The following is a 72,089-nucleotide window of genomic DNA, read 5'->3' on the forward strand; positions in this document are numbered from 1 at the left end:
GGTGAAAAAGGAAATATCCTCAGATGAAATCTGGAAAGAAGCTTTCTGAGAAACTGCTTAGTGTTCTGTTAATTCATCTCACAGAGTTACATCTGTATTTCGTGGATCTCTTTGCTAGCCTTATTTCTGTGGAATCTGAGAACAGATATTTCTGTTCCCTTTGGAGCCTATAAGGCCAAAGGAAATATCCTCCGATAACAAAGAGAAAGAAGCTTTCTGAGAAACTTCTTTGTGTTCTGTGAAATCATCTCACGGAGTTACAGCTTTCCCCTCAAGAAGCCTTTCGCTAAGACAGTTCTTGTGGAATTGCCAAAGTGATATATGGAAGCCCATGGAGGGCTACGGTGAAAAAGGAAATATCCTCAGATGAAATCTGGAAAGAAGATTTCTGAGAAACTGCTTAGTGTTCTGTTAATTCATCTCACAGAGTTACATCTGTATTTCGTGGATCCCTTTGCTAGCCTTATTTCTGTGGAATCTGAGAACAGATATTTCGGTTCCCTTTGGAGACTATAGGGCCAAAGGAAATATCCTCCGATAACAAAGAGAAAGAAGCTTTCTGAGAAACTTCTTTGTGTTCTGTGAAATCATCTCACAGAGTTACAGCTTTCCCCTCAAGAAGACTTTCGCTAAGACAGTTCTTGTAGATTTGACAAAGTGATATTCGGAAGCCCATAGAGGGCTATAGTGAAAAAGGAAATATCCTCAGATGAAATCTGGAAAGAAGCTTTCTGAGAAACTGCTTAGTGTTCTGTTAATTCATCTCACAGAGTTACATCTGTATTTCGTGGATCTCTTTGCTAGCCTTATTTCTGTGGAATCTGAGAACACATATTTCGGATCCCTTTGGAGACTATAGGGCCAAAGGAAATTTCCTCCGATAACAAAGAGAAAGAAGCTTTCTGAGAAACTTCTTTGTGTTCTGTGAAATCATCTCACAGAGGTACAGCTTTCCCCTCAAGAAGCCTTTCGCTAAGACAGTTCTTGTGGAATTGGCAAAGTGATATTTGGAAGCCCATAGAGGGCTATGGTGAAAAAGGAAATATCCTCAGATGAAATCTGGAAAGAAGATTTCTGAGAAACTGCTAAGTGTTCTCTTAATTCATCTCACAGAGTTACATCTGTATTTCGTGGATCTCTTTGCTAGCCTTATTTCTGTGGAATCTGAGAACAGATATTTCGGTTCCCTTTGGAGCCTATAGGGCCAAAGGAAATATCCTCCGATAACAAGGAGAAAGAAGCTTTCTGAGAAACTTCTTTGTGTTCTGTGAAATCATCTCACAGAGTTACAGCTTTCCCCTCAAGAAGCCTTTCGCTAACACAGTTCTTGTGGGTTTGGCAAAGTGATATTTGGAAGCCCATAGAGGGCTATGGTGAAAAAGGAAATATCCTCAGATGAAATCTGGAAAGAAGCTTTCTGAGAAACTGCTTAGTGTTCTGTTAATTCATCTCACAGAGTTACATCTGTATTTCGTGGATCTCTTTGCTAGCCTTATTTCTGTGGAATCTGAGAACAGATATTTCGGATCCCTTTGGAGACTATTGGGCCAAAGGAAATATCCTCCGATAACAAAGAGAAAGAAGCTTTCTGAGAAACTTCTTTGTGTTCTGTGAAATCATCTCACAGAGTTACAGCTTTCCCCTCAAGAAGCCTTTCGCTAAGACAGTTCTTGTAGATTTGGCAAAGTGATATATGGAAGCCCATAGAGGGCTATGGTGAAAAAGGAAATATCCTCAGATGAAATCTGGAAAGAAGCTTTCTGAGAAACTGCTTAGTGTTCTGTTAATTCTTCTCTCAGAGTTACATCTGTATTTCGTGGATCTCTTTGCTAGCCTTATTTCTGTGGATTCTGAGAACAGATATTTCGGTTCCCTTTGGAGACTATAGGGCCAAAGGAAATATCCTCCGATAACAAAGAGAAAGAAGCTTTCTGAGAAACTTCGTTGTGTTCTGTGAAATCATCTCACAGAGTTACAGCTTTCCCCTCAAGAAGCCTTTCGCTAAGACAGTTTTTGTGGAATTGGCAAAGTGATATTTGGAAGCCCATAGAGGGCTATGGTGAAAAAGGAAATATCCTCAGATGAAATCTGGAAAGAAGCTTTCTGAGAAACTGCTTAGTGTTCTGTTAATTCATCTCACAGAGTTACATCTGTATTTCGTGGATCTGTTTGCTACCCTTATTTTTGTGGAATCTGAGAACAGATATTTCTGTTCCCTTTGGAGACTACAGGGCCAAAGGAAATATCCTCCGATAACAAAGAGAAAGAAGCTTTCTGAGAAACTTCTTTGTGTTCTGTGAAATCATCTCACAGAGTTACAGCTTTCCCCTCAAGAAGCCTTTCACTAAGACAGTTCTTGTGGAATTGGCAAAGTGATATTTGGAAGCCCATAGAGGGCTATGGAGAAAAAGGAAATATCCTCAGATGAAATCTGGAAAGAAGCTTTCTGAGAAACTGCTTAGTGTTCTGTTAATTCATCTCACAGAGTTACATCTGTATTTCGTGGATCTCTTTGCTAGCCTTATTTCTGTGGAATCTGAGAACAGATATTTCGGATCCCTGTGGAGACTATATGGCCAAAGGAAATATACTCCGATAACAAAGAGAAAGAAGCTTTTTGAGAAACTTCTTTGTGTTCTGTGAAATCATCACACAGAGTTACAGCTTTCCCCTCAAGAAGACTTTCGCTAAGACAGTTCTTGTAGATTTGGCAAAGTGATATTTGGAAGCATATAGAGGGCTATGGTGAAAAAGGAAATATCCTCAGATGAAATCTGGAAAGAAGCTTTCTGAGAAACTGCTTAGTGTTCTGTTAATTCATCTCACTGAGTTACATCTGTATTTCGTGGATCTCTTTGCTAGCCTTATTTCTGTGGAATCTGAGAACAGATATTTCTGTTCCCTTTGGAGACTACAGGGCCAAAGGAAATATCCTCCGATAACAAAGAGAAAGAAGCTTTCTGAGAAACTTCTTTGTGTTCTGTGAAATCATCTCACAGAGTTACAGCTTTCCCCTCAAGAAGCTTTTCGCTAAGACAGTTCTTGTGGAATTGGCAAAGTGATATTTGGAAGCCCATAGAGGGCTACAGTGAAAAAGGAAATATCCTTAGATGAAATCTGGAAAGAAGCTTTCTGAGAAACTGCTTAGTGTTCTGTTAATTCATCTCACAGAGTTACATCTGTATTTCGTGGATCTCTTTGCTAGCCTTATTTCTGTGGAATCTGAGAACAGATATTTCGGATCCCTTTGGAGACTATAGGGTCAAAGGAAATATCCTCCGATAAAAAAGAGAAAGAAGCTTTCTGAGAAACTTCTTTGTGTTCTGTGAAATCATCTGACAGAGTTACAGCTTTCCCCTCAAGAAGCCTTTCGCTAAGACAGTTCTTGTGGAATTGGCAAGGTGATATTTGGAAGCCCATAGAGGTCTATGGTGAAAAAGGAAATATCCTCAGATGAAATCTGGAAAGAAGCTTTCTGAGAAACTGCTTAGTGTTCTGTTAATTCATCTCACAGAGTTACATCTGTATTTCGTGGATCTCTTTGCGAGCCTTATTTCTGTGGAATCTGAGAACAGATATTTCGGTTCCCTTTGGAGACTATAGGGCCAAAGGAAATATCCTCCGATAACAAAGAGAAAGAAGATTTCTGAGAAACTTCTTTGTGTTCTGTGAAATCATCTCACAGAGTTACAGCTTTCCCCTCAAGAAGCCTTTCGCTAAGACAGTTCTTGTGGAATTGGCAAAGTGATATTTGGAAGCCCGTAGAGGGCTATGGAGAAAAAGGAAATATCCTCAGATGAAATCTGGAAAGAAGATTTCTGAGAAACTGCTTAGTGTTCTGTTAATTCATCTCACAGAGTTACATCTGTATTTCGTGGATCTCTTTGCTAGCCGTATTTCTGTGGAATCTGAGAACAGATATTTCGGATCCCTGTGGAGACTATATGGCCAAAGGAAATATACTCCGATAACAAAGAGAAAGAAGCTTTCTGAGAAACTTCTTTCTGTTCTGTGAAATCATCACACAGAGTTACAGCTTTCCCCTCAAGAAGACTTTCGCTAAGACAGTTCTTGTAGATTTGGCAAAGTGATATTTGGAAGCCCATAGAGGGCTATGGTGAAAAAGGAAATAAACTCAGATGAAATCTGGAAAGAAGCTTTCTGAGAAACTGCTTAGTGTTCTGTTAATTCATCTCACAGAGTTACATCTGTATTTCGTGGATCTCTTTGCTAGCCTTATTTCTGTGGAATCTGAGAAAAGATATTTCTATTCCCTTTGGAGACTACAGGGCCAAAGGAAATATCCTCCGATAACAAAGAGAAAGAAGCTTTCTGAGAAACTTCTTTGTGTTCTGTGAAATCATCTCACAGAGTTACAGCTTTCCCCTCAAGAAGCTTTTCGCTAAGACAGTTCTTGTGGAATTGGCAAAGTGATATTTGGAAGCCCATAGAGGGCTATGGTGAAAAAGGAAATATCCTCAGATGAAATCTGGAAAGAAGCTTTCTGAGAAACTGCTTAGTGTTCTGTTAATTCATCTCACAGAGTTACATCTGTATTTCGTGGATCTCTTTGCTAGCCTTATTTCTGTGGAATCTGAGAACAGATATTTCCGATCCCTTTGGAGACTATAGGGTCAAAGGAAATATCCTCCGATAAAAAAGAGAAAGAAGCTTTCTGAGAAACTTCTTTGTGTTCTGTGAAATCATCTGACAGAGTTACAGCTTTCCCCTCCAGAAGCCTTTCGCTAAGACAGTTCTTGTGGAATTGGCAAGGTGATATTTGGAAGCCCATAGAGGTCTATGGTGAAAAAGGAAATATCCTCAGATGAAATCTGGAAAGAAGCTTTCTGAGAAACTGCTTAGTGTTCTGTTAATTCATCTCCCAGAGTTACATCTGTATTTCTTGGATCTCTTTGCTAGTCTTATTTCTTTGGAATCTGAGAGCAGATATTTCGGATCCCTGTGGAGAGTATATGGCCAAAGGAAATATCCTTCGATAAAAAAGAGAAAGAAGCTTTCTGAGAAACTTCTTTGTGTTCTGTGAAATCATCTCACAGAGTTACAACTTTCCCCTCAAGAAGCCTTTCGCTAAGACAGTTCTTGTGGAATTGGCAAAGTGATATTTGGAAGCCCATAGAGGGCTATGGAGAAAAAGGAAATATCCTCAGATGAAATCTGGAAAGAAGCTTTCTGAGAAACTGCTTAGTGTTCTGTTAATTCATCTCACAGAGTTACATCTGTATTTCGTGGATCTCTTTGCTAGCCTTATTTCTGTGGAATCTGAGAACAGATATTTCGGTTCCCTTTGGAGACTATAGGGCCAAAGGAAATATCCTCCGATAACAAAGAGAAAGAAGCTTTCTGAGAAACTTCTTTGTGTTCAGTGAAATCATCTCACAGAGTTACAGCTTTCCCCTCAAGAAGCCTTTCGCTAAGACAGTTCTTGTGGAATTGGCAAAGTGATATTTGGAAGCCGATAGAGGGCTATGGTGAAAAAGGAAATATCCTCAGATGAAATCTGGAAAGAAGCTTTCTGAGAAACTGCTTAGTGTTCTGTTAATTCATCTCACAGAGTTACATCTGTATTTCGTGGATCTCTTTCCTAGCCTTATTTCTGTGGAATCTGAGAACAGATATTTCGGTTCCCTTTGGAGCCTATAGGGCCAAAGGAAATATCCTCCGATAACAAAGAGAAAGAAGCTTTCTGAGAAACTTCTTTGTGTTCTGTGAAATCATCTCACAGAGTTACAGCTTTCCCCTCAAGAAGCCTTTCGCTAACACAGTTCTTGTGGGTTTGGCAAAGTGATATTTGGAAGCCCATAGAGGGCTATGGTGAAAAAGGAAATATCCTCAGATGAAATCTGGAAAGAAGCTTTCTGAGAAACTGCTTAGTGTTCTGTTAATTCATCTCACAGAGTTACATCTGTATTTCGTGGATCTCTTTGCTAGCCTTATTTCTGTGGAATCTGAGAACAGATATTTCGGATCCCTTTGGAGACTATAGGGCCAAAGGAAATATCCTCCGATAACAAAGAGAAAGAAGCTTTCTGAGAAACTTCTTTGTGTTCTGTGAAATCATCTCACAGAGTTACAGCTTTCCCCTCAAGAAGCCTTTCGCTAAGACAGTTCTTGTAGATTTGGCAAAGTGATATATGGAAGCCCACAGAGGGCTATGGTGAAAAAGGAAATATCCTCAGATGAAATCTGGAAAGAAGCTTTCTGAGAAACTGCTTAGTGTTCTGTTAATTCATCTCTCAGAGTTACATCTGTATTTCGTGGATCTCTTTGCTAGCCTTATTTCTGTGGATTCTGAGAACAGATATTTCGGTTCCCTTTGGAGACTATAGGGCCAAAGGAAATATCCTCCGATAACAAAGAGAAAGAAGCTTTCTGAGAAACTTCTTTGTGTTCTGTGAAATCATCTCACAGAGTTACAGCTTTCCCCTCAAGAAGCCTTTCGCTAAGACAGTTTTTGTGGAATTGGCAAAGTGATATTTGGAAGCCCATAGAGGGCTATGGTGAAAAAGGAAATATCCTCAGATGAAATCTGGAAAGAAGCTTTCTGAGAAACTGCTTAGTGTTCTGTTAATTCATCTCACAGAGTTACATCTGTATTTCGTGGATCTGTTTGCTACCCTTATTTTTGTGGAATCTGAGAACAGATATTTCTGTTCCCTTTGGAGACTACAGGGCCAAAGGAAATATCCTCCGATAACAAAGAGAAAGAAGCTTTCTGAGAAACTTCTTTGTGTTCTGTGAAATCATCTCACAGAGTTACAGCTTTCCCCTCAAGAAGCCTTTCACTAAGACAGTTCTTGTGGAATTGGCAAAGTGATATTTGGAAGCCCATAGAGGGCTATGGAGAAAAAGGAAATATCCTCAGATGAAATCTGGAAAGAAGCTTTCTGAGAAACTGCTTAGTGTTCTGTTAATTCATCTCACAGAGTTACATCTGTATTTCGTGGATCTCTTTGCTAGCCTTATTTCTGTGGAATCTGAGAACAGATATTTCGGATCCCTGTGGAGACTATATGGCCAAAGGAAATATACTCCGATAACAAAGAGAAAGAAGCTTTTTGAGAAAATTCTTTGTGTTCTGTGAAATCATCACACAGAGTTACAGCTTTCCCCTCAAGAAGACTTTCGCTAAGACAGTTCTTGTAGATTTGGCAAAGTGATATTTGGAAGCATATAGAGGGCTATGGTGAAAAAGGAAATATCCTCAGATGAAATCTGGAAAGAAGCTTTCTGAGAAACTGCTTAGTGTTCTGTTAATTCATCTCACAGAGTTACATCTGTATTTCGTGGATCTCTTTGCTAGCCTTATTTCTGTGGAATCTGAGAACAGATATTTCTGTTCCCTTTGGAGACTACAGGGCCAAAGGAAATATCCTCCGATAACAAAGAGAAAGAAGCTTTCTGAGAAACTTCTTTGTGTTCTGTGAAATCATCTCACAGAGTTACAGCTTTCCCCTCAAGAAGCTTTTCGCTAAGACAGTTCTTGTGGAATTGGCAAAGTGATATTTGGAAGCCCATAGAGGGCTACGGTGAAAAAGGAAATATCCTTAGATGAAATCTGGAAAGAAGCTTTCTGAGAAACTGCTTAGTGTTCTGTTAATTCATCTCACAGAGTTACATCTGTATTTCGTGGATCTCTTTGCTAGCCTTATTTCTGTGGAATATGAGAACAGATATTTCGGATCCCTTTGGAGACTATAGGGTCAAAGGAAATATCCTCCGATAAAAAAGAGAAAGAAGCTTTATGAGAAACTTCTTTGTGTTCTGTGAAATCATCTGACAGAGTTACAGCTTTCCCCTCAAGAAGCCTTTCGCTAAGACAGTTCTTGTGGAATTGGCAAGGTGATATTTGGAAGCCCATAGAGGTCTATGGTGAAAAAGGAAATATCCTCAGATGAAATCTGGAAAGAAGCTTTCTGAGAAACTGCTTAGTGTTCTGTTAATTCATCTCACAGAGTTACATCTGTATTTCGTGGATCTCTTTGCGAGCCTTATTTCTGTGGAATCTGAGAACAGATATTTCGGTTCCCTTTGGAGACTATAGGGCCAAAGGAAATATCCTCCGATAACAAAGAGAAAGAAGCTTTCTGAGAAACTTCTTTGTGTTCTGTGAAATCATCTCACAGAGTTACAGCTTTCCCCTCAAGAAGCCTTTCGCTAAGACAGTTCTTGTGGAATTGGCAAAGTGATATTTGGAAGCCCGTAGAGGGCTATGGAGAAAAAGGAAATATCCTCAGATGAAATCTGGAAAGAAGATTTCTGAGAAACTGCTTAGTGTTCTGTTAATTCATCTCACAGAGTTACATCTGTATTTCGTGGATCTCTTTGCTAGCCGTATTTCTGTGGAATCTGAGAACAGATATTACGGATCCCTGTGGAGACTATATGGCCAAAGGAAATATACTCCGATAACAAAGAGAAAGAAGCTTTCTGAGAAACTTCTTTGTGTTCTGTGAAATCATCACACAGAGTTACAGCTTTCCCCTCAAGAAGACTTTCGCTAAGACAGTTCTTGTAGATTTGGCAAAGTGATATTTGGAAGCATATAGAGGGCTATGGTGAAAAAGGAAATAAACTCAGATGAAATCTGGAAAGAAGCTTTCTGAGAAACTGCTTAGTGTTCTGTTAATTCATCTCACAGAGTTACATCTGTATTTCGTGGATCTCTTTGCTAGCCTTATTTCTGTGGAATCTGAGAAAAGATATTTCTGTTCCCTTTGGAGACTACAGGGCCAAAGGAAATATCCTCCGATAACAAAGAGAAAGAAGCTTTCTGAGAAACTTCTTTGTGTTCTGTGAAATCATCTCACAGAGTTACAGCTTTCCCCTCAAGAAGCTTTTCGCTAAGACAGTTCTTGTGGAATTGGCAAAGTGATATTTGGAAGCCCATAGAGGGCTATGGTGAAAAAGGAAATATCCTCAGATGAAATCTGGAAAGAAGCTTTCTGAGAAACTGCTTAGTGTTCTGTTAATTCATCTCACAGAGTTACATCTGTATTTCGTGGATCTCTTTGCTAGCCTTATTTCTGTGGAATCTGAGAACAGATATTTCCGATCCCTTTGGAGACTATAGGGTCAAAGGAAATATCCTCCGATAAAAAAGAGAAAGAAGCTTTCTGAGAAACTTCTTTGTGTTCTGTGAAATCATCTGACAGAGTTACAGCTTTCCCCTCCAGAAGCCTTTCGCTAAGACAGTTCTTGTGGAATTGGCAAGGTGATATTTGGAAGCCCATAGAGGTCTATGGTGAAAAAGGAAATATCCTCAGATGAAATCTGGAAAGAAGCTTTCTGAGAAACTGCTTAGTGTTCTGTTAATTCATCTCCCAGAGTTACATCTGTATTTCTTGGATCTCTTTGCTAGTCTTATTTCTTTGGAATCTGAGAGCAGATATTTCGGATCCCTGTGGAGAGTATATGGCCAAAGGAAATATCCTTCGATAAAAAAGAGAAAGAAGCTTTCTGAGAAACTTCTTTGTGTTCTGTGAAATCATCTCACAGAGTTACAACTTTCCCCTCAAGAAGCCTTTCGCTAAGACAGTTCTTGTGGAATTGGCAAAGTGATATTTGGAAGCCCATAGAGGGCTATGGAGAAAAAGGAAATATCCTCAGATGAAATCTGGAAAGAAGCTTTCTGAGAAACTGCTTAGTGTTCTGTTAATTCATCTCACAGAGTTACATCTGTATTTCGTGGATCTCTTTGCTAGCCTTATTTCTGTGGAATCTTAGAACAGATATTTCGGTTCCCTTTGGAGACTATAGGGCCAAAGGAAATATCCTCCGATAACAAAGAGAAAGAAGCTTTCTGAGAAACTTCTTTGTGTTCAGTGAAATCATCTCACAGAGTTACAGCTTTCCCCTCAAGAAGCCTTTCGCTAAGACAGTTCTTGTGGAATTGGCAAAGTGATATTTGGAAGCCGATAGAGGGCTATGGTGAAAAAGGAAATATCCTCAGATGAAATCTGGAAAGAAGCTTTCTGAGAAACTGCTTAGTGTTCTGTTAATTCATCTCACAGAGTTACATCTGTATTTCGTGGATCTCTTTCCTAGCCTTATTTCTGTGGAATCTGAGAACAGATATTTCGGTTCCCTTTGGAGCCTATAGGGCCAAAGGAAATATCCTCCGATAACAAAGAGAAAGAAGCTTTCTGAGAAACTTCTTTGTGTTCTGTGAAATCATCTCACAGAGTTACAGCTTTCCCCTCAGGAAGCCTTTCGCTAAGACAGTTCTTGTGAAATTGGCAAAGTGATATATGGAAGCCCCTAGAGGGCTATGGTGAAAAAGGAAATATCCTCAGATGAAATCTGGAAAGAAGATTTCTGAGAAACTGCTTAGTGTTCTGTTAATTCATCTCACAGAGATACATCTGTATTTCGTGGATCTCTTTGCTAGCCTTATTTCTGTGGAATCTGAGAACAGATATTTCTGTTCCCTTTGGAGACTACAGGGCCAAAGGAAATAGCCTCCGATAACAAAGAGAAAGAAGCTTTCTGAGAAACTTCTTTGTGTTCTGTGAAATCATCTCACAGAGTTACAGCTTTCCCCTCAAGAAGCCTTTCGCTAAGACAGTTCTTGTGGAATTGGCAAGGTGATATTTGGAAGCCCATAGAGGTCTATGGTGAAAAAGGAAATATCCTCAGATGAAATCTGGAAAGAAGCTTTCTGAGAAACTGCTTAGTGTTCTGTTAATTCATCTCACGGAGTTACATCTGTATTTCGTGGATCTCTTTGCTAGCCTTATTTCTGTGGAATCTGAGAACAGATATTTCGGATCCCTGTGGAGACTATATGGCCAAAGGAAATATCCTTCGATAAAAAAGAGAAAGAAGCTTTCTGAGAAACTTCTTTGTGTTCTGTGAAATCATCTCACAGAGTTACAGCTTTCCCCTCAAGAAGCCTTTCGCTAAGACAGTTCTTGTGGAATTGGCAAAGTGATATTTGGAAGCCCATAGAGGGCTATGGTGAAAAAGGAAATATCCTCAGATGAAATCTGGAAAGAAGCTTTCTGAGAAACTGCTTAGTGTTCTGTTAATTCATCTCACAGAGTTACATCTGTATTTCGTGGATCTCTTTGCTAGCCTTATTTCTGTGGAATCCAAGAACAGATATTTCGGTTCCCTTTGGAGACTATAGGGCCAAAGGAAATATCCTCCGATAACAAAGAGAAAGAAGCTTTCTGAGAAACTTCTTTGTGTTCAGTGAAATCATCGCACAGAGTTACAGCTTTCCCCTCAAGAAGCCTTTCGCTAAGACAGTTCTTGTGGAATTGGCAAAGTGCTATTTGGAAGCCCATAGAGGGCTATGGTGAAAAAGGAAATATCCTCAGATGAAATCTGGAAAGAAGCTTTCTGAGAAACTGCTTAGTGTTCTGTTAATTCATCTCACAGAGTTACATCTGTATTTCGTGGATCTCTTTGCTAGCCTTATTTCTGTGGAATCTGAGAACAGATATTTCGGATCCCTGTGGAGACTATAGGGCCAAAGGAAATATCCTCCGATAACAAAGAGAAAGAAGCTTTCTGAGAAACTTCTTTGTGTTCTGTGAAATCATCTCACAGATTTACAGCTTTCCCCTCAAGAAGCCTTTCGCTAAGACAGTTCTTGTAGATTTGGCAAAGTGATATTTGGAAGCCCATAGAGGGCTATGGTGAAAAAGGAAATATCCTCAGATGAAATCTGGAAAGAAGCTTTCTGAGAAACTGCTTAGTGTTCTGTTAATTCATCTCACAGAGTTACATCTGTATTTCGTGGATCTCTTTGCTAGCCTTATTTCTGTGGAATCTGAGAACAGATATTTCGGTTCCCTTTGGAGACTATAGGGCCAAAGGAAATATCCTCCGATAACAAAGAGAAAGAAGCTTTCTGAGAAACTTCTTTGTGTTCTGTGAAATCATCTCACAGAGTTACAGCTTTCCCCTCAAGAAGCCTTTCGCTAAGACAGTTCTTGTGGAATTGGCAAAGTGATATTTGGAAGCCCATAGAGGGCTATGGTGAAAAAGGAAATATCCTCAGATGAAATCTGGAAAGAAGCTTTCTGAGAAACTGCTTAGTGTTCTGTTAATTCATCTCACAGAGTTACATCTGTATTTCGTGGATCTCTTTGCTACCCTTATTTTTGTGGAATCTGAGAACAGATATTTCTGTTCCCTTTGGAGACTACAGGGCCAAAGGAAATATCCTCCGATAACAAAGAGAAAGAAGCTTTCTGAGAAACTTCTTTGTGTTCTGTGAAATCATCTCACAGAGTTACAGCTTTCCCCTCAAGAAGCCTTTCGCTAAGACAGTTCTTGTGGAATTGGCAAAGTGATATTTGGAAGCCCCTAGAGGGCTATGGTGAAAAAGGAAATATCCTCAGATGAAATCTGGAAAGAAGATTTCTGAGAAACTGCTTAGTGTTCTGTTAATTCATCTCACAGAGTTACATCTGTATTTCGTGGATCTCTTTGCTAGCCTTATTTCTGTGGAATCTGAGAACAGATATTTCGGTTCCCTTTGGAGACTATAGGGCCAAAGGAAATATCCTCCGATAACAAAGAGAAAGAAGCTTTCTGAGAAACTTCTTTGTGTTCTGTGAAATCATCTCACAGAGTTACAGCTTTCCCCTCAAGAAGCCTTTCGCTAAGACAGTTCTTGTAGATTTGGCAAAGTGATATTTGGAAGCCCATAGAGGGCTATGGTGAAAAAGGAAATATCCTCAGATGAAATCTGGAAAGCAGCTTTCTGAGAAACTGGTTAGTGTTCTGTTAATTCATCTCACAGAGTTACATCTGTATTTCGTGGATCTCTTTGCTAGTCTTATTTCTGTGGAATCTGAGAACAGATATTTCGGTTCCCTTTGGAGCCTATAGGGCCAAAGGAAATATCCTCCGATAACAAAGAGAAAGAAGCTTTCTGAGAAACTTCTTTGTGTTCTGTGAAATCATCTCACAGAGTTACAGCTTTCCCCTCAAGAAGCCTTTCGCTAAGACAGTTCTTGTGGAATTGGCAAAGTGATATATGAAAGCCCATAGAGGTCTATGGTGAAAAAGGAAATATCCTCAGATGAAATCTGGAAAGAAGATTTCTGAGAAACTGCTTAGTGTTCTGTTAATTCATCTCACAGAGTTACATCTGTATTTCGTGGATCTCTTTGCTAGCCTTATTTCTGTGGAATCTGAGAACAGATATTTCGGTTCCCTTTGGAGACTATAGGGCCAAAGGAAGTATCCTCCGATAAGAAAGAGAAAGAAGCTTTCTGAGAAACTTCTTTGTGTTGTGTGAAATCATCTCACAGAGTTACAGCTTTCCCCTAAGAAGCCTTTCGCTAAGACAGTTCTGGTGGAATTGGCAAAGTGATATTTGGTAGCCCATAGAGGGCTATGGTGAAAAAGGAAATATCCTCAGATGAAATCTGGAAAGAAGCTTTCTGAGAAACTGCTTAGTGTTCTGTTAATTCATCTAACACAGTTACATCTGTATTTCGTGGATCTCTTTGCTAGCCTTATTTCTGTGGAATCTGAGAACAGATATTTCGGATCCCTTTGGAGACTATAGGGCCAAAGGAAATATCCTCCGATAAAAAAGAGAAAGAAGCTTTCTGAGAAACTTCTTTGTGTTCTCTGAAAGCATCTCACAGAGTTACAGATTTCCCCTCAAGAAGCCTTTCGCTAAGACAGTTCTTGTGGAATTGGCAAAGTGATATTTGGAAGCCCATAGAGGGCTATGGTGAAAAAGGAAATGTCCTCAGATGAAATCTGGAAAGAAGCTTTCTGAGAAACTGCTTAGTGTTCTGTTAATTCATCTCACAGAGTTACATCTGTATTTCGTGCATCTCTTTGCTAGCCTTATTTCTGTGGAATCTGAGAACAGATATTTCGGTTCCCTTTGGAGACTATAGGGCCAAAGGAAATATCCTCCGATAACAAAGAGAAAGAAGCCTTCTGAGAAACTTCTTTGTGTTCTGTGAAATCATCTCACAGAGTTACAGCTTTCCCCTCAAGAAGCCTTTCGCTAAGACAGTTCTTGTGGAATTGGCAAAGTGATATTTGGAAGCCCATAGAGGGCTATGGTGAAAAAGGAAATATCCTCAGATGAAATCTGGAAAGAAGCTTTCTGAGAAACTGCTTAGTGTTCTGTTAATTCATCTCACAGAGTTACATCTGTATTTCGTGGATCTCTTTGCTAGCCTCATTTCTGTGGAATCTGAGAACAGATATTTCGGATCCCTGTGGAGACTATATGGCCAAAGGAAATATCCTTCGATAACAAAGAGAAAGAAGCTTTCTGAGAAACTTCTTTGTGTTCTGTGAAATCATCTCACAGAGTTACAGCTTTCCCCTCAAGAAGCCTTTCGCTAAGACAGTTCTTGTGGAATTGGCAAAGTGATATTTGGAAGCCCATAGAGGGCTTTGGTGAAAAAGGAAATATCCTGAGATGAAATCTGGAAAGAAGCTTTCTGAGAAACTGCTTAGTGTTCTGTTAATTCATCTCACAGAGTTACATCTGTATTTCGTGGATCTCTTTGCTAGCCTTATTTCTGTGGAATCTGAGAACAGATATTTCGGTTCCCTTTGGAGACTATAGGGCCAAAGGAAATATCCTCCGATAACAAAGAGAAAGAAGCTTTCTGAGAAACTTCTTTGTGTTCTGTGATATCATCTCACAGAGTTACAGCTTTCCTCTCAAGAAGCCTTTCGCTAAGACAGTTCTTGTGGAATTGACAAAGTGATATTTGGAAGCCCATATTGGGCTATGGTGAAAAAGGAAATATCCTCAGATGAAATCTGGAAAGAAGCTTTCTGAGAAACTGCTTAGTGTTCTGTTAATTCATCTCACAGAGTTACATCTGTATTTCGTGGATCTCTTTGCTAGCCTTATTTCTGTGGAATCTGAGAACAGATATTTCGGATCCCTTTGGAGACTATAGGGCCAAAGGAAATATCCACCGATAACAAAGAGAAAGAAGCTTTCTGAGAAACTTCTTTGTGTTCTGTGAAATCATCTCACAGAGTTACAGCTTTCCCCTCAAGAAGCCTTTCGCTAAGACAGTTCTTGTGGAATTGGCAAAGTGATATTTGGAAGCCCCTAGAGGGCTATGGTGAAAAAGGAAATATCCTCAGATGAAATCTGGAAAGAAGATTTCTGAGAAACTGCTTAGTGTTCTGTTAATTCATCTCACAGAGTTACATCTGTATTTCGTGGATCTCTTTGCTAGCCTTATTTCTGTGGAATCTGAGAACAGATATTTCGGTTCCCTTTGGAGACTATAGGGCCAAAGGAAATATCCTCCGATAACAAAGAGAAAGAAGCTTTCTGAGAAACTTCTTTGTGTTCTGTGAAATCATCTCACAGAGTTACAGCTTTCCCCTCAAGAAGCCTTTCGCTAAGACAGTTCTTGTAGATTTGGCAAAGTGATATTTGGAAGCCCATAGAGGGCTATGGTGAAAAAGGAAATATCCTCAGATGAAATCTGGAAAGCAGCTTTCTGAGAAACTGGTTAGTGTTCTGTTAATTCATCTCACAGAGTTACATCTGTATTTCGTGGATCTCTTTGCTAGCCTTATTTCTGTGGAATCTGAGAACAGATATTTCGGTTCCCTTTGGAGCCTATAGGGCCAAAGGAAATATCCTCCGATAACAAAGAGAAAGAAGCTTTCTGAGAAACTTCTTTGTGTTCTGTGAAATCATCTCACAGAGTTACAGCTTTCCCCTCAAGAAGCCTTTCGCTAAGACAGTTCTTGTGGAATTGGCAAAGTGATATATGAAAGCCCATAGAGGTCTATGGTGAAAAAGGAAATATCCTCAGATGAAATCTGGAAAGAAGATTTCTGAGAAACTGCTTAGTGTTCTGTTAATTCATCTCACAGAGTTACATCTGTATTTCGTGGATCTCTTTGCTAGCCTTATTTCTGTGGAATCTGAGAACAGATATTTCGGTTCCCTTTGGAGACTATAGGGCCAAAGGAAGTATCCTCCGATAAGAAAGAGAAAGAAGCTTTGTGAGAAACTTCTTTGTGTTGTGTGAAATCATCTCACAGAGTTACAGCTTTCCCCTATGAAGCCTTTCGCTAAGACAGTTCTGGTGGAATTGGCAAAGTGATATTTGGTAGCCCATAGAGGGCTATGGTGAAAAAGGAAATATCCTCAGATGAAATCTGGAAAGAAGCTTTCTGAGAAACTGCTTAGTGTTCCGTTAATTCATCTAACACAGTTACATCTGTATTTCGTGGATCTCTTTGCTAGCCTTATTTCTGTGGAATCTGAGAACAGATATTTCGGTTCCCTTTGGAGACTATAGGGCCAAAGGAAATATCCTCCGATAACAAAGAGAAAGAAGCTTTCTGAGAAACTTCTTTGTGTTCTGTGATATCATCTCACAGAGTTACAGCTTTCCTCTCAAGAAGCCTTTCGCTAAGACAGTTCTTGTGGAATTGACAAAGTGATATTTGGAAGCCCATATTGGGCTATGGTGAAAAAGGAAATATCCTCAGATGAAATCTGGAAAGAAGCTTTCTGAGAAACTGCTTAGTGTTCTGTTAATTCATCTCACAGAGTTACATCTGTATTTCGTGGATCTCTTTGCTAGCCTTATTTCTGTGGAATCTGAGAACAGATATTTCGGATCCCTTTGGAGACTATAGGGCCAAAGGAAATATCCTCCGATAACAAAGAGAAAGAAGCTTTCTGAGAAACTTCTTTGTGTTCTGTGAAATCATCTCACAGAGTTACAGCTTTCCCCTCAAGAAGCCTTTCGCTAAGACAGTTCTTGTGGAATTGGCAAAGTGATATTTGGAAGCCCATAGAGGGCTATGGTGAAAAAGAAAATATCCTCAGATGAAATCTGGAAAGAAGCTTTCTGAGAAGCTGCTTAGTGTTCTGTTAATTCATCCCACAGAGTTACATCTGTATTTCGTGGATCTCTTTGCTAGCCTTATTTCTGTGGAATCTGATAACAGATATTTCGGATCCCTTTGGAGACTATAGGGCCAAAGGAAATATCCTCCGATAACAAAGAGAAAGAAGCTTTCTGAGAAACTTCTTTGTGTTCTCTGAAATCATCTCACAGAGTTACAGATTTCCCCTCAAGAAGCCTTTCGCTAAGACAGTTCTTGTGGAATTGGCAAAGTGATATTTGGAAGCCCATAGAGGGCTATGGTGAAAAAGGAAATGTCCTCAGATGAAATCTGGAAAGAAGCTTTCTGAGAAACTGCTTAGTGTTCTGTTAATTCATCTCACAGAGTTACATCTGTATTTCGTGGATCTCTTTGCTAGCCTTATTTCTGTGGAATCTGAGAACAGATATTTCGGTTCCCTTTGGAGACTATAGGGCCAAAGGAAATATCCTCCGATAACAAAGAGAAAGAAGCCTTCTGAGAAACTTCTTTGTGTTCTGTGAAATCATCTCACAGAGTTACAGCTTTCCCCTCAAGAAGCCTTTCGCTAAGACAGTTCTTGTGGAATTGGCAAAGTGATATTTGGAAGCCCATAGAGGGCTATGGTGAAAAAGGAAATATCCTCAGATGAAATCTGGAAAGAAGCTTTCTGAGAAACTGCTTAGTGTTCTGTTAATTCATCTCACAGAGTTACATCTGTATTTCGTGGATCTCTTTACTAGCCTCATTTCTGTGGAATCTGAGAACAGATATTTCGGATCCCTGTGGAGACTATATGGCCAAAGGAAATATCCTTCGATAACAAAGAGAAAGAAGCTTTCTGAGAAACTTCTTTGTGTTCTGTGAAATCATCTCACAGAGTTACAGCTTTCCCCTCAAGAAGCCTTTCGCTAAGACAGTTCTTGTGGAATTGGCAAAGTGATATTTGGAAGCCGATAGAGGACTTTGGTGAAAAAGGAAATATCCTGAGATGAAATCTGGAAAGAAGCTTTCTGAGAAACTGCTTAGTGTTCTGTTAATTCATCTCACAGAGTTACATCTGTATTTCGTGGATCTCTTTGCTAGCCTTATTTCTGTGGAATCTGGGAACAGATATTTCGGTTTCATTTGGAGACTATAGGGCCAAAGGAAATATCCTCCGATAACAAAGAGAAAGAAGCTTTCTGAGAAACTTCTTTGTGTTCTGTGATATCATCTCACAGAGTTACAGCTTTCCTCTCAAGAAGCCTTTGGCTAAGACAGTTCTTGTGGAATTGACAAAGTGATATTTGGAAGCCCATATTGGGCTATGGTGAAAAAGGAAATATCCTCAGATGAAATCTGGAAAGAAGCTTTCTGAGAAACTGCTTAGTGTTCTGTTAATTCATCTCACAGAGTTTCATCTGTATTTCGTGGATCTCTTTGCTAGCCTTATTTCTGTGGAATCTGAGAACAGATATTTCGGATCCCTTTGGAGACTATAGGGCCAAAGGAAATATCCTCCGATAACAAAGAGAAAGAAGCTTTCTGAGAAACTTCTTTGTGTTCTGTGAAATCATCTCACAGAGTTACAGCTTTCCCCTCAAGAAGCCTTTCGCTAAGACAGTTCTTGTGGAATTGGCAAAGTGATATTTGGAAGCCCATAGAGGGCTACGGTGAAAAAGGAAATATCCTCACATGAAATCTGGAAAGAAGCTTTCTGAGAAACTGCTTAGTGTTCTGTTAATTCATCTCACAGTGTTACATCTGTATTTCGTGGATCTCTTTGCTAGCCTTATTTCTGTGGAATCTGAGAACAGATATTTCGGATCCCTTTGGAGACTATAGGGCCAAAGGAAATATCCTCCGATAACAAAGAGAAAGAAGCTTTCTGAGAAACTTCTTTGTGTTCTGTGAAATCATCTCACAGAGTTACAGCTTTCCCCTCAAGAAGCCTTTCGCTAAGACAGTTCTTGTGGATTTGGCAAAGTGATATTTGGAAGCCCATAGAGGGCTATGGTGAAAAAGGAAATGTCCTCAGATGAAATCTGGAAAGAAGCTTTCTGAGAAACTGCTTAGTGTTCTGTTAATTCATCTCACAGAGTTACATCTGTATTTCGTGGATCTCTTGGCTAGCCTTATTTCTGTGGAATCTGAGAACAGATGTTTCGGTTCCCTTTGGAGACTATAGGGCCAAAGGAAATATCCTCCGATAACAAAGAGAAAGAAGCCTTCTGAGAAACTTCCTTGTGTTCTGTGAAATCATCTCACAGAGGTACAGCTTTCCCCTCAAGAAGCCTTTCGCTAAGACAGTTCTTGTGGAATTGGCAAAGTGATATTTGGAAGCCCATAGAGGGCTATGGTGAAAAAGGAAATATCCTCAGATGAAATCTGGAAAGAAGCTTTCTGAGAAACTGCTTAGTGTTCTGTTAATTCATCTCACAGAGTTACATCTGTATTTCGTGGATCTCTTTGCTAGCCTCATTTCTGTGGAATCTGAGAACAGATATTTCGGATCCCTGTGGAGACTATATGGCCAAAGGAAATATCCTTCGATAACAAAGAGAAAGAAGCTTTCTGAGAAACTTCTTTGTGTTCTGTGAAATCATCTCACAGAGTTACAGCTTTCCCCTCAAGAAGCCTTTCGCTAAGACAGTTCTTGTGGAATTGGCAAAGTGATATTTGGAAGCCCATTGAGGGCTTTGGTGAAAAAGGAAATATCCTGAGATGAAATCTGGAAAGAAGCTTTCTGAGAAACTGCTTAGTGTTCTGTTAATTCATCTCACAGAGTTACATCTGTATTTCGTGGATCTCTTTGCTAGCCTTATTTCTGTGGAATCTGAGAACAGATATTTCGGTTCCCTTTGGAGACTATAGGGCCAAAGGAAATATCCTCCGATAACAAAGAGAAAGAAGCTTTCTGAGAAACTTCTTTGTGTTCTGTGATATCATCTCACAGAGTTACAGCTTTCCTCTCAAGAAGCCTTTCGCTAAGACAGTTCTTGTGGAATTGACAAAGTGATATTTGGAAGCCCATATTGGGCTATGGTGAAAAAGGAAATATCCTCAGATGAAATCTGGAAAGAAGCTTTCTGAGAAACTGCTTAGTGTTCTGTTAATTCATCTCACAGAGTTTCATCTGTATTTCGTGGATCTCTTTGCTAGCCTTATTTCTGTGGAATCTGAGAACAGATATTTCGGATCCCTTTGGAGACTATAGGGCCAAAGGAAATATCCTCCGATAACAAAGAGAAAGAAGCTTTCTGAGAAACTTCTTTGTGTTCTGTGAAATCATCTCACAGAGTTACAGCTTTCCGTTCAAGAAGCCTTTCGCTAAGACAGTTCTTGTGGAATTGGCAAAGTGATATTTGGAAGCCCATAGAGGGCTATGGTGAAAAAGGAAATATCCTCACATGAAATCTGGAAAGAAGCTTTCTGAGAAACTGCTTAGTGTTCTGTTAATTCATCTCACAGTGTTACATCTGTATTTCGTGGATCTCTTTGCTAGCCTTATTTCTGTGGAATCTGAGAACAGATATTTCGGATCCCTTTGGAGACTATAGGGCCAAAGGAAATATCCTCCGATAACAAAGAGAAAGAAGCTTTCTGAGAAACTTCTTTGTGTTCTGTGCAATCATCTCACAGAGTTACAGCTTTCCCCTCAAGAAGCCTTTCGCTAAGACAGTTCTTGTGGAATTGGCAAAGTGATATTTGGAAGCTCATAGAGGGCTATGGTGAAAAAGGAAATATCCTCAGATGAAATCTGGAAAGAAGCTTTCTGAGAAACTGCTTAGTGTTCTGTTAATTCATCTCACAGAGTTACATCTGTATTTCGTGGATCTCTTTGCTAGCCTTATTTCTGTGGAATCTGAGAACAGATATTTCGGTTCCCTTTGGAGACTATAGGGCCAAAGGAAATATCCTCCGAAAACAAAGAGAAAGAAGCTTTCTGAGAAACTTCCTTGTGTTCTGTGATATCATCTCACAGAGTTACAGCTTTCCCCTCAAGAAGCCTTTCGCTAAGACAGTTCTTGTGGAATTGACAAAGTGATATTTGGAAGCCCATATTGGGCTATGGTGAAAAAGGAAATATCCTCAGATGAAATCTGGAAAGAAGCTTTCTGAGAAACTGCTTAGTGTTCTGTTAATTCATCTCACAGAGTTACATCTGTATTTCGTGGATCTATCTGCTAGCCTTATTTCTGTGAAATCTGAGAACAGATATTTCGGATCCCTTTGGAGACTATAGGGCCAAAGGAAATATCCTCCGATAACAAAGAGAAAGAAGCTTTCTGAGAAACTTCTTTGTGTTCTGTGATATCATCTCACAGAGTTACAGCTTTCCCCTCAAGAAGCCTTTCGCTAAGACAGTTCTTGTGGAATTGGCAAAGTGATATTTGGAAGCCCATAGAGGGCTATGGTGAAAAAGGAAATAACCTCAGATGAAATCTGGAAAGAAGCTTTCTGAGAAACTGCTTAGTGTTCTGTTAATTCATCCCACAGAGTTACATCTGTATTTCGTGGATCTCTTTGCTAGACTTATTTCTGTGGAATCTGATAACAGATATTTCGGATCCCTTTGGAGACTATATGGCCAAAGGAAATATCCTCCAATAACAAAGAGAAAGAAGATTTCTGAGAAACTTCTTTGTGTTCTGTGAAGTCATCTCACAGAGTTACAGCTTTCCCCTCAAGAAGCCTTTCGCTAAGACAGTTCTTGTGGATTTGGCAAAGTGATATTTGGAAGCCCATAGAGGGCTATGGTGAAAAAGGAAATATCCTCAGATGAAATCTGGAAAGAAGCTTTCTGAGAAACTGCTTAGTGTTCTGTTAATTCATCTCACAGAGTTACATCTGTATTTCGTAGATCTCTTTGCTAGCCTTATTTCTGTGGAATCTGAGAACAGATATTTCGGATCCCTTTGGAGACAATAGGGCCAAAGAAAATATCCTGCGATAACAAAGAGAAAGAAGCTTTCTGAGAAACTTCTTTGTGTTCTGTGAAATCATCTCACAGAGTTACAGCTTTCCCCTCAAGAAGCCTTTCGCTAAGACAGTTCTTGTGGAATTGGCAAAGTGATATTTGGAAGCCCATAGAGGGCTTTGGTGAAAAAGGAAATATCCTGAGATGAAATCTGGAAAGAAGCTTTCTGAGAAACTGCTTAGTGTTCTGTTAATTCATCTCACAGAGTTACATCTGTATTTCGTGGATCTCTTTGCTAGCCTTATTTCTGTGGAATCTGAGAACAGATATTCCGGTTCCCTTTGGAGACTATAGGGCCAAAGGAAATATCCTCCGATAACAAAGAGAAAGAAGCTTTCTGAGAAACTTCTTTGTGTTCTGTGATATCATCTCACAGAGTTGCAGCTTTCCCCTCAAGAAGCCTTTCGCTAAGACAGTTCTTGTGGAATTGACAAAGTGATATTTGGAAGCCCATATTGGGCTATGGTGAAAAAGGAAATATCCTCAGATGAAATCTGGAAAGAAGCTTTCTGAGAAACTGCTTAGTGTTCTGTTAATTCATCTCACAGAGTTACATCTGTATTTCGTGGATCTCTTTGCTAGCCTTATTTCTGTGGAATCTGAGAACAGATATTTCGGATCCCTTTGGAGACTATAGGGCCAAAGGAAATATCCTCCGATAACAAAGAGAAAGAAGCTCTCTGAGAAACTTCTTTGTGTTCTGTGAAATCATCTCACAGAGTTACAGCTTTCCCCTCAAGAAGCCTTTCGCTAAGACAGTTCTTGTGGAATTGGCAAAGTGATATTTGGAAGCCCATAGAGGGCTATGGTGAAAAAGGAAATATCCTCAGATGAAATCTGGAAAGAAGCTTTCTGAGAAACTGCTTAGTGTTCTGTTAATTCATCTCACAGAGTTACATCTGTATTTCGTGGATCTCTTTGCTAGCCTTATTTCTGTGGAATCTGAGAACAGATATTTCGGATCCCTTTGGAGACTATAGGGCCAAAGGAAATATCCTCCGATAACAAAGAGAAAGAAGCTTTCTGAGAAACTTCTTTGTGTTCTGTGAAATCATCTCACAGAGTTACAGCTTTCCCCTCAAGAAGCCTTTCGCTAAGGCAGTTCTTGTGGAATTGGCAAAGTGATATTTGGAAGCCCATAGAGGGCTATGGTGAAAAAGGAAATATCCTCACATGAAATCTGGAAAGAAGCTTTCTGTGAAACTGCTTAGTGTTCTGTTAATTCATCTCACAGAGTTACATCTCTATTTCTTGGATCTCTTTGCTAGCCTTATTTCTGTGGAATCTGAGAACACATATTTCGGTTCCCTTTGGAGCCTATAGGGCCAAAGGAAATATCCTCCGATAACAAAGAGAAAGAAGCTTTCTGAGAAACTTCTTTGTGTTCTGTGAAATCATCTCACAGAGTTACAGCTTTCCCCTCAAGAAGCCTTTCGCTAAGACAGTTCTTGTGGAATTGGCAAAGTGATATTTGGAAGCCCATAGAGGGCTATGGTGAAAAAGGAAATATCCTCAGATGAAATCTGGAAAGAAGCTTTCTGAGAAACTGCTTAGTGTTCTGTTAATTCATCCCACAGAGTTACATCTGTATTTCGTGGATCTCTTTGCTAGCCTTATTTCTGTGGAATCTGATAACAGATATTTCGGATCCCTTTGGAGACTATATGGCCAAAGGAAATATCCTCCGATAACAAAGAGAAAGAAGCTTTCTGAGAAACTTCTTTGTGTTCTGTGAAATCATCTCACAGAGTTACAGCTTTCCCCTCAAGAAGCCTTTCGCTAAGACAGTTCTTGTGGATTTGGCAAAGTGATATTTGGAAGCCCATAGAGGGCTATGGTGAAAAAGGAAATATCCTGAGATGAAATCTGGAAAGAAGCTTTCTGAGAAACTGCTTAGTGTTCTGTTAATTCATCTCACAGAGTTACATCTGTATTTCGTGGATCTCTTTGCTAGCCTTATTTCTGTGGAATCTGAGAACAGATATTTCGGATCCCTTTGGAGACTATAGGGCCAAAGGAAATATCCTCCCATAACAAAGAGAAAGAAGCTTTCTGAGAAACTTCTTTGTGTTGTGTGAAATCATCTCACAGAGTTACAGCTTTCCCCTCAAGAAGCCTTTCTCAAAGACAGTTCTTTTGGAATTGGCAAAGTGATGTTAGGAAGCCCATAGAGGGCTATGGTGAAAAAGGAAATATCCTCAGATGAAATCTGGAAAGAAGCTTTCTGAGAAACTGCTTAGTGTTCTGTTAATTCATCTCACAGAGTTACATCTGTATTTCGTGGATCTCTTGGCTAGCCTTATTTCTGTGGAATCTGAGAACAGATATTTCGGATCCCTTTGGAGACTATAGGGCCAAAGGAAATATCCTCCGATAACAAAGAGAAAGAAGCTTTCTGAGAAACTTCTTTGTGTTCTGAGAAATCATATCAAAGAGTTACAGCTTTCCCCTCAAGAAGCCTTTCTCAAAGACAGTTCTTTTGGAATTGGCAAAGTGATATTAGGAAGCCCATAGAGGGCTATGGTGAAAAAGGAAATATCCTCCGATGAAATATGGAAAGAAGCTTTCTGAGAAACTGCTTAGTGTTCTGTTAATTCATCTCACAGAGTTACATCTGTATTTCGTGGATCTCTTTGCTAGCCTTATTTCTGTGGAATCTGAGAACAGATATTTCGGATCCCTTTGGAGACTATAGGGCCAAAGGAAATATCCTCTGATAACAAAAGGAAAGAAGCTTTCTGAGAAACTTCTTTGTGTTCTGTGAAATCATCTCACAGAGTTACAGCTTTCCCCTCAAGAAGCCTTTCGCTAAGACAGTTCTTGTGGAATTGGCAAAGTGATATTTGGAAGCCCATAGAGGGCTATGGTGAAAAAGGAAATATCCTCACATGAAATCTGGAAAGAAGCTTTCTGAGAAACTGCTTAGTGTTCTGTTAATTCATCTCACAGAGTTACATCTCTATTTCTTGGATCTCTTTGCTAGCCTTATTTCTGTGGAATCTGAGAACAGGTATTTCGGTTCCCTTTGGAGACTATAGGGCCAAAGGAAATATCCTCCGATAACAAAGAGAAAGAAGCTTTCTGAGAAACTTCTTTGTGTTCTGTGAAATCATCTCACAGAGTTACAGCTTTCCCCTCAAGAAGCCTTTCGCTAAGACAGTTCTTGTGGAATTGGCAAAGTGATATTTGGAAGCCCATAGAGGGCTATGGTGAAAAAGGAAATATCCTCAGATGAAATCTGGAAAGAAGCTTTCTGAGAAACTGCTTAGTGTTCTGTTAATTCATCCCACAGAGTTACATCTGTATTTCGTGGATCTCTTTGCTAGCCTTATTTCTGTGGAATCTGAAAACAGATATTTCGGATCCCTTTGGAGACTATATGGCCAAAGGAAATATCCTTCGATAACAAAGAGAAAGAAGCTTTCTGAGAAACTTCTTTGTGTTCTGTGAAATCATCTCACAGAGTTACAGCTTTCCCCTCAAGAAGCCTTTCGCTAAGACAGTTCTTGTGGAATTGGCAAAGTGATATTTGGAAGCCCATAGAGGGCTATGGTGAAAAAGGAAATATCCTCAGATGAAATCTGGAAAGAAGCTTTCTGAGAAAATGCTTAGTGTTCTGTTAATTCATCTCACAGAGTTACATCTGTATTTCGTGGATCTCTTTGCTAGCCTTATTTCTGTGGAATCTGATAATAGATATTTCGGATCCCTTTGGAGACTATAGGGCCAAAGGAAATATCCTCCGATAACAAAGAGAAAGAAGCTTTCTGAGAAACTTCTTTGTGTTCTGTGAAATCATCTCACAGAGTTACAGCTTTCCCCTCAAGAAGCCTTTCGCTAAGACAGTTCTTGTGGAATTGGCAAAGTGATATTTGGAAGCCCATAGAGGGCTATGGTGAAAAAGGAACTATCCTCAGATCAAATCTGGAAAGAAGCTTTCTGAGAAACTGCTTAGTGTTCTGTTAATTCATCTCACAAAGTTACGTCTGTATTTCGTGGATCTCTTTGCTAGCCTTATTTCTGTGGAATCTGAGAACAGGTATTTCGGATCCCTGTGGAGACTATATGGCCAAAGGAAATATCCTTCGATAACAAAGAGAAAGAAGCTTTCTGAGAAACTTCTTTGTGTTCTGTGAAATCATCTCACAGAGTTACAGCTTTCCCCTCAAGAAGTCTTTCGCTAAGACAGTTCTTGTAGATTTGGCAAAGTGATATTTGGAAGCCCATAGAGGGCTATGGTGAAAAAGGAAATATCCTCAGATGAAATCTGGAAAGAAGTTTTCTGATTAACTGCTTAGTGTTCTGTTAATTCATTTCACAGAGTTACATCTGTATTTCGTGGATCTCTTTGCTAGCCTTATTTCTGTGAAATCTGAGAACAGATATTTCGGATCCCTTTGGAGACTATAGGGCCAAAGGAAATATCCTCCGATAACAAAGAGAAAGAAGCTTTCTGAGGAACTTCTTTGTGTTCTGTGAAATCATCTCACAGAGTTACAGCTTTCCCCTCAAGAAGCCTTTCGCTAAGACAGTTCTTGTGGAATTGGAAAAGTGATATTTGGAAGCCCATAGAGGGCTATGGTGAAAAAGGAAATATCCTCAGATGAAATCTGGAAAGAAGCTTTCTGAGAAACTGCTTAGTGTTCTGTTAATTCATCTCACAGAGTTACATCTGTATTTCGTGGATCTCTTTGCTAGCCTTATTTCTGTGGAATCTGAGAACAGATATTTCGGATCCCTGTGGAGACTATATGGCCAAAGGAAATATCCTTCGATAACAAAGAGAAAGAAGCTTTCTGAGAAACTTCTTTGTGTTCTGTGAAATCATCTCACAGAGTTACAGCTTTCCCCTCAAGAAGCCTTTCGCTAAGACAGTTCTTGTAGATTTGGCAAAGTGATATTTGGAAGCCCATAGAGGGCTAAGGTGAAAAAGGAAGTATCCTCAGATGAAATCTGGAAAGAAGTTTTCTGATTAACTGCTTAGTGTTCCGTTAATTCATTTCACAGAGTTACATCTGTATTTCGTGGATCTCTTTGCTAGCCTTATTTCTGTGAAATCTGAGAACAGATATTTCGGATCCCTTTGGAGACTATAGGGCCAAAGGAAATATCCTCCGATAACAAAGAGAAAGAAGCTTTCTGAGAAACTTCTTTGTGTTGTGTGAAATCATCTCACAGAGTTACAGCTTTCCCCTCAAGAAGCCTTTCGCTAAGACAGTTCTGGTGGAATTGGCAAAGTGATATTTGGAATCCCATAGAGGGCTATGGTGAAAAAGGAAATATCCTCAGATTAAATCTGGAAAGAAGCTTTCTGAGAAACTGCTTAGTGTTCTGTTAATTCATCTCACAGAGTTACATCTGTATTTCGTGGATCTCTTTGCTAGCCTTATTTCTGTGGAATCTGATAACAGATATTTCGGATCCCTTTGGAGACTATATGGCCAAAGGAAATATCCTCCAATAACAAAGAGAAAGAAGCTTTCTGAGAAACTTCTTTGTGTTCTGTGAAATCATCTCACAGAGTTACAGCTTTCCCCTCAAGAAGCCTTTCGCTAAGACAGTTCTTGTGGATTTGGCAAAGTGATATTTGGAAGCCCATAGAGGGCTATGGTGAAAAAGGAAATATCCTGAGATGAAATCTGGAAAGAAGCTTTCTGAGAAACTGCTTAGTGTTCTGTTAATTCATCTCACAGAGTTACATCTGTATTTCGTGGATCTCTTTGCTAGCCTTATTTCTGTGGAATCTGAGAACAGATATTTCGGATCCCTTTGGAGACTATAGGGCCAAAGGAAATATCCTCCGATAACAAAGAGAAAGAAGCTTTCTGAGAAACTTCTTTGTGTTCTGTGAAATCATCTCACAGAGTTACAGCTTTCCCCTCAAGAAGCCTTTCGCTAAGACAGTTCTTGTGGAATTGGCAAAGTGATATTTGGAAGCACATAGAGGGCTATGGTGAAAAAGGAAATATCCTCAGATGAAATCTGGAAAGAAGCTTTCTGAGAAACTGCTTAGTATTCTGTTAATTCATCTCATAGAGTTACATCTGTATTTCGTGGATCTCTTTGCTAGCCTTATTTCTGTGGAATCTGAGAACAGATATTTCTTTTCCCTTTGGAGCCTATAGGGCCAAAGGAAATATCCTCCGATAACAAAGAGAAAGAAGCTTTCTGAGAAACTTCTTTGTGTTGTGTGAAATCATCTCACAGAGTTACAGCTTTCCCCTCAAGAAGCCTTTCGCTAAGAGAGTTCTTGTGGAATTGGCAAAGTGATATTTGGAAGCCCATAGAGGGCTATGGTGAAAAAGGAAATATCCTCAGATGAAATCTGGAAAGAAGCTTTCTGAGAAACTGCTTAGTGTTCTGTTAATTCATCCCACAGAGTTACATCTGTATTTCGTGGATCTCTTTGCTAGCCTTATTTCTGTGGAATCTGATAACAGATATTTCGGATCCCTTTGGAGACTATATGGCCAAAGGAAATATCCTCCGATAACAAAGAGAAAGAAGCTTTCTGAGAAACTTCTTTGTGTTCTGTGAAATCATCTCACAGAGTTACAGCTTTCCCCTCAAGAAGCCTTTCGCTAAGACAGTTCTTGTGGATTTGGCAAAGTGATATTTGGAAGCCCATAGAGGGCTACGGTGAAAAAGGAAATATCCTGAGATGAAATCTGGAAAGAAGCTTTCTGAGAAACTGCTTAGTGTTCTGTTAATTCATCTCACAGAGTTACATCTGTATTTCGTGGATCTCTTTGCTAGCCTTATTTCTGTGGAATCTGAGAACAGATAATTCGGTTCCCTTTGGAGACTATAGGGCCAAAGGAAATATCCTCCGAAAACAAAGAGAAAGAAGCTTTCTGAGAAACTTCTTTGTGTTCTGTGAAATCATCTCACAGAGTTACAGCTTTCCCCTCAAGAAGCCTTTCGCTAAGACAGTTCTTGTGGAATTGACAAAGTGATATTTGGAAGCCCATATTGGGCTATGGTGAAAAAGGAAATATCCTCAGATGAAATCTGGAAAGAAGCTTTCTGAGAAACTGCTTAGTGTTCTGTTAATTCATCTCACAGAGTTACATCTGTATTTCGTGGATCTCTTTGCTAGCCTTATTTCTGTGGAATCTGAGAGCAGATATTTCGGATCCCTTTGGAGACTATAGGGCCAAAGGAAATATCCTCCGATAACAAAGAGAAAGAAGCTTTCTGAGAAACTTCTTTGTGTTCTGTGAAATCATCTCACAGAGTTACAGCTTTCCCCTCAAGAAGCCTTTCGCTAAGACAGTTCTTGTGGAATTGGCAAAGTGATATTTGGAAGCCCATAGAGGGCTATGGTGAAAAAGGAAATATCCTCAGATGAAATCTGGAAAGAAGCTTTCTGAGAAACTGCTTAGTGTTCTGTTAATTCATCTCACAGAGTTACATCTGTATTTCGTGGATCTCTTTGCTAGCCTTATTTCTGTGGAATCTGAGAACAGATATTTCGGATCCCTTTGGAGACTATAGGCCAAAGGAAATATCCTCCTATAACAAAGAGAAAGAAGCTTTCTGAGAAACTTCTTTGTGTTCTGTGATATCATCTCACAGAGTTACAGCTTTCCCCTCAAGAAGCCTTTCGCTAAGACAGTTCTTGTGGAATTGGCAAAGTGATATTTGGAAGCCCGTAGAGGGCTATAGTGAAAAAGGAAATATCCTCACATGAAATCTGGAAAGAAGCTTTCTGAGAAACTGCTTAGTGTTCTGTTAATTCATCTCACAGAGTTACATCTGTATTTCGTGGATCTCTTTGCTAGCCTTATTTCTGTGGAATCTGAGAACAGATATTTCGGTTCCCTTTGGAGACTATAGGGCCAAAGGAAATATCCTCCGATAACAAAGAGAAAGAAGCTTTCTGAGAAACTTCTTTGTGTTCTGTGAAATCATCTCACAGAGTTACAGCTTTCCCCTCAAGAAGCCTTTCGCTAAGACAGTTCTTGTGGAATTGGCAAAGTGATATTTGGAAGCCCATAGAGGGCTTCGGTGAAAAAGGAAATATCCTCAGATGAAATCTGGAAAGAAGCTTTCTGAGAAACTGCTTAGTGTTCTGTTAATTCATCTCACAGTGTTACATCTGTATTTCGTGGACCTCTTTGCTAGCCTTATTTCTGTGGAATCTGAGAACAGATATTTCGGATCCCTGTGGAGACTATATGGCCAAAGGAAATATCCTTCGATAACAAAGAGAAAGAAGCTTTCTGAGAAACATCTTTGTGTTCTGTGAAATCATCTCACGGAGTTACAGCTTTCCCCTCAAGAAGCCTTTCGCTAAGACAGTTCTTTTGGAATTGGCAAAGTGATATTTGGAAGCCCATAGAGGGCTATGGTGAAAAAGGAAATATACTCAGATGAAATCTGGAAAGAAGCTTTCTGAGAAACTGCTTAGTGTTCTGTTAATTCATCTCACAGAGTTACATCTGTATTTCGTGGATCTCTTTGCTAGCCTTATTTCTGTGGAATCTGAGAACACATATTTCGGTTCCCTTTGGAGACTATAGGGCCAAAGGAAATATCCTCCGATAACAAAGAGAAAGAAGCTTTCTGAGAAACTTCTTTGTGTTCTGTGAAATCATCTCACAGAGTTACAGCTTTCCCCTCAAGAAGCCTTTCGCTAAGACAGTTCTTGTGGAATTGGCAAAGTGATATTTGGAAGCCCATAGAGGGCTATGGTGAAAAAGGAACTATCCTCAGATCAAATCTGGAAAGAAGCTTTCTGAGAAACTGCTTCGTGTTCTGTTAATTCATCTCACAAAGTTACGTCTGTATTTCGTGGATCTCTTTGCTAGCCTTATTTCTGTGGAATCTGAGAACAGGTATTTCGGATCCCTGTGGAGACTATATGGCCAAAGGAAATATCCTTCGATAACAAAGAGAAAGAAGCTTTCTGAGAAACTTCTTTGTGTTCTGTGAAATCATTTCACAGAGTTACAGCTTTCCCCTCAAGAAGTCTTTCGCTAAGACAGTTCTTGTAGATTTGGCAAAGTGATATTTGGAAGCCCATAGAGGGCTATGGTGAAAAAGGAAATATCCTCAGATGAAATCTGGAAAGAAGTTTTCTGATTAACTGCTTAGTGTTCTGTTAATTCATTTCACAGAGTTACATCTGTATTTCGTGGATCTCTTTGCTAGCCTTATTTCTGTGAAATCTGAGAACAGATATTTCGGATCCCTTTGGAGACTATAGGGCCAAAGGAAATATCCTCCGATAACAAAGAGAAAGAAGCTTTCTGAGGAACTTCTTTGTGTTCTGTGAAATCATCTCACAGAGTTACAGCTTTCCCCTCAAGAAGCCTTTCGCTAAGACAGTTCTTGTGGAATTGGAAAAGTGATATTTGGAAGCCCATAGAGGGCTATGGTGAAAAAGGAAATATCCTCAGATGAAATCTGGAAAGAAGCTCTCTGAGAAACTGCTTAGTGTTCTGTTAATTCATCTCACAGAGTTACATCTGTATTTCGTGGATCTCTTTGCTAGCCTTATTTCTGTGGAATCTGAGAACAGATATTTCGGATCCCTGTGGAGACTATATGGCCAAAGGAAATATCCTTCGATAACAAAGAGAAAGAAGCTTTCTGAGAAACTTCTTTGTGTTCTGTGAAATCATCTCACAGAGTTACAGCTTTCCCCTCAAGAAGCCTTTCGCTAAGACAGTTCTTGTAGATTTGGCGAAGTGATATTTGGAAGCCCATAGAGGGCTAAGGTGAAAAAGGAATTATCCTCAGATGAAATCTGGAAAGAAGTTTTCTGATTAACTGCTTAGTGTTCTGTTAATTCATTTCACAGAGTTACATCTGTATTTCGTGGATCTCTTTGCTAGCCTTATTTCTGTGAAATCTGAGAACAGATATTTCGGATCCCTTTGGAGACTATAGGGCCAAAGGAAATATCCTCCGATAACAAAGAGAAAGAAGCTTTCTGAGAAACTTCTTTGTGTTGTGTGAAATCATCTCACAGAGTTACAGCTTTCCCCTCAAGAAGCCTTTCGCTAAGACAGTTCTGGTGGAATTGGCAAAGTGATATTTGGAATCCCATAGAGGGCTATGGTGAAAAAGGAAATATCCTCAGATTAAATCTGGAAAGAAGCTTTCTGAGAAACTGCTTAGTGTTCTGTTAATTCATCTCACAGAGTTACATCTGTATTTCGTGGATCTCTTTGCTAGCATTATTTCTGTGGAATCTGATAACAGATATTTCGGATCCCTTTGGAGACTATATGGCCAAAGGAAATATCCTCCAATAACAAAGAGAAAGAAGCTTTCTGAGAAACTTCTTTGTGTTCTGTGAAATCATCTCACAGAGTTACAGCTTTCCCCTCAAGAAGCCTTTCGCTAAGACAGTTCTTGTGGATTTGGCAAAGTGATATTTGGAAGCCCATAGAGGGCTATGGTGAAAAAGGAAATATCCTGAGATGAAATCTGGAAAGAAGCTTTCTGAGAAACTGCTTAGTGTTCTGTTAATTCATCTCACAGAGTTACATCTGTATTTCGTGGATCTCTTTGCTAGCCTTATTTCTGTGGAATCTGAGAACAGATATTTCGGATCCCTTTGGAGACTATAGGGCCAAAGGAAATATCCTCCGATAACAAAGAGAAAGAAGCTTTCTGAGAAACTTCTTTGTGTTCTGTGAAATCATCTCACAGAGTTACAGCTTTCCCCTCAAGAAGCCTTTCGCTAAGACAGTTCTTGTGGAATTGGCAAAGTGATATTTGGAAGCCCATAGAGGGCTATGGTGAAAAAGGAAATATCCTCAGATGAAATCTGGAAAGAAGCTTTCTGAGAAAATGCTTAGTATTCTGTTAATTCATCTCATAGAGTTACATCTGTATTTCGTGGATCTCTTTGCTAGCCTTATTTCTGTGGAATCTGAGAACAGATATTTCTTTTCCCTTTGGAGCCTATAGGGCCAAAGGAAATATCCTCCGATAACAAAGAGAAAGAAGCTTTCTGAGAAACTTCTTTGTGTTGTGTGAAATCATCTCACAGAGTTACAGCTTTCCCCTCAAGAAGCCTTTCGCTAAGAGAGTTCTTGTGGAATTGGCAAAGTGATATTTGGAAGCCCATAGAGGGCTATGGTGAAAAAGGAAATATCCTCAGATGAAATCTGGAAAGAAGCTTTCTGAGAAACTGCTTAGTGTTCTGTTAATTCATCTCACAGAGTTACATCTGTATTTCGTGGATCTCTTTGCTAGCCTTATTTCTGTGGAATCTGATAACAGATATTTCGGATCCCTTTGGAGACTATATGGCCAAAGGAAATATCCTCCGATAACAAAGAGAAAGAAGCTTTCTGAGAAACTTCTTTGTGTTCTGTGAAATCATCTCACAGAGTTACAGCTTTCCCCTCAAGAAGCCTTTCGCTAAGACAGTTCTTGTGGATTTGGCAAAGTGATATTTGGAAGCCCATAGAGGGCTACGGTGAAAAAGGAAATATCCTGAGATGAAATCTGGAAAGAAGCTTTCTGAGAAACTGCTTAGTGTTCTGTTAATTCATCTCACAGAGTTACATCTGTATTTCGTGGATCTCTTTGCTAGCCTTATTTCTGTGGAATCTGAGAACAGATATTTCGGTTCCCTTTGGAGACTATAGGGCCAAAGGAAATATCCTCCGAAAACAAAGAGAAAGAAGCTTTCTGAGAAACTTCTTTGTGTTCTGTGAAATCATCTCACAGAGTTACAGCTTTCCCCTCAAGAAGCCTTTCGCTAAGAGAGTTCTTGTGGAATTGACAAAGTGATATTTGGAAGCCCATATTGGGCTATGGTGAAAAAGGAAATATCCTCAGATGAAATCTGGAAAGAAGCTTTCTGAGAAACTGCTTAGTGTTCTGTTAATTCATCTCACAGAGTTACATCTGTATTTCGTGGATCTCTTTGCTAGCCTTATTTCTGTGGAATCTGAGAACAGATATTTCGGATCCCTTTGGAGACTATAGGGCCAAAGGAAATATCCTCCGATAACAAAGAGAAAGAAGCTTTCTGAGAAACTTCTTTGTGTTCTGTGAAATTATCTCACAGAGTTACAGTTTTCCCCTCAAGAAGCCTTTCGCTAAGACAGTTCTTGTGGAATTGGCAAAGTGATATTTGGAAGCCCATAGAGGGCTATGGTGAAAAAGGAAATATCCTCAGATGAAATCTGGAAAGAAGCTTTCTGAGAAACTGCTTAGTGTTCTGTTAATTCATCTCACAGAGTTACATCTGTATTTCGTGGATCTCTTTGCTAGCCTTATTTCTGTGGAATCTGAGAACAGATATTTCGGATCCCTTTGGAGACTATAGGCCAAAGGAAATATCCTCCTATAACAAAGAGAAAGAAGCTTTCTGAGAAACTTCTTTGTGTTCTGTGATATCATCTCACAGAGTTACAGCTTTCCCCTCAAGAAGCCTTTCGCTAAGACAGTTCTTGTGGAATTGGCAAAGTGATATTTGGAAGCCCGTAGAGGGCTATAGTGAAAAAGGAAATATCCTCACATGAAATCTGGAAAGAAGCTTTCTGAGAAACTGCTTAGTGTTCTGTTAATTCATCTCACAGAGTTACATCTGTATTTCGTGGATCTCTTTGCTAGCCTTATTTCTGTGGAATCTGAGAACAGATATTTCGGTTCCCTTTGGAGACTATAGGGCCAAAGGAAATATCCTCCGATAACAAAGAGAAAGAAGCTTTCTGAGAAACTTCTTTGTGTTCTGTGAAATCATCTCACAGAGTTACAGCTTTCCCCTCAAGAAGCCTTTCGCTAAGACAGTTCTTGTGGAATTGGCAAAGTGATATTTGGAAGCCCATAGAGGGCTATGGTGAAAAAGGAAATATCCTCAGATGAAATCTGGAAGGAAGCTTTCTGAGAAACTGCTTAGTGTTCTGTTAATTCATCTCACAGAGTTACATCTGTATTTCGTGGATCTCTTTGCTAGCCTTATTTCTGTGGAATCTGAGAACAGATATTTCGGATCCCTGTGGAGACTATATGGCCAAAGGAAATATCCTTCCATAACAAAGAGAAAGAAGCTTTCTGAGAAACTTCTTTGTGTTCTGTGAAATCATCTCACAGAGTTACAGCTTTCCCCTCAAGAAGACTTTCGCTAAGACAGTTCTTGTGGAATTGGCAAAGTGATATTTGGAAGCCCATAGAGGGCTATGGTGAAAAAGGAAATATCCTGAGATGAAATCTGGAAAGAAGCTTTCTGAGAAACTGCTTAGTGTTCTGTTAATTCATCTCACAGAGTTACATCTGTATTTCGTGGATCTCTTTGCTAGCCTTATTTCTGTGGAATCTGAGAACAGATATTTCGGTTCTCCTTGGAGACTATAGGGCCAAAGGAAATATCCTCCGATAACAAAGAGAAAGAAGCTTTCTGAGAACCTTCGTTGTGTTCTGTGATATCATCTCAGAGAGTTACAGCTTTCCCCTCAAGAAGCCTTTCGCTAAGACAGTTCTTGTGGAATTGACAAAGTGATATTTGGAAGCCCATAGAGGGCTATGGTGAAAAAGGAAATATCCTCAGATGAAATCTGGAAAGAATCTTTCTGAGAAACTGCTTAGTGTTCTGTTAATTCATCTCACAGAGTTACATCTGTATTTCGTGGATCTCTTTGCTAGCCTTATTTCTGTGGAATCTGAGAACAGATATTTCGGATCCCTTTGGAGACTATAGGGCCAAAGGAAATATCCTCCGATAACAGAGAAAGAAGCTTTCTGAGAAACTTCTTTGTGTTCTGTGAAATCATCTCACAGAGTTACAGCTTTCCCCTCAAGAAGCCTTTCGCTAAGACAGTTCTTGTGGAATTGGCAAAGTGATATTTGGAAGCCCATAGAGGGCTATGGTGAAAAAGGAAATATCCTGAGATGAAATCTGGAAAGAAGCTTTCTGAGAAACTGCTTAGTGTTCTGTTAATTCATCTCACAGAGTTACATCTGTATTTCGTGGATCTCTTTGCTAGCCTTATTTCTGTGGAATCTGAGAACAGATATTTCGGTTCCCTTTGGAGACTATAGGGCCAAAGGAAATATCCTCCGTTAACAAAGAGAAAGAAGCTTTCTGAGAAACTTCTTTGTGTTCTGTGAAATCATCTCACAGAGTTACAGCTTTCCCCTCAAGAAGCCTTTCGCTAAGACAGTTCTTCTGGAATTGGCAACGTGATATTTGGAAGCCCATAGAGGGCTATGGTGAAAAAGGAAATATCCTCAGATGAAATCTGGAAAGAAGCTTTCTGAGAAACTGCTTAGTGTTCTGTTAATTCATCTCACAGAGTTACATCTGTATTTCGTGGATCTCTTTGCTAGCCTTATTTCTGTGGAATCTGAGAACAGATATTTCGGTTCTCTTTGGAGACTATAGGGCCAAAGGAAATATCCTCCGATAACAAAGAGAAAGAAGCTCTCTGAGAAACTTCTTTGTGTTCTGTGATATCATCTCACAGAGTTACAGCTTTCCCCTCAAGAAGCCTTTCGCTAAGACAGTTCTTGTGGAATTGACAAAGTGATATTTGGAAGCCCATAGAGGGCTACGGTGAAAAAGGAAATATCCTCAGAAGAAATCTGGAAAGAAGCTTTCTGAGAAACTGCTTAGTGTTCTGTTAATTCATCTCACAGAGTTACATCTGTATTTCGTGGATCTCTTTGCTAGCCTTATTTCTGTGGAATCTGAGAACAGATATTTCGGTTCCCTTTGGAGACTATAGGGCCAAAGGAAATATCCTCCGATAACAAAGAGAAAGAAGCTTTCTGAGAAAATTCTTTGTGTTCTGTGATATCATCTCACAGAGTTACAGCTTTCCCCTCAAGAAGCCTTTCGCTAAGACAGTTCTTGTGGAATTGACAAAGTGATATTTGGAAGCCCATATTGGGCTATGCTGAGAAAGGAAATATCCTCAGATGAAATCTGAAAAGAAGCTTTCTGAGAAACTGCTTAGTGTTCTGTTAATTCATCTCACAGAGTTACATCTGTATTTCGTGGAACTCTTTGCTAGCCTTATTTCTGTGGAATCTGAGAACAGATATTTCGGATCCCTTTGGAGACTATAGGGCCAAAGGAAATATCCTCCGATAACAAAGAGAAAGAAGCTTTCTGAGAAACTTCTTTGTGTTCTGTGAAATCATCTCACAGAGTTACAGCTTTCCCCTCAAGAAGCCTTTCGCTAAGACAGTTCTTGTGGAATTGGCAAAGTGATATTTGGAAGCCCATAGAGGGCTATGGTGAAAAAGGAAATATCCTCAGATGAAATCTGGAAAGAAGCTTTCTGAGAAACTGCTTAGTGTTCTGTTAATTCATCTCACAGAGTTACATCTGTATTTCGTGGATCTCTTTGCTAGCCTTATTTCTGTGGAATCTGAGAACAGATATTTCGGATCCCTGTGGAGACTATATGGCCAAAGGAAATATCCTTCCATAACAAAGAGAAAGAAGCTTTCTGAGAAACTTCTTTGTGTTCTGTGAAATCATCTCACAGAGTTACAGCTTTCCCCTCAAGAAGACTTTCGCTAAGACAGTTCTTGTGGAATTGGCAACGTGATATTTGGAAGCCCATAGAGGGCTATGGTGAAAAAGGAAATATCCTGAGATGAAATCTGGAAAGAAGCTTTCTGAGAAACTGCTTAGTGTTCTGTTAATTCATCTCACAGAGTTACATCTGTATTTCGTGGATCTCTTTGCTAGCCTTATTTCTGTGAAATCTGAGAACAGATATTTCGGTTCTCCTTGGAGACTATAGGGCCAAAGGAAATATCCTCCGATAACAAAGAGAAAGAAGCTTTCTGAGAACCTTCGTTGTGTTCTGTGATATCATCTCACAGAGTTACAGCTTTCCCCTCAAGAAGCCTTTCGCTAAGACAGTTCTTGTGGAATTGACAAAGTGATATTTGGAAGCCCATAGAGGGCTATGGTGAAAAAGGAAATATCCTCAGATGAAATCTGGAAAGAATCTTTCTGAGAAACTGCTTAGTGTTCTGTTAATTCATCTCACAGAGTTACATCTGTATTTCGTGGATCTCTTTGCTAGCCTTATTTCTGTGGAATCTGAGAACAGATATTTCGGATCCCTTTGGAGACTATAGGGCCAAAGGAAATATCCTCCGATAACAGAGAAAGAAGCTTTCTGAGAAACTTCTTTGTGTTCTGTGAAATCATCTCACAGAGTTACAGCTTTCCCCTCAAGAAGCCTTTCGCTAAGACAGTTCTTGTGGAATTGGCAAAGTGATATTTGGAAGCCCATAGAGGGCTATGGTGAAAAAGGAACTATCCTCAGATCAAATCTGGAAAGAAGCTTTCTGAGAAACTGCTTAGTGTTCTGTTAATTCATCTCACAAAGTTACGTCTGTATTTCGTGGATCTCTTTGCTAGCCTTATTTCTGTGGAATCTGAGAACAGGTATTTCGGATCCCTGAGGAGACTATATGGCCAAAGGAAATATCCTTCGATAACAAAGAGAAAGAAGCTTTCTGAGAAACTTCTTTGTGTTCTGTGAAATCATTTCACAGAGTTACAGCTTTCCCCTCAAGAAGTCTTTCGCTAAGACAGTTCTTGCAGATTTGGCAAAGTGATATTTGGAAGCCCATAGAGGGCTATGGTGAAAAAGGAAATATCCTCAGATGAAATCTGGAAAGAAGTTTTCTGATTAACTGCTTAGTGTTCTGTTAATTCATTTCACAGAGTTACATCTGTATTTCGTGGATCTCTTTGCTAGCCTTATTTCTGTGAAATCTGAGAACAGATATTTCGGATCCCTTTGGAGACTATAGGGCCAAAGGAAATATCCTCCGATAACAAAGAGAAAGAAGCTTTCTGAGGAACTTCTTTGTGTTCTGTGAAATCATCTCACAGAGTTACAGCTTTCCCCTCAAGAAGCCTTTCCCTAAGACAGTTCTTGTGGAATTGGAAAAGTGATATTTGGAAGCCCATAGAGGGCTATGGTGAAAAAGGAAATATCCTCAGATGAAATCTGGAAAGAAGCTTTCTGAGAAACTGCTTAGTGTTCTGTTAATTCATCTCACAGAGTTACATCTGTATTTCGTGGATCTCTTTGCTAGCCTTATTTCTGTGGAATCTGAGAACAGATATTTCGGATCCCTGTGGAGACTATATGGCCAAAGGAAATATCCTTCGATAACAAAGAGAAAGAAGCTTTCTGAGAAACTTCTTTGTGTTCTGTGAAATCATCTCACAGAGTTACAGCTTTCCCCTCAAGAAGCCTTTCGCTAAGTCAGTTCTTGTAGATTTGGCAAAGTGATATTTGGAAGCCCATAGAGGGCTAAGGTGAAAAAGGAAGTATCCTCAGATGAAATCTGGAAAGAAGTTTTCTGATTAACTGCTTAGTGTTCTGTTAATTCATTTCACAGAGTTACATCTGTATTTCGTGGATCTCTTTGCTAGCCTTATTTCTGTGAAATCTGAGAACAGATATTTCGGATCCCTTTGGAGACTATAGGGCCAAAGGAAATATCCTCCGATAACAAAGAGAAAGAAGCTTTCTGAGAAACTTCTTTGTGTTGTGTGAAATCATCTCACAGAGTTACAGCTTTCCCCTCAAGAAGCCTTTCGCTAAGACAGTTCTGGTGGAATTGGCAAAGTGATATTTGGAATCCCATAGAGGGCTATGGTGAAAAAGGAAATATCCTCAGATTAAATCTGGAAAGAAGCTTTCTGAGAAACTGCTTAGTGTTCTGTTAATTCATCTCACAGAGTTACATCTGTATTTCGTGGATCTCTTTGCTAGCATTATTTCTGTGGAATCTGATAACAGATATTTCGGATCCCTTTGGAGACTATATGGCCAAAGGAAATATCCTCCAATAACAAAGAGAAAGAAGCTTTCTGAGAAACTTCTTTGTGTTCTGTGAAATCATCTCACAGAGTTACAGCTTTCCCCTCAAGAAGCCTTTCGCTAAGACAGTTCTTGTGGATTTGGCAAAGTGATATTTGGAAGCCCATAGAGGGCTATGGTGAAAAAGGAAATATCCTGAGATGAAATCTGGAAAGAAGCTTTCTGAGAAACTGCTTAGTGTTCTGTTAATTCATCTCACAGAGTTACATCTGTATTTCGTGGATCTCTTTGCTAGCCTTATTTCTGTGGAATCTGAGAACAGATATTTCGGATCCCTTTGGAGACTATAGGGCCAAAGGAAATATCCTCCGATAACAAAGAGAAAGAAGCTTTCTGAGAAACTTCTTTGTGTTCTGTGAAATCATCTCACAGAGTTACAGCTTTCCCCTCAAGAAGCCTTTCGCTAAGACAGTTCTTGTGGAATTGGCAAAGTGATATTTGGAAGCCCATAGAGGGCTATGGTGAAAAAGGAAATATCCTCAGATGAAATCTGGAAAGAAGCTTTCTGAGAAACTGCTTAGTATTCTGTTAATTCATCTCATAGAGTTACATCTGTATTTCGTGGATCTCTTTGCTAGCCTTATTTCTGTGGAATCTGAGAACAGATATTTCTTTTCCCTTTGGAGCCTATAGGGCCAAAGGAAATATCCTCCGATAACAAAGAGAAAGAAGCTTTCTGAGAAACTTCTTTGTGTTGTGTGAAATCATCTCACAGAGTTACAGCTTTCCCCTCAAGAAGCCTTTCGCTAAGAGAGTTCTTGTGGAATTGGCAAAGTGATATTTGGAAGCCCATAGAGGGCTATGGTGAAAAAGGAAATATCCTCAGATGAAATCTGGAAAGAAGCTTTCTGAGAAACTGCTTAGTGTTCTGTTAATTCATCTCACAGAGTTACATCTGTATTTCGTGGATCTCTTTGCTAGCCTTATTTCTGTGGAATCTGATAACAGATATTTCGGATCCCTTTGGAGACTATATGGCCAAAGGAAATATCCTCCGATAACAAAGAGAAAGAAGCTTTCTGAGAAACTTCTTTGTGTTCTGTGAAATCATCTCACAGAGTTACAGCTTTCCCCTCAAGAAGCCTTTCGCTAAGACAGTTCTTGTGGATTTGGCAAAGTGATATTTGGAAGCCCATAGAGGGCTACGGTGAAAAAGGAAATATCCTGAGATGAAATCTGGAAAGAAGCTTTCTGAGAAACTGCTTAGTGTTCTGTTAATTCATCTCACAGAGTTACATCTGTATTTCGTGGATCTCTTTGCTAGCCTTATTTCTGTGGAATCTGAGAACAGATATTTCGGATCCCTTTGGAGACTATAGGGCCAAAGGAAATATCCTCCGATAACAAAGAGAAAGAAGCTTTCTGAGAAACTTCTTTGTGTTCTGTGAAATCATCTCACAGAGTTACAGCTTTCCCCTCAAGAAGCCTTTCGCTAAGACAGTTCTTGTGGAATTGGCAAAGTGATATTTGGAAGCCCATAGAGGGCTATGGTGAAAAAGGAAATATCCTCAGATGAAATCTGGAAAGAAGCTTTCTGAGAAACTGCTTAGTATTCTGTTAATTCATCTCATAGAGTTACATCTGTATTTCGTGGATCTCTTTGCTAGCCTTATTTCTGTGGAATCTGAGAACAGATATTTCTTTTCCCTTTGGAGCCTATAGGGCCAAAGGAAATATCCTCCGATAACAAAGAGAAAGAAGCTTTCTGAGAAACTTCTTTGTGTTGTGTGAAATCATCTCACAGAGTTACAGCTTTCCCCTCAAGAAGCCTTTCGCTAAGAGAGTTCTTGTGGAATTGGCAAAGTGATATTTGGAAGCCCATAGAGGGCTATGGTGAAAAAGGAAATATCCTCAGATGAAATCTGGAAAGAAGCTTTCTGAGAAACTGCTTAGTGTTCTGTTAATTCATCTCACAGAGTTACATCTGTATTTCGTGGATCTCTTTGCTAGCCTTATTTCTGTGGAATCTGATAACAGATATTTCGGATCCCTTTGGAGACTATATGGCCAAAGGAAATATCCTCCGATAACAAAGAGAAAGAAGCTTTCTGAGAAACTTCTTTGTGTTCTGTGAAATCATCTCACAGAGTTACAGCTTTCCCCTCAAGAAGCCTTTCGCTAAGACAGTTCTTGTGGATTTGGCAAAGTGATATTTGGAAGCCCATAGAGGGCTACGGTGAAAAAGGAAATATCCTGAGATGAAATCTGGAAAGAAGCTTTCTGAGAAACTGCTTAGTGTTCTGTTAATTCATCTCACAGAGTTACATCTGTATTTCGTGGATCTCTTTGCTAGCCTTATTTCTGTGGAATCTGAGAACAGATATTTCGGTTCCCTTTGGAGACTATAGGGCCAAAGGAAATATCCTCCGAAAACAAAGAGAAAGAAGCTTTCTGAGAAACTTCTTTGTGTTCTGTGAAATCATCTCACAGAGTTACAGCTTTCCCCTCAAGAAGCCTTTCGCTAAGACAGTTCTTGTGGAATTGACAAAGTGATATTTGGAAGCCCATATTGGGCTATGGTGAAAAAGGAAATATCCTCAGATGAAATCTGGAAAGAAGCTTTCTGAGAAACTGCTTAGTGTTCTGTTAATTCATCTCACAGAGTTACATCTGTATTTCGTGGATCTCTTTGCTAGCCTTATTTCTGTGGAATCTGAGAACAGATATTTCGGTTCTCCTTGGAGACTATAGGGCCAAAGGAAATATCCTCCGATAACAAAGAGAAAGAAGCTTTCTGAGAACCTTCGTTGTGTTCTGTGATATCATCTCAGAGAGTTACAGCTTTCCCCTCAAGAAGCCTTTCGCTAAGACAGTTCTTGTGGAATTGACAAAGTGATATTTGGAAGCCCATAGAGGGCTATGGTGAAAAAGGAAATATCCTCAGATGAAATCTGGAAAGAATCTTTCTGAGAAACTGCTTAGTGTTCTGTTAATTCATCTCACAGAGTTACATCTGTATTTCGTGGATCTCTTTGCTAGCCTTATTTCTGTGGAATCTGAGAACAGATATTTCGGATCCCTTTGGAGACTATAGGGCCAAAGGAAATATCCTCCGATAACAGAGAAAGAAGCTTTCTGAGAAACTTCTTTGTGTTCTGTGAAATCATCTCACAGAGTTACAGCTTTCCCCTCAAGAAGCCTTTCGCTAAGACAGTTCTTGTGGAATTGGCAAAGTGATATTTGGAAGCCCATAGAGGGCTATGGTGAAAAAGGAAATATCCTGAGATGAAATCTGGAAAGAAGCTTTCTGAGAAACTGCTTAGTGTTCTGTTAATTCATCTCACAGAGTTACATCTGTATTTCGTGGATCTCTTTGCTAGCCTTATTTCTGTGGAATCTGAGAACAGATATTTCGGTTCCCTTTGGAGACAATAGGGCCAAAGGAAATATCCTCCGTTAACAAAGAGAAAGAAGCTTTCTGAGAAACTTCTTTGTGTTCTGTGAAATCATCTCACAGAGTTACAGCTTTCCCCTCAAGAAGCCTTTCGCTAAGACAGTTCTTCTGGAATTGGCAACGTGATATTTGGAAGCCCATAGAGGGCTATGGTGAAAAAGGAAATATCCTCAGATGAAATCTGGAAAGAAGCTTTCTGAGAAACTGCTTAGTGTTCTGTTAATTCATCTCACAGAGTTACATCTGTATTTCGTGGATCTCTTTGCTAGCCTTATTTCTGTGGAATCTGAGAACAGATATTTCGGTTCTCTTTGGAGACTATAGGGCCAAAGGAAATATCCTCCGATAACAAAGAGAAAGAAGCTCTCTGAGAAACTTCTTTGTGTTCTGTGATATCATCTCACAGAGTTACAGCTTTCCCCTCAAGAAGCCTTTCGCTAAGACAGTTCTTGTGGAATTGACAAAGTGATATTTGGAAGCCCATAGAGGGCTACGGTGAAAAAGGAAATATCCTCAGAAGAAATCTGGAAAGAAGCTTTCTGAGAAACTGCTTAGTGTTCTGTTAATTCATCTCACAGAGTTACATCTGTATTTCGTGGATCTCTTTGCTAGCCTTATTTCTGTGGAATCTGAGAACAGATATTTCGGTTCCCTTTGGAGACTATAGGGCCAAAGGAAATATCCTCCGATAACAAAGAGAAAGAAGCTTTCTGAGAAAATTCTTTGTGTTCTGTGATATCATCTCACAGAGTTACAGCTTTCCCCTCAAGAAGCCTTTCGCTAAGACAGTTCTTGTGGAATTGACAAAGTGATATTTGGAAGCCCATATTGGGCTATGCTGAGAAAGGAAATATCCTCAGATGAAATCTGAAAAGAAGCTTTCTGAGAAACTGCTTAGTGTTCTGTTAATTCATCTCACAGAGTTACATCTGTATTTCGTGGAACTCTTTGCTAGCCTTATTTCTGTGGAATCTGAGAACAGATATTTCGGATCCCTTTGGAGACTATAGGGCCAAAGGAAATATCCTCCGATAACAAAGAGAAAGAAGCTTTCTGAGAAACTTCTTTGTGTTCTGTGAAATCATCTCACAGAGTTACAGCTTTCCCCTCAAGAAGCCTTTCGCTAAGACAGTTCTTGTGGAATTGGCAAAGTGATATTTGGAAGCCCATAGAGGGCTATGGTGAAAAAGGAAATATCCTCAGATGAAATCTGGAAAGAAGCTTTCTGAGAAACTGCTTAGTGTTCTGTTAATTCATCTCACAGAGTTACATCTGTATTTCGTGGATCTCTTTGCTAGCCTTATTTCTGTGGAATCTGAGAACAGATATTTCGGATCCCTGTGGAGACTATATGGCCAAAGGAAATATCCTTCCATAACAAAGAGAAAGAAGCTTTCTGAGAAACTTCTTTGTGTTCTGTGAAATCATCTCACAGAGTTACAGCTTTCCCCTCAAGAAGACTTTCGCTAAGACAGTTCTTGTGGAATTGGCAACGTGATATTTGGAAGCCCATAGAGGGCTATGGTGAAAAAGGAAATATCCTGAGATGAAATCTGGAAAGAAGCTTTCTGAGAAACTGCTTAGTGTTCTGTTAATTCATCTCACAGAGTTACATCTGTATTTCGTGGATCTCTTTGCTAGCCTTATTTCTGTGAAATCTGAGAACAGATATTTCGGTTCTCCTTGGAGACTATAGGGCCAAAGGAAATATCCTCCGATAACAAAGAGAAAGAAGCTTTCTGAGAACCTTCGTTGTGTTCTGTGATATCATCTCACAGAGTTACAGCTTTCCCCTCAAGAAGCCTTTCGCTAAGACAGTTCTTGTGGAATTGACAAAGTGATATTTGGAAGCCCATAGAGGGCTATGGTGAAAAAGGAAATATCCTCAGATGAAATCTGGAAAGAATCTTTCTGAGAAACTGCTTAGTGTTCTGTTAATTCATCTCACAGAGTTACATCTGTATTTCGTGGATCTCTTTGCTAGCCTTATTTCTGTGGAATCTGAGAACAGATATTTCGGATCCCTTTGGAGACTATAGGGCCAAAGGAAATATCCTCCGATAACAGAGAAAGAAGCTTTCTGAGAAACTTCTTTGTGTTCTGTGAAATCATCTCACAGAGTTACAGCTTTCCCCTCAAGAAGCCTTTCGCTAAGACAGTTCTTGTGGAATTGGCAAAGTGATATTTGGAAGCCCATAGAGGGCTATGGTGAAAAAGGAACTATCCTCAGATCAAATCTGGAAAGAAGCTTTCTGAGAAACTGCTTAGTGTTCTGTTAATTCATCTCACAAAGTTACGTCTGTATTTCGTGGATCTCTTTGCTAGCCTTATTTCTGTGGAATCTGAGAACAGGTATTTCGGATCCCTGAGGAGACTATATGGCCAAAGGAAATATCCTTCGATAACAAAGAGAAAGAAGCTTTCTGAGAAACTTCTTTGTGTTCTGTGAAATCATTTCACAGAGTTACAGCTTTCCCCTCAAGAAGTCTTTCGCTAAGACAGTTCTTGCAGATTTGGCAAAGTGATATTTGGAAGCCCATAGAGGGCTATGGTGAAAAAGGAAATATCCTCAGATGAAATCTGGAAAGAAGTTTTCTGATTAACTGCTTAGTGTTCTGTTAATTCATTTCACAGAGTTACATCTGTATTTCGTGGATCTCTTTGCTAGCCTTATTTCTGTGAAATCTGAGAACAGATATTTCGGATCCCTTTGGAGACTATAGGGCCAAAGGAAATATCCTCCGATAACAAAGAGAAAGAAGCTTTCTGAGGAACTTCTTTGTGTTCTGTGAAATCATCTCACAGAGTTACAGCTTTCCCCTCAAGAAGCCTTTCGCTAAGACAGTTCTTGTGGAATTGGAAAAGTGATATTTGGAAGCCCATAGAGGGCTATGGTGAAAAAGGAAATATCCTCAGATGAAATCTGGAAAGAAGCTTTCTGAGAAACTGCTTAGTGTTCTGTTAATTCATCTCACAGAGTTACATCTGTATTTCGTGGATCTCTTTGCTAGCCTTATTTCTGTGGAATCTGAGAACAGATATTTCGGATCCCTGTGGAGACTATATGGCCAAAGGAAATATCCTTCGATAACAAAGAGAAAGAAGCTTTCTGAGAAACTTCTTTGTGTTCTGTGAAATCATCTCACAGAGTTACAGCTTTCCCCTCAAGAAGCCTTTCGCTAAGTCAGTTCTTGTAGATTTGGCAAAGTGATATTTGGAAGCCCATAGAGGGCTAAGGTGAAAAAGGAAGTATCCTCAGATGAAATCTGGAAAGAAGTTTTCTGATTAACTGCTTAGTGTTCTGTTAATTCATTTCACAGAGTTACATCTGTATTTCGTGGATCTCTTTGCTAGCCTTATTTCTGTGAAATCTGAGAACAGATATTTCGGATCCCTTTGGAGACTATAGGGCCAAAGGAAATATCCTCCGATAACAAAGAGAAAGAAGCTTTCTGAGAAACTTCTTTGTGTTGTGTGAAATCATCTCACAGAGTTACAGCTTTCCCCTCAAGAAGCCTTTCGCTAAGACAGTTCTGGTGGAATTGGCAAAGTGATATTTGGAATCCCATAGAGGGCTATGGTGAAAAAGGAAATATCCTCAGATTAAATCTGGAAAGAAGCTTTCTGAGAAACTGCTTAGTGTTCTGTTAATTCATCTCACAGAGTTACATCTGTATTTCGTGGATCTCTTTGCTAGCATTATTTCTGTGGAATCTGATAACAGATATTTCGGATCCCTTTGGAGACTATATGGCCAAAGGAAATATCCTCCAATAACAAAGAGAAAGAAGCTTTCTGAGAAACTTCTTTGTGTTCTGTGAAATCATCTCACAGAGTTACAGCTTTCCCCTCAAGAAGCCTTTCGCTAAGACAGTTCTTGTGGATTTGGCAAAGTGATATTTGGAAGCCCATAGAGGGCTATGGTGAAAAAGGAAATATCCTCACATGAAATCTGGAAAGAAGCTTTCTGAGAAACTGCTTAGTGTTCTGTTAATTCATCTCACAGAGTTACATCTGTATTTCGTGGATCTCTTTGCTAGCCTTATTTCTGTGGAATCTGAGAACAGATATTTCGGATCCCTTTGGAGACTATAGGGCCAAAGGAAATATCCTCCGATAACAAAGAGAAAGAAGCTTTCTGAGAAACTTCTTTGTGTTCTGTGAAATCATCTCACAGAGTTACAGCTTTCCCCTCAAGAAGCCTTTCGCTAAGACAGTTCTTGTGGAATTGGCAAAGTGATATTTGGAAGCCCATAGAGGGCTATGGTGAAAAAGGAAATATCCTCAGATGAAATCTGGAAAGAAGCTTTCTGAGAAACTGCTTAGTATTCTGTTAATTCATCTCATAGAGTTACATCTGTATTTCGTGGATCTCTTTGCTAGCCTTATTTCTGTGGAATCTGAGAACAGATATTTCTTTTCCCTTTGGAGCCTATAGGGCCAAAGGAAATATCCTCCGATAACAAAGAGAAAGAAGCTTTCTGAGAAACTTCTTTGTGTTGTGTGAAATCATCTCACAGAGTTACAGCTTTCCCCTCAAGAAGCCTTTCGCTAAGAGAGTTCTTGTGGAATTGGCAAAGTGATATTTGGAAGCCCATAGAGGGCTATGGTGAAAAAGGAAATATCCTCAGATGAAATCTGGAAAGAAGCTTTCTGAGAAACTGCTTAGTGTTCTGTTAATTCATCTCACAGAGTTACATCTGTATTTCGTGGATCTCTTTGCTAGCCTTATTTCTGTGGAATCTGATAACAGATATTTCGGATCCCTTTGGAGACTATATGGCCAAAGGAAATATCCTCCGATAACAAAGAGAAAGAAGCTTTCTGAGAAACTTCTTTGTGTTCTGTGAAATCATCTCACAGAGTTACAGCTTTCCCCTCAAGAAGCCTTTCGCTAAGACAGTTCTTGTGGATTTGGCAAAGTGATATTTGGAAGCCCATAGAGGGCTACGGTGAAAAAGGAAATATCCTGAGATGAAATCTGGAAAGAAGCTTTCTGAGAAACTGCTTAGTGTTCTGTTAATTCATCTCACAGAGTTACATCTGTATTTCGTGGATCTCTTTGCTAGCCTTATTTCTGTGGAATCTGAGAACAGATATTTCGGATCCCTTTGGAGACTATAGGGCCAAAGGAAATATCCTCCGATAACAAAGAGAAAGAAGCTTTCTGAGAAACTTCTTTGTGTTCTGTGAAATCATCTCACAGAGTTACAGCTTTCCCCTCAAGAAGCCTTTCGCTAAGACAGTTCTTGTGGAATTGGCAAAGTGATATTTGGAAGCCCATAGAGGGCTATGGTGAAAAAGGAAATATCCTCAGATGAAATCTGGAAAGAAGCTTTCTGAGAAACTGCTTAGTATTCTGTTAATTCATCTCATAGAGTTACATCTGTATTTCGTGGATCTCTTTGCTAGCCTTATTTCTGTGGAATCTGAGAACAGATATTTCTTTTCCCTTTGGAGCCTATAGGGCCAAAGGAAATATCCTCCGATAACAAAGAGAAAGAAGCTTTCTGAGAAACTTCTTTGTGTTGTGTGAAATCATCTCACAGAGTTACAGCTTTCCCCTCAAGAAGCCTTTCGCTAAGAGAGTTCTTGTGGAATTGGCAAAGTGATATTTGGAAGCCCATAGAGGGCTATGGTGAAAAAGGAAATATCCTCAGATGAAATCTGGAAAGAAGCTTTCTGAGAAACTGCTTAGTGTTCTGTTAATTCATCTCACAGAGTTACATCTGTATTTCGTGGATCTCTTTGCTAGCCTTATTTCTGTGGAATCTGATAACAGATATTTCGGATCCCTTTGGAGACTATATGGCCAAAGGAAATATCCTCCGATAACAAAGAGAAAGAAGCTTTCTGAGAAACTTCTTTGTGTTCTGTGAAATCATCTCACAGAGTTACAGCTTTCCCCTCAAGAAGCCTTTCGCTAAGACAGTTCTTGTGGATTTGGCAAAGTGATATTTGGAAGCCCATAGAGGGCTACGGTGAAAAAGGAAATATCCTGAGATGAAATCTGGAAAGAAGCTTTCTGAGAAACTGCTTAGTGTTCTGTTAATTCATCTCACAGAGTTACATCTGTATTTCGTGGATCTCTTTGCTAGCCTTATTTCTGTGGAATCTGAGAACAGATATTTCGGTTCCCTTTGGAGACTATAGGGCCAAAGGAAATATCCTCCGAAAACAAAGAGAAAGAAGCTTTCTGAGAAACTTCTTTGTGTTCTGTGAAATCATCTCACAGAGTTACAGCTTTCCCCTCAAGAAGCCTTTCGCTAAGACAGTTCTTGTGGAATTGACAAAGTGATATTTGGAAGCCCATATTGGGCTATGGTGAAAAAGGAAATATCCTCAGATGAAATCTGGAAAGAAGCTTTCTGAGAAACTGCTTAGTGTTCTGTTAATTCATCTCACAGAGTTACATCTGTATTTCGTGGATCTCTTTGCTAGCCTTATTTCTGTGGAATCTGAGAACAGATATTTCGGATCCCTTTGGAGACTATAGGGCCAAAGGAAATATCCTCCGATAACAAAGAGAAAGAAGCTTTCTGAGAAACTTCTTTGTGTTCTGTGAAATTATCTCACAGAGTTACAGCTTTCCCCTCAAGAAGCCTTTCGCTAAGACAGTTCTTGTGGAATTGGCAAAGTGATATTTGGAAGCCCATAGAGGGCTATGGTGAAAAAGGAAATATCCTCAGATGAAATCTGGAAAGAAGCTTTCTGAGAAACTGCTTAGTGTTCTGTTAATTCATCTCACAGAGTTACATCTGTATTTCGTGGATCTCTTTGCTAGCCTTATTTCTGTGGAATCTGAGAACAGATATTTCGGATCCCTTTGGAGACTATAGGCCAAAGGAAATATCCTCCTATAACAAAGAGAAAGAAGCTTTCTGAGAAACTTCTTTGTGTTCTGTGATATCATCTCACAGAGTTACAGCTTTCCCCTCAAGAAGCCTTTCGCTAAGACAGTTCTTGTGGAATTGGCAAAGTGATATTTGGAAGCCCGTAGAGGGCTATAGTGAAAAAGGAAATATCCTCACATGAAATCTGGAAAGAAGCTTTCTGAGAAACTGCTTAGTGTTCTGTTAATTCATCTCACAGAGTTACATCTGTATTTCGTGGATCTCTTTGCTAGCCTTATTTCTGTGGAATCTGAGAACAGATATTTCGGTTCCCTTTGGAGACTATAGGGCCAAAGGAAATATCCTCCGATAACAAAGAGAAAGAAGCTTTCTGAGAAACTTCTTTGTGTTCTGTGAAATCATCTCACAGAGTTACAGCTTTCCCCTCAAGAAGCCTTTCGCTAAGACAGTTCTTGTGGAATTGGCAAAGTGATATTTGGAAGCCCATAGAGGGCTATGGTGAAAAAGGAAATATCCTCAGATGAAATCTGGAAGGAAGCTTTCTGAGAAACTGCTTAGTGTTCTGTTAATTCATCTCACAGAGTTACATCTGTATTTCGTGGATCTCTTTGCTAGCCTTATTTCTGTGGAATCTGAGAACAGATATTTCGGATCCCTGTGGAGACTATATGGCCAAAGGAAATATCCTTCCATAACAAAGAGAAAGAAGCTTTCTGAGAAACTTCTTTGTGTTCTGTGAAATCATCTCACAGAGTTACAGCTTTCCCCTCAAGAAGACTTTCGCTAAGACAGTTCTTGTGGAATTGGCAACGTGATATTTGGAAGCCCATAGAGGGCTATGGTGAAAAAGGAAATATCCTGAGATGAAATCTGGAAAGAAGCTTTCTGAGAAACTGCTTAGTGTTCTGTTAATTCATCTCACAGAGTTACATCTGTATTTCGTGGATCTCTTTGCTAGCCTTATTTCTGTGGAATCTGAGAACAGATATTTCGGTTCTCCTTGGAGACTATAGGGCCAAAGGAAATATCCTCCGATAACAAAGAGAAAGAAGCTTTCTGAGAACCTTCGTTGTGTTCTGTGATATCATCTCAGAGAGTTACAGCTTTCCCCTCAAGAAGCCTTTCGCTAAGACAGTTCTTGTGGAATTGACAAAGTGATATTTGGAAGCCCATAGAGGGCTATGGTGAAAAAGGAAATATCCTCAGATGAAATCTGGAAAGAATCTTTCTGAGAAACTGCTTAGTGTTCTGTTAATTCATCTCACAGAGTTACATCTGTATTTCGTGGATCTCTTTGCTAGCCTTATTTCTGTGGAATCTGAGAACAGATATTTCGGATCCCTTTGGAGACTATAGGGCCAAAGGAAATATCCTCCGATAACAAAGAGAAAGAAGCTTTCTGAGAAACTTCTTTGTGTTCTGTGAAATCATCTCACAGAGTTACAGCTTTCCCCTCAAGAAGCCTTTCGCTAAGACAGTTCTTGTGGAATTGGCAAAGTGATATTTGGAAGCCCATAGAGGGCTATGGTGAAAAAGGAAATATCCTGAGATGAAATCTGGAAAGAAGCTTTCTGAGAAACTGCTTAGTGTTCTGTTAATTCATCTCACAGAGTTACATCTGTATTTCGTGGATCTCTTTGCTAGCCTTATTTCTGTGGAATCTGAGAACAGATATTTCGGTTCCCTTTGGAGACTATAGGGCCAAAGGAAATATCCTCCGTTAACAAAGAGAAAGAAGCTTTCTGAGAAACTTCTTTGTGTTCTGTGAAATCATCTCACAGAGTTACAGCTTTCCCCTCAAGAAGCCTTTCGCTAAGACAGTTCTTCTGGAATTGGCAACGTGATATTTGGAAGCCCATAGAGGGCTATGGTGAAAAAGGAAATATCCTCAGATGAAATCTGGAAAGAAGCTTTCTGAGAAACTGCTTAGTGTTCTGTTAATTCATCTCACAGAGTTACATCTGTATTTCGTGGATCTCTTTGCTAGCCTTATTTCTGTGGAATCTGAGAACAGATATTTCGGTTCTCTTTGGAGACTATAGGGCCAAAGGAAATATCCTCCGATAACAAAGAGAAAGAAGCTCTCTGAGAAACTTCTTTGTGTTCTGTGATATCATCTCACAGAGTTACAGCTTTCCCCTCAAGAAGCCTTTCGCTAAGACAGTTCTTGTGGAATTGACAAAGTGATATTTGGAAGCCCATAGAGGGCTACGGTGAAAAAGGAAATATCCTCAGAAGAAATCTGGAAAGAAGCTTTCTGAGAAACTGCTTAGTGTTCTGTTAATTCATCTCACAGAGTTACATCTGTATTTCGTGGATCTCTTTGCTAGCCTTATTTCTGTGGAATCTGAGAACAGATATTTCGGTTCCCTTTGGAGACTATAGGGCCAAAGGAAATATCCTCCGATAACAAAGAGAAAGAAGCTTTCTGAGAAAATTCTTTGTGTTCTGTGATATCATCTCACAGAGTTACAGCTTTCCCCTCAAGAAGCCTTTCGCTAAGACAGTTCTTGTGGAATTGACAAAGTGATATTTGGAAGCCCATATTGGGCTATGCTGAGAAAGGAAATATCCTCAGATGAAATCTGAAAAGAAGCTTTCTGAGAAACTGCTTAGTGTTCTGTTAATTCATCTCACAGAGTTACATCTGTATTTCGTGGAACTCTTTGCTAGCCTTATTTCTGTGGAATCTGAGAACAGATATTTCGGATCCCTTTGGAGACTATAGGGCCAAAGGAAATATCCTCCGATAACAAAGAGAAAGAAGCTTTCTGAGAAACTTCTTTGTGTTCTGTGAAATCATCTCACAGAGTTACAGCTTTCCCCTCAAGAAGCCTTTCGCTAAGACAGTTCTTGTGGAATTGGCAAAGTGATATTTGGAAGCCCATAGAGGGCTATGGTGAAAAAGGAAATATCCTCAGATGAAATCTGGAAAGAAGCTTTCTGAGAAACTGCTTAGTGTTCTGTTAATTCATCTCACAGAGTTACATCTGTATTTCGTGGATCTCTTTGCTAGCCTTATTTCTGTGGAATCTGATAACAGATATTTCGGATCCCTTTGGAGACAATATGGCCAAAGGAAATATCCTCCGATAACAAAGAGAAAGAAGCTTTCTAAGAAACTTCTTTGTGTTCTGTGAAATCATCTCACAGAGTTACAGCTTTCCCCTCAAGAAGCCTTTCGCTAAGACAGTTCTTGTGGATTTGGCAAAGTGATATTTGGAAGCCCATAGAGGGCTATGATGAAAAAGGAAATATACTGAGATGAAATCTGGAAAGAAGCTTTCTGAGAAACTGCTTAGTGTTCTGTTAATTCATCTCACAGAGTTACATCTGTATTTCGTGGATCTCTTTGCTAGCCTTATTTCTGTGGAATCTGAGAAGAGATATTTCGGATCCCTTTGGAGACAATAGGGCCAAAGAAAATATCCTCCGATAACAAAGATAAAGAAGCTTTCTGAGACACTTCTTTGTGTTCTGTGAAATCATCTCACAGAGTTACAGATTTCCCCACAAGAAGTCTTTCGCTAAGACAGTTCTTGTGGAATTGGCAAAGTGATATTTGGAAGCCCATAGAGGGCTATGGTGAAAAAGGAAATATCCTCAGATGAAATCTGGAAAGAAGCTTTCTGAGAAACTGCTTAGTGTTCTGTTAATTCATTTCACAGAGTTACATCTGTATTTCGTGGATCTCTTTGCTAGCCTTATTTCTGTGGAATCTGAGAACAGATATTTCGGTTCCCTTTGGAGACTATAGGGCCAAAGGAAATATCCTCCGATAACAAAGAGAAAGAAGCTTTCTGAGAAACATCTTTTTGTACTGTGAAATCATCTCACAGAGTTACAGCTTTCCCCTCAAGAAGCCTTTCGCTAAGACAGTTCTTGTGGAATTGGCAAAGTGATATTTGGAAGCCCATAGAGGGCTATGGTGAAAAAGGAAATATCCTCACATGAAATCTGGAAAGAAGCTTTCTGAGAAACTGCTTAGTGTTCTGTTAATTCATTTCACAGAGTTACATCTGTATTTCGTGGATCTCTTTGCTAGCCTTATATCTGTGGAATCTGAGAACAGATATTTCGGATCCCTTTGGTGACTATAGGGCCAAAGGAAATATCCTCCGATAACAAAGAGAAAGAAGCTTTCTGAGAAACTTCTTTGTGTTCTGTGAAATCATCTCACAAAGTAACAGCTTTCCCCTCAAGAAGACTTTCGCTAAGACAGTTCTTGTGGAATTGGCAAAGTGATATTTGGAAGCCCATAGAGGGCTATGGTGAAAAAGGAAATATCCTCGGATGAAATCTGGAAAGAATCTTTCTGAGAAACTGCTTAGTGTTCTGTTAATTCCTCTCACAGAGTTACATCTGTATTTCTTTGATCTCTTTGCTAGCCTTATTTCTGTGGAATCTGAGAACAGATATTTCGGATCCCTGTGGAGACTATATGGCCAAAGGAAATATCCTTCGATAACAAAGAGAAAGAAGCTTTCTGAGAAACATCTTTGTGTTCTGTGAAATCATCTCACGGAGTTACAGCTTTCCCCTCAAGAAGCCTTTCGCTAAGACAGTTCTTGTGGAATTGGCAAAGTGATATTTGGAAGCCCATAGAGGGCTATGGTGAAAAAGGAAATATCCTCAGAAGAAATCTGGAAAGAAGCTTTCTGAGAAACTGCTTAGTGTTCTGTTAATTCATCTCACAGAGTTACATCTGTATTTCGTGGATCTCTTTGCTAGCCTTATTTCTGTGGAATCTGAGAACAGATATTTCGGTTCCCTTTGGAGACTATAGGGCCAAAGGAAATATCCTCCGATAACAAAGAGAAAGAAGGTTTCTGAGAAACTTCTTTGTGTTCTGTGATATCATCTCACAGAGTTACAGCTTTCCCCTCAAGAAGCCTTTCGCTAAGACATTTCTTGTGGAATTGACAAAGTGATATTTGGAAGCCCATAGAGGGCTAGGGTGAAAAAGGAAATATCCTCAGATGAAATCTGGAAAGAAGCTTTCTGAGAAACTGCTTAGTGTTCTGTTAATTCATCTCACAGAGTTACATCTGTATTTCGTGGATCTCTTTGCTAGCCTTATTTCTGTGGAATCTGAGAACAGATATTTCGGTTCCCTTTGGAGACTATAGGGCCAAAGGAAATATCCTCCGATAACAAAGAGAAAGAAGCTTTCTGAGAAACTTCTTTGTGTTCTGTGAAATCATCTCACAGAGTTACAGCTTTCCCCTCAAGAAGCCTTTCGCTAAGACAGTTCTTGTGGAATTGGCAAAGTGATATTTGGAAGCCCATAGAGGGCTATGGTGAAAAAGGAAATATCCTCAGATGAAATCGGGAAAGAAGCTTTCTGAGAAACTGCTTAGTGTTCTGTTAATTCATCTCACAGAGTTACATCTGTATTTCGTGGATCTCTTTGCTAGCCTTATTTCTGTGGAATCTGAGAACAGATATTTCGGATCCCTTTGGAGACTATAGGGCCAAAGGAAATATCCTCCGATAACAGAGAAAGAAGCTTTCTGAGAAACTTCTTTGTGTTCTGTGAAATCATCTCACAGAGTTACAGCTTTCCCCTCAAGAAGCCTTTCGCTAAGACAGTTCTTGTGGAATTGGCAAAGTGATATTTGGAAGCCCAAAGAGGGCTATGCTGAAAATTGAAATATCCTCAGATGAAATTTGGAAAGAAGCTTTCTGAGAAACTGCTTAGTGTTCTGTTAATTCATCTCACAGAGCTACATCTGTATTTCGTGGATCTCTTTGCTAGCCTTATTTCTGTGGAATCTGATAACAGATATTTCGGATCCCTTTGGTGACTATATGGCCAAAGGAAATATCCTCCGATAACAAAGAGAAAGAAGCTTTCTGAGAAACTTCTTTGTGTTCTGTGAAATCATCTCACAGAGTTACAGCTTTCCCCTCAACAAGCCTTTCGCTAAGACAGTTCTTGTGGATTTGGCAAAGTGATATTTGGAAGCCCATAGAGGGCTATGGTGAAAAAGGAAATATCCTCAGAAGAAATCTGGAAAGAAGCTTTCTGAGAAACTGCTTAGTGTTCTGTTAATTCATCTCACAGAGTTACATCTGTATTTCGTGGATCTCTTTGCTAGCCTTATTTCTGTGGAATCTGAGAACAGATATTTCGGATCCCTTTGGAGACTATAGGGCCAAAGGAAATATCCTCCGATAACAGAGAAAGAAGCTTTCTGAGAAACTTCTTCGTGTTCTGTGAAATCATATCACAGAGTTACAGCTTTCCCCTCAAGAAGCCTTTCGCTAAGACAGTTCTTGTGGAATTGGCAAAGTGATATTTGGAAGCCCATAGAGGGCTATGGTGAAAAAGGAAATATCCTGAGATGAAATCTGGAAAGAAGCTTTCTGAGAAACTGCTTACTGTTCTGTTAATTCATCTCACAGAGTTACATCTGTATTTCGTGGATCTCTTTGCTAGCCTTATTTCTGTGGAATCTGAGAACAGATATTTCGGTTCCCTTTGGAGACTATAGGGCCAAAGGAAATATCCTCCGATAACAAAGAGAAAGAAGCTTTCTGAGAAAATTCTTTGTGTTCTGTGATATCATCTCACAGAGTTACAGCTTTCCCCTCAAGAAGCCTTTCGCTAAGACAGTTCTTGTGGAATTGACAAAGTGATATTTGGAAGCCCATATTGGGCTATGCTGAGAAAGGAAATATCCTCAGATGAAATCTGAAAAGAAGCTTTCTGAGAAACTGCTTAGTGTTCTGTTAATTCATCTCACAGAGTTACATCTGTATTTCGTGGAACTCTTTGCTAGCCTTATTTCTGTGGAATCTGAGAACAGATATTTCGGATCCCTTTGGAGACTATAGGGCCAAAGGAAATATCCTCCGATAACAAAGAGAAAGAAGCTTTCTGAGAAACTTCTTTGTGTTCTGTGAAATCATCTCACAGAGTTACAGCTTTCCCCTCAAGAAGCCTTTCGCTAAGACAGTTCTTGTGGAATTGGCAAAGTGATATTTGGAAGCCCATAGAGGGCTATGGTGAAAAAGGAAATATCCTCAGATGAAATAGGGAAAGAAGCTTTCTGAGAAACTGCTTAGTGTTCTGTTAATTCATCTCACAGAGTTACATCTGTATTTCGTGGATCTCTTTGCTAGCCTTATTTCTGTGGAATCTGAGAACAGATATTTCGGTTCCCTTTGGAGGCTATAGGGCCAAAGGAAATATCCTCCGATAACAAAGAGAAAGAAGCTTTCTGAGAAACTTCTTTGTGTTCTGTGATATCATCTCACAGAGTTACAGCTTTCCCCTCAAGAAGCCTTTCGCTAAGACATTTCTTGTGGAATTGACAAAGTGATATTTGGAAGCCCATAGAGGGCTATGGTGAAAAAGGAAATATCCTCAGATGAAATCTGGAAAGAAGCTTTCTGAGAAACTGCTTAGTGTTCTGTTAATTCATCTCACAGAGTTACATCTGTATTTCGTGGATGTCTTTGCTAGCCTTATTTCTGTGGAATCTGAGAACAGATATTTCGGATCCCTTTGGGGACTATAGGGCCAAAGGAAATATCCTCCGATAACAAAGAGAAAGAAGCTTTCTGAGTAACTTCTTTGTGTTCTGTGAAATCATCTCACAGAGCTACAGCTTTCCCCTCAAGAAGCCTTTCGCTATGACAGTTGTTGTGGAATTGGCAAAGTGATATTTGGAAGCCCATAGAGGGCTATGGTGAAAAAGGAAATATCCTCAGATGAAATCTGGAAAGTAGCTTTCTGAGAAACTGCTTAGTGTTCTGTTAATTCATCTCACAGAGTTACATCTGTATTTCGTGGATCTCTTTGCTAGCCTTATTTCTGTGGAATCTGAGAACAGATATTTCGGTTCCCTTTGGAGACTATAGGGACAAAGGAAATATCCTCCGATAACAAAGAGAAAGAAGCTTTCTGAGAAACTTCTTTGTGTTCTGTGAAATCATCTCACAGAGTTACAGCTTTCCCCTCAAGAAGCCTTTCGCTAAGACAGTTCTTGTGGAATTGGCAAAGTGATATTTGGAAGCCCATGGAGGGCTATGGTGAAAAAGGAAATATCCTCAGATGAAATCTGGAAAGAAGCTTTCTGAGAAACTGCTTAGTGTTCTGTTAATTCATCTCACAGAGTTACATCTGTATTTCGTGGATCTCTTTGCTAGCCTTATTTCTGTGGAATCTGATAACAGATATTTCGGATCCCTTTGGAGACAATATGGCCAAAGGAAATATCCTCCGATAACAAAGAGAAAGAAGCTTTCTGAGAAACTTCTTTGTGTTCTGTGAAATCATCTCACAGAGTTACAGCTTTCCCCTCAAGAAGCCTTTCGCTAAGACAGTTTTTGTGGATTTGGCAAAGTGATATTTGGAAGCCCATAGAGGGCTATGGTGAAAAAGGAAATATCCTCAGATGAAATCTGGAAAGAAGCTTTCTGAGAAACTGCTTAGTGTTCTGTTAATTCATCTCACAGAGTTACATCTGTATTTCGTGGATCTCTTTGCTAGCCTTATTTCTGTGGAATCTGAGAAGAGATATTTCGGATCCCTTTGGAGACAATAGGGCCAAAGAAAATATCCTCCGATAACAACGATAAAGAAGCTTTCTGAGAAACTTCTTTGTGTTCTGTGAAATCATCTCACAGAGTTACAGATTTCCCCTCAAGAAGTCTTTCGCTAAGACAGTTCTTGTGGAATTGGCAAAGTGATATTTGGAAGCCCATAGAGGGCTATGGTGAAAAAGGAAATATCCTCAGATGAAATCTGGAAAGAAGCTTTCTGAGAAACTGCTTAGTGTTCTGTTAATTCATCTCACAGAGTTACATCTGTATTTCGTGGATCTCTTTGCTAGCCTTATTTCTGTGGAATCTGAGAACAGATATTTCGGTTCCCTTTGGAGACTATAGGGACAAAGGAAATATCCTCCGATAACAAAGAGAAAGAAGCTTTCTGAGAAACATCTTTTTGTACTGTGAAATCATCTCACAGAGTTACAGCTTTCCCCTCAAGAAGCCTTTCGCTAAGACAGTTCTTGTGGAATTGGCAAAGTGATATTTGGAAGCCCATAGAGGGCTATGGTGAAAAAGGAAATATCCTCACATGAAATCTGGAAAGAAGCTTTCTGAGAAACAGCTTAGTGTTCTGTTAATTCATCTCACAGAGTTACATCTGTATTTCGTGGATCTCTTTGCTAGCCTTATTTCTGTGGAATCTGAGAACAGATATTTCGGATCCCTTTGGAGACTATAGGGCCAAAGGAAATATCCTCCGATAACAGAGAAAGAAGCTTTCTGAGAAACTTCTTCGTGTTCTGTGAAATCATATCACAGAGTTACAGCTTTCCCCTCAAGAAGCCTTTCGCTAAGACAGTTCTTGTGGAATTGGCAAAGTGATATTTGGAAGCCCATAGAGGGCTATGGTGAAAAAGGAAATATCCTGAGATGAAATCTGGAAAGAAGCTTTCTGAGAAACTGCTTACTGTTCTGTTAATTCATCTCACAGAGTTACAACTGTATTTCGTGGATCTCTTTGCTAGCCTTATTTCTGTGGAATCTGAGAACAGATATTTCGGTTCCCTTTGGAGACTATAGGGCCAAAGGAAATATCCTCCGATAACAAAGAGAAAGAAGCTTTCTGAGAAAATTCTTTGTGTTCTGTGATATCATCTCACAGAGTTACAGCTTTCCCCTCAAGAAGCCTTTCGCTAAGACAGTTCTTGTGGAATTGACAAAGTGATATTTGGAAGCCCATATTGGGCTATGCTGAGAAAGGAAATATCCTCAGATGAAATCTGAAAAGAAGCTTTCTGAGAAACTGCTTAGTGTTCTGTTAATTCATCTCACAGAGTTACATCTGTATTTCGTGGAACTCTTTGCTAGCCTTATTTCTGTGGAATCTGAGAACAGATATTTCGGATCCCTTTGGGGACTATAGGGCCAAAGGAAATATCCTCCGATAACAAAGAGAAAGAAGCTTTCTGAGAAACTTCTTTGTGTTCTGTGAAATCATCTCACAGAGCTACAGCTTTCCCCTCAAGAAGCCTTTCGCTATGACAGTTCTTGTGGAATTGGCAAAGTGATATTTGGAAGCCCCTAGAGGGCTATGGTGAAAAAGGAAATATCCTCAGATTAAATCTGGAAAGAAGCTTTCTGAGAAACTGCTTAGTGTTCTGTTAATTCATCTCACAGAGTTACATCTGTATTTCGTGGATCTCCTTGCTAGCCTTATTTCTGTGGAATCTGAGAACAGATATTTCGGTTCCCTTTGGAGACTATAGGGCCAAAGGAAATATCCTCCGATACCAAAGAGAAAGAAGCTTTCTGAGAAACTTCTTTGTGTTCTGTGAAATCATCTCACAGAGTTACAGCTTTCCCCTCAAGAAGCCTTTCGCTAAGACAGTTCTTGTGGAATTGGCAAAGTGATATTTGGAAGCCCATGGAGGGCTATGGTGAAAAAGGAAATATCCTCAGATGAAATCTGGAAAGAAGCTTTCTGAGAAACTGCTTAGTGTTCTGTTAATTCATCTCACAGAGTTACATCTGTATTTCGTGGATCTCTTTGCTAGCCTTATTTCTGTGGAATCTGATAACAGATATTTCGGATCCCTTTGGAGACAATATGGACAAAGGAAATATCCTCCGATAACAAAGAGAAAGAAGCTTTCTGAGAAACTTCTTTGTGTTCTGTGAAATCATCTCACAGAGTTACAGCTTTCCCCTCAAGAAGCCTTTCGCTAAGACAGTTTTTGTGGATTTGGCAAAGTGATATTTGGAAGCCCATAGAGGGCTATGGTGAAAAAGGAAATATCCTGAGATGAAATCTGGAAAGAAGCTTTCTGAGAAACTGCTTAGTGTTCTGTTAATTCATCTCACAGAGTTACATCTGTATTTCGTGGATCTCTTTGCTAGCCTTATTTCTGTGGAATCTGAGAAGAGATATTTCGGATCCCTTTGGAGACAATAGGGCCAAAGTAAATATCCTCCGATAACAACGATAAAGAAGCTTTCTGAGAAACTTCTTTGTGTTCTGTGAAATCATCTCACAGAGTTACAGATTTCCCCTCAAGAAGTCTTTCGCTAAGACAGTTCTTGTGGAATTGGCAAAGTGATATTTGGAAGCCCATAGAGGGCTATGGTGAAAAAGGAAATATCCTCAGATGAAATCTGGAAAGAAGCTTTCTGAGAAACTGCTTAGTGTTCTGTTAATTCATCTCACAGAGTTACATCTGTATTTCGTGGATCTCTTTGCTAGCCTTATTTCTGTGGAATCTGAGAACAGATATTTCGGTTCCCTTTGGAGACTATAGGGCCAAAGGAAGTATCCTCCGATAACAAAGAGAAAGAAGCTTTCTGAGAAACATCTTTTTGTACTGTGAAATCATCTCACAGAGTTACAGCTTTCCCCTCAAGAAGCCTTTCGCTAAGACAGTTCTTGTGGATTTGGCAAAGTGATATTTGGAAGCCCATAGAGGGCTATGGTGAAAAAGGAAATATCCTCACATGAAATCTGGAAAGAAGCTTTCTGAGAAACAGCTTAGTGTTCTGTTAATTCATCTCACAGAGTTACATCTGTATTTCGTGGATCTCTTTGCTAGCCTTATATCTGTGGAATCTGAGAACAGATATTTCGGTTCCCTTTGGTGACTATAGGGCCAAAGGAAATATCCTCCGATAACAAAGAGAAAGAAGCTTTCTGAGAAACTTCTTTGTGTTCTGTGAAATCATCTCACAAAGTAACAGCTTTCCCCTCAAGAAGACTTTCGCTAAGACAGTTCTTGTGGAATTGGCAAAGTGATATTTGGAAGCCCATAGAGGGCTATGGTGAAAAAGGAAATATCCTCGGATGAAATCTGGAAAGAATCTTTCTGAGAAACTGCTTAGTGTTCTGTTAATTCCTCTCACAGAGTTACATCTGTATTTCTTTGATCTCTTTGCTAGCCTTATTTCTGTGGAATCTGAGAACAGATATTTCGGATCCCTGTGGAGACTATATGGCCAAAGGAAATATCCTTCGATAACAAAGAGAAAGAAGCTTTCTGAGAAACTTCTTTGTGTTCTGTGAAATCATCTCACGGAGTTACAGCTTTCCCCTCAAGAAGCCTTTCGCTAAGACAGTTCTTGTGGAATTGGCAAAGTGATATTTGGAAGCCCATAGAGGGCTATGGTGAAAAAGGAAATATCCTCAGATGAAATCTGGAAAGAAGCTTTCTGAGAAACTGCTTAGTGTTCTGTTAATTCATCTCACAGAGTTACATCTGTATTTCGTGGATCTCTTTGCTAGCCTTATTTCTGTGGAATCTGAGAACAGATATTTCGGTTCCCTTTGGAGACTATAGGGCCAAAGGAAATATCCTCCGATAAAAAAGAGAAAGAAGGTTTCTGAGAAACTTCTTTGTGTTCTGTGATATCATCTCACAGAGTTACAGCTTTCCCCTCAAGAAGCCTTTCGCTAAGACATTTCTTGTGGAATTGACAAAGTGATATTTGGAAGCCCATAGAGGGCTAGTGTGAAAAATGAAATATCCTCAGATGAAATCTGGAAAGAAGCTTTCTGAGAAACTGCTTAGTGTTCTGTTAATTCATCTCACAGTGTTACATCTGTATTTCGTGGATCTCTTTGCTAGCCTTATTTCTGTGGAATCTGAGAACAGATATTTCGGTTCCCTTTGGAGACTATAGGGCCAAAGGAAATATCCTCCGATAACAAAGAGAAAGAAGCTTTCTGAGAAACTTCTTTGTGTTCTGTGAAATCATCTCACAGAGTTACAGCTTTCCCCTCAAGAAGCCTTTTTCTAAGACAGTTCTTGAGGAATTGGCAAAGTGATATTTGGAAGTCCATAGAGGGCTATGGTGAAAAAGGAAATATCCTCACATGAAATCTGGAAAGAAGCTTTCTGAGAAACTGCTTAGTGTTCTGTTAATTCATCTCACAGAGTTACATCTGTATTTCGTGGATCTCTTTGCTAGCCTTATTTCTGTGGAATCTGAGAACAGATATTGCGGATCCCTGTGGAGACTATATGGCCAAAGGAAATATCCTTCGATAACAAAGAGAAAGAAGCTTTCTGAGAAACATCTTTGTGTTCTGTGAAATCATCTCACAGAGTTACAGCTTTCCCCTCAAGAAGCCTTTCGCTAAGACAGTTCTTGTGGAATTGGCAAAGTGATATTTGGAAGCCCATAGAGGGCTATGGTGAAAAAGGAAATATCCTGAGATGAAATCTGGAGGGAAGCTTTCTGAGAAACTGCTTAGTGTTCTGTTAATTCATCTCACAGAGTTACATCTGTATTTCGTGGATCTCATTGCTAGCCTTATTTCTGTGGAATCTGATAACAGATATTTCGAATCCCTGTGGGGAGTATATGGCCAAAGGAAATATCCTCCGATAACAAAGAGAAAGAAGCTTTCTGAGAAACTTCTTTGTGTTCTGTGAAATCATCTCACAGAGTTACAGCTTTCCCCTCAAGAAGCCTTTCTCAAAGACAGTTCTTGTGGAATTGGCAAAGTGATATTAGGAAGCCCATAGAGGGCTATGGTGAAAAAGGAAATATCCTCAGATGAAATCTGGAAAGAAGCTTTCTGAGAAACTGCTTAGTGTTCTGTTAATTCATCTCACAGAGTTACATCTGTATTTCGTGGATCTCTTTGCTAGCCTTATTTCTGTGGAATCTGAGAACAGATATTTCGGATCCCTTTGTAGACTATAGGGCCAAAGGAAATAGCCTCCGATAACAAAGAGAAAGAAGCTTTCTGAGAAAATTCTTTGTGTTCTGTGAAATCATCTCACAGAGTTACAGCTTTCCCCTCAAGAAGCCTTTCGCTAAGACAGTTCTGGTGGAATTGGCAAAGTGATATTTGGGCGCTCATAGAGGGCTATGGTGAAAAAGGAAATATCCTCAGATGAAATCTGGAAAGAAGCTTTCTGAGAAACTGCTTGGTGTTCTGTTAATTCATCTCACAGAGTTACATCTGTATTTCGTGGATCTCTTTGCTAGCCTTATTTCTGTGGAATCTGAGAACAGATATTTCGGTTCCCTTTGGAGACTATAGGGCCAAAGGAAATATCCTCCGATAACAAAGAGAAAGAAGCTTTCTGAGAAACTTCTTTGTGTTCTGTGAAATCATCTCACAGAGTTACAGCTTTCCCCTCAAGAAGCCTTTCTCAAAGACAGTTGTTGTGGAATTGGCAAAGTGATATTAGGAAGCCCATAGAGGGCTATGGTGAAAAAGGAAATATCCTGAGATGAAATCTGGAAAGAAGCTTTCTGAGAAACTGCTTAGTGTTCTGTTAATTCATCTCACAGAGTTACATCTGTATTTCGTGGATCTCTTTGCTAGCCTTATTTCTGTGGAATCTGAGAACAGATATTTCTGATCCCTTGGGAGACTATAGGGCCAAAGGAAATATCCTCCGATAACAAAGAGAAAGAAGCTTTCTGAGAAACTTCTTTGTGTTCTGTGATATCATCTCACAGAATTACAGCTTTCCCCTCAAGAAGCCTTTCGCTAAGACATTTCTTGTGGAATTGACAAAGTGATATTTGGAAGCCCGTAGAGGGCTATGGTGAAAAAGGAAATATCCTCAGATGAAATCTGGAAAGAAGCTTTCTGAGAAACTGCTTAGTGTTCTGTTAATTCATCTCAAAGAGTTACATCTGTATTTCGTGGATCTCTTTGCTAGCCTTATTTCTCTGGAATCTGAGACAGATATTTCGGTTCCCTTTGGAGACTACAGGGCCAAAGGAAATATCCTCCGATAACAAAGAGAAAGAAGCTTTCTGAGAAACTTCTTTGTGTTCTCTGAAATCATCTCACAGAGTTACAGCTTTCCCCTCAAGAAGCCTTTCGCTAAGACAGTTCTTGTGGAATTGGCAAAGTGATATTTGGAAGCCCTTAGAGGGCTATGGTGAAAAAGGAAATATCCTCAGATGAAATCTGGAAAGAAGCTTTCTGAGAAACTGCTTAGTGTTCTGTTAATTCATCTCACAGAGTTACATCTGTATTTCGTGGATCTCTTTGCTAGCCTTATTTCTGTGGAATCTGAGAACACATATTGCGGTTCCCTGTGGAGACTATATGGCCAAAGGAAATATCCTTCGATAACAAAGAGAAAGAAGCTTTCTGAGAAACATCTTTGTGTTCTGTGAAATCATCTCACAGAGTTACAGCTTTCCCCTCAAGAAGCCTTTCGCTAAGACAGTTCTTGTGGAATTGGCAAAGTGATATTTGGAAGCCCATAGAGGGCTATGGTGAAAAAGGAAATATCCTGAGATGAAATCTGGAAAGAAGCTTTCTGAGAAACTGCTTAGTGTTCTGTTAATTCATCTCACAGAGTTACATCTGTATTTCGTGGATCTCTTTGCTAGCCTTATTTCTGTGGAATCTGAGAACAGATATTTCGGTTCTCTTTGGAGACTATAGGGCCAAAGGAAATATCCTCCGATAACAAAGAGAAAGAAGCTTTCTGAGAAACTTCTTTGTGTTCTGTGATATCATCTCACAGAGTTACAGCTTTCCCCTCAAGAAGCCTTTCGCTAAGACAGTTGTTGTGGAATTGGCAAAGTGATATTTGGAAGCCCATAGAGGGCTATGGTGAAAAAGGAAATATCCTCAGATGAAATCTGGAAAGAAGCTTTCTGAGAAACTGCTTAGTGTTCTGTTAATTCATCTCACAGAGTTACATCTGTATTTCGTGGATCTGTTTGCTAGCCTTATTTCTGTGGAATCTGAGAACAGAAATTTCGGATCCCTGTGGAGACTATATGGCCAAAGGAAATATACTCCGATAACAAAGAGAAAGAAGCTTTCTGAGAAACTTCTTTGTGTTCTGTGAAATCATCTCACAGAGTTACAGCTTTCCCCTCAAGAAGCCTTTCGCTAAGACAGTTCTTGTAGGTTTGGCAAAGTGATATTTGGAACCCCTAGAGGGCTAAGGTGAAAAAGGAAATATCCTCAGATGAAATCTGGAAAGAAGCTTTCTGAGAAACTGCTTAGTGTTCTGTTAATTCATCTCACAGAGTTACATCTGTATTTCGTGGATCTCTTTGCTAGCCTTATTTCTGTGGAATCTGAGAACAGATATTTCGGTTCCCTTTGGAGACTATAGGGCCAAAGGAAATATCCTAAGATAACAAAGAGAAAGAAGCTTTCTGAGAAACTTCTTTGTGTTCTGTGAAATCATCTCACAGAGTTACAGCTTTCCCCTCAAGAAGCCTTTCGCTAAGACAGTTCTTGTGGAATTGGCAAAGTGATATTTGGAAGCCCATAGAGGGCTATGGTGAAAAAAGAAATATCCTCAGATGAAATCTGGAAAGAAGCTTTCTGAGAAACTGCTTATTGTTCTTTTAATTCATCCCACTGAGTTACATCTGTATCTCGTGGATCTCTTTACTAGCCTTATTTCTGTGGAATCTGATAACAGATATTTCGGATCCCTTTGGAGACTATATGGCCAAAGGAAATATCCTCCCATAACAAAAATAAAGAAGCTTTCTGAGAAACTTCTTTGTGTTCTGTGAAATCATCTCACAGAGTTACAGCTTTCCCCTCAAGAAGCCTATCTCAAAGACAGTTGTTGTGGAATTGGCAAAGTGATATTAGGAAGCCCATAGAGGGCTATGGTGAAAAAGGAAATATCCTCAGATGAAATCTGGAAAGAAGCTTTCTGAGAAACTGCTTAGTGTTCTGTTAATTCATCTCACAGAGTTACATCTGTATTTCGTGGATCTCTTTGCTAGCCTTATTTCTGTGGAATCTGAGAACAGATATTTCGGATCCCTTGGGAGACTATAGTGCCAAAGGAAATATCCTCCGATAACAAAGAGAAAGAAGCTTTCTGAGAAAATTCTTTGTGTTCTGTGAAATCATCTCACAGAGTTACAGCTTTCCCCTCAAGAAGCCTTTCGCTAAGACAGTTCTTGTGGAATTGGCAAAGTGATATTTGGAAGCCCATAGAGGGCTATGGTGAAAAAGGAAATATCCTCAGATGAAATCTGGAAAGAAGCTTTCTGAGAAACTGCTTAGTGTTCTGTTAATTCATCCCACAGAGTTACATCTGTATTTCGTGGATCTCTTTGCTAGCCTTATTTCTGTGGAATCTGATAACAGATATTTCGGATCCCTGTGGGGAGTATATGGCCAAAGGAAATATCCTCCGATAACAAAGAGAAAGAAGCTTTCTGAGAAACTTCTTTGTGTTCTGTGAAATCATCTCACAGAGTTACAGCTTTCCCCTCAAGAAGCCTTTCTCAAAGACAGTTCTTGTGGAATTGGCAAAGTGATATTAGGAAACCCATAGAGGGCTATGGTGAAAAACGAAATATCCTCAGAAGAAATCTGGAAAGAAGCTTTCTGAGAAACTGCTTAGTGATCTGTTAATTCATCTCACAGAGTTACATCTGTATTTCGTGGATCTCTTTACTAGCCTTATTTTAGTGGAATCTGAGAACAGATATTTCTGTTCCCTTTGGAGACTACAGGGCTAAAGGAAATATCCTCCGATAACAAAGAGAAAGAAGCTTTCTGAGAAACTTCTTTGTGTTCTGTGAAATCATCACACAGAGTTACAGCTTTCCCTTCAAGAAGCCTTTCGCTAAGACAGTTCTTGTGGAATTGGCAAAGTGATATTTGGAAGCCCTTAGAGGGCTATGGTGAAAAAGGAAATATCCTCAGATGAAATCTGGAAAGAAGCTTTCTGAGAAACTGCTTAGTGTTCTGTTAATTCATCTCACAGAGTTACATCTGTATTTCGTGGATCTCTTTGCTAGCCTTATTTCTGTGAAAACTGAGAACAGAAATTTCGGATCCCTGTGGAGACTATATGGCCAAAGGAAATATACTCCCATAACAAAGAGAAAGAAGCTTTCTGAGAAACTTCTTTGTGTTCTGTGAAATCATCTCACAGAGTTACAGCTTTCCCCTCAAGAAGCCTTTCGCTAAGACAGTTCTTGTAGATTTGGCAAAGTGATATTTGGAAGCCCTTAGAGGGCTATGGTGAAAAAGGAAATATCCTCAGATGAAATCTGGAAAGAAGCTTTCTGAGAAACTGCTTAGTGTTCTGTTAATTCATCTCATAGAGTTACATCTGTATTTCGTGGATCTCTTTGCAGCCTTATTTCTGTGGAATCTGAGAACAGATATTTCGGATCCCTTTGGAGACTATAGGGCCAAAGGAAATATCCTCCGATAACAAAGAGAAAGAAGCTTTCTGAGAAAATTCTTTGTGTTCTGTGAAATCATCTCACAGAGTTACAGCTTTCCCCTCAACAAGCCTTTCGTTAAGACAGTTCTGGTGGAATTGGCAAAGTGATATTTGGAAGCCCATAGAGGGCTATGGTGAAAAAGGAAATATCCTAAGATGAAATCTGGAAAGAAGCTTTCTGAGAAACTGCTTAGTGTTCTGTTAATTCATCTCACAGAGTTACATCTGTATTTCGTGGATCTCTTTACTAGCCTTATTTCTGTGGAATCTGAGAACAGATATTTCGGATCCCTTTGGAGAATATGGGCCAAAGGAAATATCCTCCGATAACAAAGAGAAAGAAGCTTTCTGAGAAACTTCTTTGTGTTCTGTGAAATCATCTCACAGAGTTACAGCTTTCCCTTCAAGAAGCCTTTCGCTAAAACAGTTCTTGTGGAATTGGCAAAGTGATATTTGGAAGCCCTTAGAGGGCTATGGTGAAAAAGGAAATATCCTCAGATGAAATCTGGAAAGAAGCTTTCTGAGAAACTGCTTAGTGTTCTGTTAATTCATCTCACAGAGTTACATCTGTATTTCGTGGATCTCTTTGCTAGCCTTATTTCTGTGGAATCTGAGAACAGATATTTCGGATCCCTGTGGAGACTATATGGCCAAAGGAAATATACTCCGATAACAAAGAGAAAGAAGCTTTCTGAGAAACTTCTTTGTGTTCTGTGAAATCATCTCACAGAGTTACAGCTTTCCCCTCAAGAAGCCTTTCGCTAAGACAGTTCTTGTAGATTTGGCAAAGTGATATTTGGAAGCCCATAGAGGGCTATGGTGAAAAAGGAAATATCCTCTGATGAAATCTGGAAAGAAGCTTTCTGAGAAACTGCTTAGTGTTCTGTTAATTCATCTCACAGAGTTACATCTGTATTTCGTGGATCTCTTTGCTAGCCTTATTTCTGTGGAATCTGAGAACAGATATTTCGGTTCCCTTTGGAGACTATAGGGCCAAAGGAATTATCCTCCGATAACAAAGAGAAAGAAGCTTTCTGAGAAACTTCTTTGTGTTTTGTGAAATCATCTCACAGAGTTACAGCTTTCCCCTCAAGAAGCCTTTCGCTAAGACAGTTCTTGTGGAATTGGCAAAGTGATATTTGGAAGCCCATAAAGGGCTATGGTGAAAAAGGAAATATCCTCAGATGAAATCTGGAAAGAAGCTTTCTGAGGAACTGCTTAGTGTTCTGTTAATTCATCTCACAGAGTTACATCTGTATTTCGTGGATCTCTTTGCAGCCTTATTTCTGTGGAATCTGAGAACAGATATTTCGGATCCCTTTGGAGACTATAGGGCCAAAGGAAATATCCTCCGATAACAAAGAGAAAGAAGCTTTCTGAGAAACTTCTTTTTGTTCTGTGAAATCATCTCACAGAGTTACAGCTTTCCCCTCAAGAAGCCTTTTTCTAAGACAGTTCTTGAGGAATTGGCAAAGTGATATTTGGAAGTCCATAGAGGGCTATGGTGAAAAAGGAAATATCCTCACATGAAATCTGGAAAGAAGCTTTCTGAGAAACTGCTTAGTGTTCTGTTAATTCATCTCACAGAGTTACATCTGTATTTCGTGGATCTCTTTGCTAGCCTTATTTCTGTGGAATCTGAGAACAGATATTGCGGATCCCTGTGGAGACTATATGGCCAAAGGAAATATCCTTCGATAACAAAGAGAAAGAAGCTTTCTGAGAAACATCTTTGTGTTCTGTGAAATCATCTCACAGAGTTACAGCTTTCCCCTCAAGAAGCCTTTCGCTAAGACAGTTCTTGTGGAATTGGCAAAGTGATTTTTGGAAGCCCATAGAGGGCTATGGTGAAAAAGGAAATATCCTGAGATGAAATCTGGAGGGAAGCTTTCTGAGAAACTGCTTAGTGTTCTGTTAATTCATCTCACAGAGTTACATCTGTATTTCGTGGATCTCATTGCTAGCCTTATTTCTGTGGAATCTGATAACAGATATTTCGAATCCCTGTGGGGAGTATATGGGCAAAGGAAATATCCTCCGATAACAAAGAGAAAGAAGCTTTCTGAGAAACTTCTTTGTGTTCTGTGAAATCATCTCACAGAGTTACAGCTTTCCCCTCAAGAAGCCTTTCTCAAAGACAGTTCTTGTGGAATTGGCAAAGTGATATTAGGAAGCCCATAGAGGGCTATGGTGAAAAAGGAAATATCCTCAGATGAAATCTGGAAAGAAGCTTTCTGAGAAACTGCTTAGTGTTCTGTTAATTCATCTCACAGAGTTACATCTGTATTTCGTGGATCTCTTTGCTAGCCTTATTTCTGTGGAATCTGAGAACAGATATTTCGGATCCCTTTGTAGACTATAGGGCCAAAGGAAATAGCCTCCGATAACAAAGAGAAAGAAGCTTTCTGAGAAAATTCTTTGTGTTCTGTGAAATCATCTCACAGAGTTACAGCTTTCCCCTCAAGAAGCCTTTCGCTAAGACAGTTCTGGTGGAATTGGCAAAGTGATATTTGGGCGCTCATAGAGGGCTATGGTGAAAAAGGAAATATCCTCAGATGAAATCTGGAAAGAAGCTTTCTGAGAAACTGCTTGGTGTTCTGTTAATTCATCTCACAGAGTTACATCTGTATTTCGTGGATCTCTTTGCTAGCCTTATTTCTGTGGAATCTGAGAACAGATATTTCGGTTCCCTTTGGAGACTATAGGGCCAAAGGAAATATCCTCCGATAACAAAGAGAAAGAAGCTTTCTGAGAAACTTCTTTGTGTTCTGTGAAATCATCTCACAGAGTTACAGCTTTCCCCTCAAGAAGCCTTTCTCAAAGACAGTTGTTTTGGAATTGGCAAAGTGATATTAGGAAGCCCATAGAGGGCTATGGTGAAAAAGGAAATATCCTGAGATGAAATCTGGAAAGAAGCTTTCTGAGAAACTGCTTAGTGTTCTGTTAATTCATCTCACAGAGTTACATCTGTATTTCGTGGATCTCTTTGCTAGCCTTATTTCTGTGGAATCTGAGAACAGATATTTCGGATCCCTTGGGAGACTATAGGGCCAAAGGAAATATCCTCCGATAACAAAGAGAAAGAAGCTTTCTGAGAAACTTCTTTGTGTTCTGTGATATCATCTCACAGAGTTACAGCTTTCCCCTCAAGAAGCCTTTCGCTAAGACATTTCTTGTGGAATTGACAAAGTGATATTTGGAAGCCCGTAGAGGGCTATGGTGAAAAAGGAAATATCCTCAGATGAAATCTGGAAAGAAGCTTTCTGAGAAACTGCTTAGTGTTCTGTTAATTCATCTCAAAGAGTTACATCTGTATTTCGTGGATCTCTTTGCTAGCCTTATTTCTCTGGAATCTGAGACAGATATTTCGGTTCCCTTTGGAGACTACAGGGCCAAAGGAAATATCCTCCGATAACAAAGAGAAAGAAGCTTTCTGAGAAACTTCTTTGTGTTCTGTGAAATCATCTCACAGAGTTACAGCTTTCCCCTCAAGAAGCCTTTCGCTAAGACAGTTCTTGTGGAATTGGCAAAGTGATATTTGGAAGCCCTTAGAGGGCTATGGTGAAAAAGGAAATATCCTCAGATGAAATCTGGAAAGAAGCTTTCTGAGAAACTGCTTAGTGTTCTGTTAATTCATCTCACAGAGTTACATCTGTATTTCGTGGATCTCTTTGCTAGCCTTATTTCTGTGGAATCTGAGAACACATATTGCGGTTCCCTGTGGAGACTATATGGCCAAAGGAAATATCCTTCGATAACAAAGAGAAAGAAGCTTTCTGAGAAACATCTTTGTGTTCTGTGAAATCATCTCACAGAGTTACAGCTTTCCCCTCAAGAAGCCTTTCGCTAAGACAGTTCTTGTGGAATTGGCAAAGTGATATTTGGAAGCCCATAGAGGGCTATGGTGAAAAAGGAAATATCCTGAGATGAAATCTGGAAAGAAGCTTTCTGAGAAACTGCTTAGTGTTCTGTTAATTCATCTCACAG

Source organism: Macaca mulatta, chromosome 20, assembly GCF_049350105.2.
Source record: "Macaca mulatta isolate MMU2019108-1 chromosome 20, T2T-MMU8v2.0, whole genome shotgun sequence".
NCBI lineage: Eukaryota > Metazoa > Chordata > Mammalia > Primates > Cercopithecidae > Macaca > Macaca mulatta.